Source organism: Pan troglodytes, chromosome 10, assembly GCF_028858775.2.
Source record: "Pan troglodytes isolate AG18354 chromosome 10, NHGRI_mPanTro3-v2.0_pri, whole genome shotgun sequence".
NCBI classification, from domain to species: domain Eukaryota; kingdom Metazoa; phylum Chordata; class Mammalia; order Primates; family Hominidae; genus Pan; species Pan troglodytes.
Window position 1 is genome coordinate 12,052,980 of NC_072408.2, and position 72,089 is coordinate 12,125,068.

General features: G+C 42.3%; 1 protein-coding gene across 1 annotated transcript; it reads left to right on the forward strand.

Annotated features, from left to right (window-relative positions):
• Positions 1–32,021: 32,021 nt before the first annotated feature.
• On the forward strand, positions 32,022–39,901 carry KCNA1 (potassium voltage-gated channel subfamily A member 1). The gene is made up of 2 exons (XM_003313436.6): positions 32,022–32,110; positions 32,478–39,901. Exon 2 carries the CDS (start codon positions 33,019–33,021, stop codon positions 34,504–34,506), a length of 1,488 nt encoding a protein of 495 aa, XP_003313484.1. The 5' UTR covers positions 32,022–32,110; positions 32,478–33,018; the 3' UTR covers positions 34,507–39,901.
• Positions 39,902–72,089: the final 32,188 nt, after the last annotated feature.

Consider the following 72,089-nt stretch of genomic DNA (forward strand, 5'->3'; position numbering starts at 1 on the left):
ACAATATTTGATACACAAAAGGGGCTCAATAAATGATAGCTGTTACTTTTATTTTATAATCACTCCCATATCTTTGTGCACTTCACTAGTTAGTCTCTCCAGTTCATGGTTTTCTGTACTCCTCACCCTCCCCTTTCAGTAAAAAGTTTGATCAAGGAGTGAGGAAACCCGTAATGTTGAGATGCACTGGATATACTTGGGATCCTCACAATGAGTCGTAACACAAGGGCTGAAAAAAAGTCTATAGTTTGCTGGGTCCAGCATGTAAAGTGGATGGTTATTTTATGTAACTAGTCATTGATTCGCGGTCCTCTAATGTTTATAGGTACCATTTCCTTTCCCCAGTATAACAAACAAGCAAACAATAAACTTGTTGATCTGTGAATGCTCCTATTCTCTGAGGTCTCCCATTGAGAAAGATTTGTAGCTAAGCCTCCATGCTATTCATTCCTTGCCGGTGGAATGCTGTAACACAACCTTATATGGTCTTATATGTAAATAGGGCAGTTTTTATTATGTCCAATTTTCAATAAGCCCAGCAGGTCTTGTTATAAAAGAACAGGAGGGAAGGCTCAGCATTGAAGCTCAGATGCCGGTCAGCATCTTGGGCTTTGCACCCCAGTGGTTAGAACACGTGCTCAGGGCCCTGCCAGATGTGCTCTCTGGCAGCTGTTTCTGCCATCTCTATTTGTGAGTGAAGCTGCAAGCCTCTGAGAGTCAAACCTGAGCAGAAAAGGTGGAGGGAGGAGAAAAGCACCTTTAGCTTAAATGTGGTTGTCCTCTCCTTTCAATCCTTAGCTGACACCTTAGACAGCTGCTGCACTGGGCTTCTGTGCATACACACAGAACTGGAACTCAGCCACCAACCAGTTAGGACCAGCAGATCCTCACCATGTGCCAAGGCAAGCCCCGAGACTTGTGAAATGGTGCAGAGAAAGGAGACCTATCACAAGAAGTTACAGATATTGATACAGCTTATTTGGAGCAAATGACTGTCACAGCACTTTGTAACTTGCACCTGTGTAAGGTCATCTCTAGTCCATTCTTATTTTGCTGCTTAAGGAACCTTCCAAAAGTGCATCCTTGTATTTGAACACTCCATATTCAAATAGCTTCCATGAATCTAGATGGCTTCTCAAATAAAGTCTAAATTCTGAAGCCCAACATTTGACAATCCATTGCAAATCCACATGTCTAGGTTTATCTTGGATTACTCTCCATGAGGAACCCTTACACTTCAGCCAAACTAAACTGCATGGCACTCAGGGGCTTGCACGACACCTCCTTCCCTAAACCCAGACATTTGTTCACAGTGTTCCTTCTGCACACATTGTCTTTTCGTCTCCTCCCTCCCAACTGCGTGTCTCAGACGCATTTGCCTCTCATTGTCCAGCTCACAGGCCACCCCCTTCATGACACCATCTCTGAGCTCCCCAGTTGGAATTTATCTCTTCCTTCCCTAAACTTCCCTAGCACCTTTCAGGGCCTTGTACTGGTGTGATTGGTGAAATCTTTCTTCCCAAACTATATTTTAAATCTTTGAGAGCATAGTTCTATATCCTATCTTGTGCCTAGATAGTGAATTACATTTAATAAAACACCATAAATATTAAACCAGTGATTACATACTCTACTCTGTACTTTTCAATTGGCTTTAACATCAATGGTTATTTACATATAAATTGGGCAGTTTTTATCGTCTCCATTTTACAATGGGTGAAACTGAGATTCAGAGAGTTTAAGGAACCCACCTAAGGCTACACAGATCAATGATCCTAGAGTTAGGAAAACAACATGAAAGGACTCCTTGTCTTAGTCCTTTTACTCAATCCCAAGGTGAAAATAGTTTCACCTGTCATCCTCAGTGCAGGGCTCTGCTGGGGAATGGAGTGGTCTGAATTGCTCGGTGAAGCAAGGAGTGGATTCACAGGGAACAGAGAAGTGGATGTTCCAGGAAGGAGATAGTGACAAAGGCGGACATGAATATATTGTGGTTCACAGGTGAAAAATATTTTCAGTATGCCCATGGCCCAGCCTACGGCCTGGCAGAAAGCAGGTACTGAATATGTGTTAACTAAAGACATAAAGGAAGGGAGAAGAAAGGGAAGTGGGGAGGACAGTTTGGAGGAGGAACATTGCATCTAGATTAATGAAGGAGCACAGAAATTACCAGCCCAGTGCTGGAAAACATGCTTGGTCGTCAGTGAAGCTTTATTGCACAGGAGGACAAGTGCTCTCTGGCTGAGAGGAAGGTGTGTGCTCCGTTCAGCACTGCAGAGGGACAGAGTTCCCTAGGCCATCGCCATTATTGTTGGCATCTGTGTCCCATGTGAGTATCAGTGGTGAATGTCTGATTTTGATAGGTGAGAGATCCCAGTGGTGGGGCCCACTAGAACCTACTCTGCCCGTTACTAAGCCACTCTCCCCAACCCATTTCCTTGAAGATCCTGATGGCTCTTGAACATAGTAACGCATGTTAACGTGGGGAAGAAAAACATAGACTAGAAAGCAACAGACTTGTGTGGCTTTAGGCAAGTCAGTTCTCGTCATGTCTCTTGGCCTTAGTTGTTTCCCAAATGTCAGATAGGGATAATAAGATCTGCCTTAACCTCACGGATCACGAGGCTGCAACGAGACAGACCGGAAGTACGTTGAAAGTACGAAGCGACGCATAGCATTGGAAACAAGAGTGGATTTCTGCCTTAGAAAAAATAATTGGAATGCTCATTCTCCAAGTCTGACATTTTCATTTTACCTTGCAACCTGACCTGAGAAGTAAACCACAGCCCAGTGGGAGGGGCTTTGCGCATAACCCACCCTCTAGATTTAGGACAGCACAGAAGACTCCCACAGCCTCAAAGGTCTTTCCTGGAGCACTAACTGGGAACCACCCGTTGAGGTCTCAGGTCCAGCCCTCCATGCAGACATGGCCTGACCTACCTTGCTGACCATTTTTCGTTCGTTCCTTATGAAATAACCAAGACGGCAATAACTCAGCTCTTTATCTTTTTATTTCAATGAAACTGGAGTTGCTATACGCACTTAACCTAAAGAGTCCATATGGTGTGACAAACGGCAGAGCAAAGAAACCCCATGTGTTCTTCCTCTTTGCTTTCTTTCCCTTGCTCATGCCAGCTTCCCAGTAAAACGCAATCCCTAAAATTGTTGATTTGCATCAGCATTGCAATTCATAATCACTAATATTAGTATATCTTCTACCCCAGTGGCTCTTCATCCCTCAGGAACACCCTGGCCACAAGTCTAAAAGCACGCACTGCAGTCTGTGAAATTCTTACCCGGCTGTTATTTCGGAGCTCTTGGAAGCAGCATGCTCAGATGGCTGACGGCATCGGAATGGGAAATACCTGCTCCAGAGGGGGCCAGTCAAACAATCTCGGTTGGTTTTATTGCTGCCACATCCAGGAATCAGGTGCCTGGAAAAAATATGCTGACAGGATCAGACTGAGGAAGCTGCAATGCCATCTGGGGTCAGGAAAAGATTTTTGTCCAAGTGCCAACTGCGGGGGCTGAGGCAGTGTGGTGCTCCGCTGGCACAGAGTCTGAAATAGCCCAGGAGGTGCTGGGGAAGCAGGCAGGAAAGCTGCCCAGAATGTTACCAGGGGAGGACGGGGGACTTCGGTGAGGGTGGGGGAAGATACCGAAGGCTTGAGCCTTCTACGCTGGACATTTTAGAAAATGTTCCGTTTGGGAAAATTTGAAACATACGCAGAAGTAGAGATGTAGCATAAGAAGTCCTCAGGCACTCACTGCTGAACTTCAACACCTACCAACCCAAAGCCAATCTCATTTCGTTCTCATCCATATTGTCTTTTGTTTCCCAACCCCCAACCTCACTGGGTTTTTATGGAGGCCAATCTTAGATATCATATTATTGCGTCCATGAATGTTTCTTTCTTATTATTTTTTTTCTTTTTTTGAGACAGAGTCTCGCTCTGTCGCCCAGGCTAGAGCGCAGTGGCGCGATCTCGGCTCACTACAAACTCCGCCTCCCGGGTTCACGCCATTCTCCTGCCTCCGCCTCCCGAGTAGCTGGGACTACAGGCGCCCACCACCATGCCCGGCTATTTTTTTTTTTTTTTTGTATTTTTAGTAGAGACGGGGTTTCACCGGGTTAGCCAGGATGGTCTAGATCTCGTGACCTCGTGATCCACCCGCCTTGGCCTCCCAAAGTGCTGGGATTACATGTGTGAGCCACCGCGCCTAGCTGCATCCATGAATATTTCTGCAAGCATCTCTAAAAATAAAAACCTTAGCTATCATACCATTATCATATGTAAAAATTTACAATCATTCTACTCTATTAAAAAATTCAGTATTCAAATTTCCCAAATTGTTCCCTAATAGCACTTGAAATTTTGATCAACCTGAGCTAGAATTAAAGCTAATAATTAAAAAGAGAAAATGAGAGACAGAAGGCAAAAATAATAAGGGAAAGAAAGAGGGAGAAATTAATGAACATGTATTTGTTGGATGTCTATAATATACCAGGCCTTGTACTGGGTTCTAGGGCACTGTGACCTCATTTTAGGAGATAAGAAAACCAAAAGGCAGACAGGTTAAGTCATTTCTCCAAAGTCAGTTCACTTGTAAGTCTTGAAGATGTAATTCCAGTTCAGGTCTATACAGTTCCAAAGCCTGCCTTTTTCTTCTATACCACGTTTCATCTGCAATAACTAAATCATCTATGAGGAGTTCTTGGAAAGAAGGAGAAGAGAAAGGATAGGGGGAGTAAAATCCTGTTATCATCAAAAAGTAGTAAAGTAGAATTGTTTTGGAGCCAGATATTCCTGGATTTGAATCTCAGCTCTGCAACTGAATGGAGAAGTTCTTTACTTTCCTGAATCTTACTTTCTTCATAAGTAAAATGGGATGTAGCAAGGATTAAAATAAAGAATTCAAACATTTAATAGTGGTTGTTGGATGCGAGTGGGGATGGGAAAAGAGAAGACAAGAAGTGGTCAGTATTTACCTCATTCTTCTGCAGACTAGTGCTTCCCAGGCACTGATAAGAATAATAACTAAGAACTAGACAAGGCAATCCAACAGCTGTAATGAGAACAACAGGGGTCTGTGTAGGAGGTGGAGACGTGCAGAGGAAGGATGGATCAAGGAAGTCCTCGGCCAGTGCCTGTCCCTTTCTGAGCACAGGGGCAAAGGAGGGGAGTGAAGGTGAAGACGGTGTGAGAGTGGGAGAGTCAGGGGACCCACGTGAATGATGGAGTGCTTGGAGGCGGCTCAGCAGAAGGGGGAATAAGACTGGATAGATGGAACCTCAAAAAATGGGAGATGACAGAAATACTCCTTCAATTACTGTTATCGTGTATATTTAAGGTGTACAGCATGACGTTATGAGTTACATATAGATAGTAAAATGGTTACTATAGTGAAGCAAATTAGCATATCTGTCATCGCACTGAGTTACTCCAACCCGTTTTTTGTGTCAAGAGCAGCTAAAATCTACTCATGTAGCAGAAATCCCTCACACAGCACAATTTTATTACCTACGGTCCTTGTGTAATTAGACCTCTATACTTGTCCATCCTACATGCTGCTACTTTGTGTTCTCAGACACACATCTCTTTATTTTTCTCCTTCCCACTCCCACGGCTGGTAACCACTGTTTTATTCTCTACCCAGAGATATTCTTAAGCAAAAGGTTTGCTCAGAACTTCAGGAACATGAATCCAACTCTGATATGCCAGCCAGATTGGGTAAGAGAGAGGGGGGGCAGGGACACTAATATAGTAGACGTTGTAAATTCTAAAGTGGATCTCTATGTGTTGGGATGAATGCTGATTTTATAGGTCTGTGCAAAGTTTCCTATGCCCAAAGATTTTTGAAGCCTATTCACAGAATTTTTTTTTTTAAGACAAGGTATTGCTCTGCTGCCCAGAGTGGAGTGCAGTGGTACCAACATGGCTCACTGCAGCCTTGAATTCTTGGGCTCAAGTGATCCTCCCGCTTCAGCCTCCAAAGTAGCTAGCACCAGAGGCCTGCATCACTATGCCCAGCTACTTAATTTTTTTTTTGTGTGTGTGTAGAGATGGGGTCCTGCTATTTGCCCAGGCAGGTCTTCAACTCCTGGCCTCAAGCGCTCCTCCCACCGTGGCCTCCCAAAGTGCAGGGATTACAGGTGTGAGCCACTGCTTCCACCTGATGATATTATTCTAATATTCTGATAGTAAAGTCTTCTGATCCCAAGAAAAAAGAAGATGTGTTCCAGATGTCCAAAGACACCTTGACCAACCATGCCCCCTTTGCAGAAAGAACCCATTGATCAAAGCCAAAACCCTATCCACCAGCAACTGCAGACACAAGTCATGATGAATGAAGAAGATGTTGCCAAAGATTACGCCAGCAAAAAATATGCAATGGAGACACTATGTTATTATCATAAAATAAACACAGAGACCCAACGAGCCCTGAGAATCTTGCTGATTTTGGATACTTGTTCAAATGGACACTTATTTTAAGACTCTTAAAATGCCATTTTGGAGCAGCAGCCTTAGTGACAGGAAAATTTGAGTTGATGACAATGTCAAGGGTTTCCTTCACTACCTATAGCTATTGAAAACAATCTCATAGTCTCTTAGGAAGATTTCCTTTTGACCCAAATTGAGGTTCAGCTATTGATTTCCAAAGAGTTAGATCACTGGAATCATTAGGTTGGAATGAAATACCAGGGACGTCTTGCCCATTCTCATTTTCCTGCAGAAGGACCCGTGCGTGCGTGCGTGTGTGTGTGTGATTTTGTAGTGTGTGTGTATATATATATATATATATATATAGAGAGAGAGAGAGAGAGAGAGAGAGAATCATAAAATCATGGTAAAGCTTAAGTGCTGTATGTGAAGGATATTCCACCAAATATTTTTATTTGCTGGTTTAACAATACTCACTTTCAGGAAATTCTTCCATCTATCTTGCTTGCATTCCATTGTTGTAATTCAGGTCAACATTCTAGATTTGCAAGCACATTTAATAAGCTTTACATAAGCACTTTAAAAACATTTAGTCAGAGGTACCAGGAGAGAATTGTGATATGATAAGGCCCATTTATTGAGACATGAGGATTCACTTTCAGCACTAAATGATGGCTTAAGGTCACTGATAGCTTTTGGTTCAAGCCTACAATCTTGATTAGACTTTAAAGTGGTAGAGAAATATATCTAGTTATACCTCGTTTCTTCATTTATTTCTTTGTTCATTCCTTCATTCCTTCTTTCCTCTCCTCCCTTCTATTGATATCTATCAACCACAGAGATATTATAAGGCAATTTTCAAAACAGCGACTTTCTAATCTATCTCTTGTTCCCTTGTCTTCATTCCTCTTTTGAGAAATGTCGTCTTTAAAGAATCAATTTTTGGAGCAATAATTTTCCTGAAGGGACAGATAAGAATTCATTTATTCTGTTCTTTGAGCAGTAGTGAGAAAAGAAATAGTGATTAACTTCAGTTTCTGTGTCGTGCTAGGTACGTGAACCAATCCTTCTCTTAAATACAATTAAAAATTTGGCTGAAATTTTTTAGAAAAGTGTCTTCAAAGCCAGAATTGCTGATGAGAGAGTAAGAAAGATCGGTAAAAATATCAGAGAGATAATCAGAGCTCCTAAGTCGCCTCAAATATTCTTGATTCTAAAAAACCTGAGCTTCAGTTTTGGGAAACATGAGGGGTAAAAGGGAATTATTTCAAGGATTTAGTCTTACTCAAGGTGGGAAGTCTGATAGAAAATATTCCCTCCATTAAGTGAGGACCCAAAGTGATTCACCATCAGAATAAGAGGAATAAGAACTAGCCCCAAGTCCAAAGCTTGGGGAAAGTTGCCCTGATGCTGAAGGGGGCAGAGGAACAAAGGCAAGAGAAACATCCTCAGGAGGTTGTGGAAATAAGATGGGCCTATAGAGATTTGCAAGTGTGACTGGTGTTGTCTAGGGGTCCAGGGAAGCTGAAGCAATGAACTCGGTTAACATTACCTAGAATACTAGTACTTCCAGGAGCCTAGAATAAACAAACAAAAATCCTTACTGGATGAAGATACTTTTTATCCTAGACCTCAAAAAAATCTCCCATAAATGCCTTTTGCAAGGATAGCAAACAATACACAGTAAAACACAATTAAGAATAAAAAGGGAAACAAGGCAATATGAGTGAGAAGCAGCAGAAATGGCAAACAGCAGGAACCAATTCATAAAGATTTTAGATATGAAACTTATCAGACACAGGCTATAAAAGAACTATGCTTTATTTCTGGATTAAAAATACGAAAGCATGAAATTGTAAGATGTGAAATATTTTTTTAAAAGGCACATTGGAAAGAATTTCTAGAATTGAAAAACGTAATAACTAGAAATAAACCTAAATGGATTGAATTAGCCAATTAGATGAAGGGAGAATTTGTGAACCAAAAGATAGATTAAAAATTAACATAGTGAAACAAAAAGATGAAAATGATGGAAGAGAGGTAAAGAAGTCTAGAGGATATAGGCCGGGCGCGGTGGCTCACGCCTGTAAACCCAGCACTTTGGGAGGCTGAGGCGGGTGGATCACGAGGTCAGGAGATCGAGACTATCCTGGCTAACACGGTGAAACCCCGTCTCTACCAAAAATACAAAAAATTAGCCAGGCGTGGTGGCGGGCGCCTGTAGTCCCAGCTACTCGGGAGGCTGAGGCAGGAGAATGGCGTGAACCCCGGGGGGCGGAACCTGCAGTGAGCCGAGGTCGCGCCACTGCACTCCAGCCTGGGCGACAGAGCAAGACTCCATCTCATAAAAAAAAAAAAAAAAAAAAAAGAAATCTAGAGGATATAGTTCCAGAAGGAGCAGGGAGAGAATGAGGACAATATTTGATGAGAAAACAGCTCATGAAGGACGTAAGTCCACATATTCGAAATACCAAATAAGTTACACAAGATGAATAAATGAAAGTAAACCACACCTGGATTTATTAGAGGAAAACTTCAGAGACCTAAAGACAAACATAGCACATCAAAAGGAAAAAAGACAAATTACCTTCAAAGAAGCAACAATAAGACTAAAATTAGACTTCCCAGCAGACACAGTGGAAGCCAAAGAAAATAACTGTTAACCTAGAGTTCTATATATAGCAAGAATACATTCAAGAATAAGGAGTGAAGATATTTTCAAACAAAACAGTAAGTTCAATGCCAGAAGACCTGCACTAAAGAATGTACTTTGGGAAGAAAAATTACCTCTAATGGGAAGTATAAGATGCAAGAAGGATTGGAGAGCAGAAATTAATTAAATAGAAAAGATACATATAGTAGAGTAGATGGACAAATGTAAAATTGATCCTTTGAAAAGTCTAATGAAATTGACAAATCTGATGGACAATTGATCATAAAAGGAAAGGGAAGGTGCAAATAAACAATGTTTGGAATAATAAGGGGAAGTAACTATAAGTGTGCATAATTAAATACATAGTAAGAAGATACCAATAGCAACTTCAGTGCAGCAAACCGAAAATCTGATTTCTTTGAAAATATATAGTAGCAGTCTAAAACAAATCCAAAAATAGCCACCTTATTAATCTTATTACCTTAAGTTGTTAAACAAATTCATAGGTAAAAATCTTCTCATAAAGTAATAATCAGGCTTAGTTGACTTTGCTAATGAATTCTACCAAAATTTAATAAAAAACTTCCAATGTTACAAAACTATTTATAGTATACCTTATGGAAGACTAACAATTTCCTAACTCTTATTATGAAACTAGCATAACCTTGATACCTCTCTTAAGGAAGGAAAATCACAAGCCAATTTCACTCATGTATCTCCTGTAGATACAAAAATTCTAAACCAAATAATAGTACAACAAAACCAGCAAAGTTGGGTTTTACTGAAGAATGCATGGGTTGCTTAAGAATAGAGAAAAATAAATTCACCACATTAACAGATTCAAAGAGAGATGCTATGGACTGAATGTTTGTGTCTCCCCTTCTCAATTCATCTGTTGAAATCCTAGTCTCCGATGTGAGGGTATTTGGAGATGGAGCCTTTAGGAGATAATTAGGTCACGCGGGTTGTATCTTCCTGATAAGATTAGTGCCCCTATAAGAAGAGACACAAGAGAGCTTGCCTCCTCTGTCTCTGTCCCTCCTCTATGTGAGGATACAGCAAGAAGGGGGCCATTCAGAAAAAGGGCCCTCACCAGACACCAGTTCTACCAGTGCCTTGAATTTGGACTTCCAGTCTCCATAACTGTGAGAAATAAATGTTTGTTGTTTAAACCACCTATTCTATGTCATTCTGTCACAGCAGCCCAAACTGACTAAGATGAGGGAAATACTATAATTATTTTAAAAGATGCAAAAAGTGATAAAATTTAACATCTATTAATGCTAGTAGCTATTAGGAAAATAATGTTAGAAGGGAGCTTCCTTTATCTAATAAGGAATATCGAAATAAATACAAAAATAATAAAGATTTCCTAAGGCAAAAATTGTACTTTATAGAGGAATGTCAATCCTGCTCACTACTTCTAGTTATTCTACTAGATAGCACAGTAAGTCAAGAGAAAGAAATACGACGTGTAAAGATTTCAAAGGAAGGAATAAATCTATTATCAGTTGCAGATGCCATATTTCTGACCTAGAAAACTCAAATGAGACTACAAACAAATTATTAGAATTAATTAGATAATGTAATGAGTTTGCTGAGTGCAAATCAACATAAAAAATTAATTGCATTTCTGTATCCTAGCAATAGTTAGAAGTTGTATATTTAAAATTCATGTCATTTGCAATAGCATAAAAATAAGGTAGCTACAAATAAATCTAATAAAATTATAGAAGACTTTTATGTTAATATTATAAAACTTGTATTGAAAGACATTAATGAAGACCTTTTCTCAAAATTGATCTTTACCTTCAATGCAAACAATAGCCTCAGTTTTGTTTTTATTTTGATGGAATTTGGCACAATGTATATGAACCAGCAAAAGGCCAAATAAAGCCAGAATATTCCTGAAGAAGAAAAGATTCAGAATGACTATGAAGCTATGGTAATTAAGAAATTATAGTATAGGATTGGAGAAGATATACAAAAATATAAATCTCTAATACAGAAAAAAGAACACATAAACAAACCCACATATGTATTTATACTGCAGCACAACAGTGTAGATCAATAAGGAAAATAAGATCTTTCAATGAAATAATCATTTGGATAATATGAATTATTTTCCCTATTTGCATTAAAAATGAAACTGGGTCCCTGTGTCATGTCAAAAACAAAATTCATTGCAGATGAATTTTCACATTTCAAATGTTCAGGTGAAAACTATAAAAGAGTTAGAAGACCATTTAAGATACCTATTTTTGCCTTGGGCAGGGAAGGATTCTTAAATAATTCAGAAGAAATGCAAATTGTAAAGAAAAATATTCATTAAATTGTTTATTTTAAGATTGAGAATTTCTCTTCATAAAAAACTATATAAAGAAAGTGAAATTAAGCCACAAGCTGGAAGAAAAAAATCATAGGAATAGAACAGATAGAGAATTAATATCCAGCATATGTTAGGTTGGTGCAAAAGTAACTGCGGTTTTTGCCATTACTTTTGCCATTAAAAGTAATGGCAAAAACCACAATTGATTTTGCACCAAGCTAATATAAAGGACTGTTACAAATTAATGCATAAGAGACAACTCAAGATAAAAATAGGAAAAGACTTTCAGGTATTCAATAAAAAATGGTCATTATGAAAAGATTTTCAATTTCAGAAAGTCAGGGAAATAAAAATTAAAATATAATGAGATATTTCACTTAATTCCCGTTAGGATGGCTAGTATCAAGAAACAAACAAAACTAGATAATAACAAATGTTGACAAGGATGTGGATAAACTGGAATCCTTGTGCACTGATTGTGAGAATGTAAAATGATATGGGCACTGTGCAAAACAATATGGCATTTCCTCAAAAAAATTTAAACAGAATTACCTTATGATCCAACAATTCCACTTCTGGGTATGTACCCAAAAGAACTGAAAGTAGGATCTCAAACAGATATTTGTACACGCATGTTATAGCAGCATTATTCACAGTAGCCTTAGGATGGAAGCAACACCAGTGTCCCTCAATGGATGAATGGATTAGCAAAATATGGTATATTTATACGATGGAATTTTATTTACTCTTAAAGAAGAAGGAAATTCTGACACATGTTGCAACAAGGATGAACCTTGAGGACAGTATGTTAAGGGAAACAAGCCTATCACAAAATGAAACATACTGTGAGTCCAGTTCTGTGAGGTACTTAGAGCAGTCAAATTCATTGAGACAGAAAGTAGAATGAATGAATGGTGGTTGCCAGGGGCTGGAGGGAAGAGAGGAAGGGGAGGTATAATGGGTACAGAGTTTCAGTCTGGCAAGTTGAAAAGCGTTCTAGAGATGCGTGGTTGTGATGGTTGCACATCAGTGTGAATGTGCTCGATGTCCTTGAAGTGTACACCTAAAATGGTTATGATAGCAAATTGTATGAGATGTATATTTTGCCACAATTCCTAAAAAAAAAGAGATATTTCATATTGATCAGAATGGCAAATTTTTAAAAGTTTGGACAATAGCTAGTGATAGTGAATATGTGGAGCAACCCTAAGTCTTATATACTGCTGTGGGAGCATAAGGTTCAATAACTTTGGGAAAACCATTTGCCATCACCTTATAAACTAAATGTCTCTATACCTGATGGCTCAGATCTTCCATTCTAGGTATTGATCTTAAAGCAACTCTTGCACATATACACAAGGAGATGCTAGCCCTGTTGATAATGGAAACACAAACACACTGAAAATAACCCATATATGCCTCAACAGTGGAATGGATAAATACATTGTATATATTCATAAGCTGAATTATTACATAACAATAATACATGACTGAATTCCAGGAACACAAAATTGACTAGACAAAACACATGACAAAACAAAACATATTCTGTTTGGGATATTCTGTTATAGGTTGAGTATCCCTTATCTAAAATGTTTGGGACCAGCTCTGTTTCAGATTTTGGATGTTTTTGAATTTTGGAATATTTGCATATACATAATGAGATATCTTGCGGTTGAGACCCGAGCCTAAAACAAAATTTATTTATGTTTCATATATACTGTATACACATAGTCTGAAAGTATCTTTATACAATATTTTAAATAATTTTGTGCATAAAACAAAGTTTGCGTTACTTACGTGGGGAATTTTCCGTTTATGATATCATGTTGGTGTTCAAAAAGTGTTGGATTTTGGAGCATTTTGGATTTGGGATTTCAGATTTTTGGATTAGGGATGTTTAATCTGTGTATTCAAAAGTCCACAAAATATGCTCTGTGAGACTATAAAACAAATGTTGTAAAACTATACTGATAAGGAAGGGAATGAGATGAGAAGCTCTGGGCAGGGAGCAGGGAGGGAGTCGAGACACAGAGAGACCCCTGGGGGTTTAAAAGGTAGTGGCAATGTTTTATTTATTAAACCTGAAGGTTAGTACATTGTTGTTTACTGGATTTTCTATACCTCAAACCTGTTTTATAAATATTAATTTATATATTTTCAATATTTAACAAAGTTTCTTCAACACTGGCCCACAGGTGTGTTGGAAGATACATCAGGAAGTAACCAACTATAGGCACGAGTATGCGTTTACATTACCCACAGCTATGTGTACATACGTGTAATGTAGATACATGTTCTTTCCTTTTCAAGACAGGTATTTTTACAAAACGGTAGGGAAAAAACCTTCCAGAAGGGTCCACTTAAGAGGGAATTTGAAAGTACAAGGGAGAGAATTTGGTGGTAATCCATGGTGAAGCTTCATGAGAAGGTGGGTGGGCAGAGGATCCAAGCTCAGGTGGAGGCACAGGCCTTAGAGAAGGGAAGAACAGGCCCAGGTATAGCTGGGGAGCAGGTGTTTGCTGGATAGAAATGAAGTGTGGGAGTTGCCTTCCAGTGGATTCTGGTTTTCTCTGTAAAGCAGAAGGCAAGGGTGTTTTCCGAGAATGAGGGATTGGATACAAAATCTTTTCAGAAATGATTAAAACTTTGGAAATGAGAACAGGGTCATTGAACCTTGTTTTTGGGAAGGAGACACTGGGAAGGCTATATAGAGCATGAGGATTCCAAGTCAAGGTGGTCTGTCTTAACTTCCTGGTAGTTCCTGGTCTGAGACTCTTCTGACATCAGAGATCTGAGAGCACAGTGGGTCAGAGTCTACAGGGAGGGTAGGAAAATGAACCCTGGGATAAGTGTTGGCATTGATCACAGGGAGAGACCTTTGGGAACTGGGGTATAGTCAAGTGGGTCATGGCTCTGAGTTGAATAAGTAGCTGGACACTGCTGAGAGAGTCAAGGCAGGGTGGAGGCTTAACAGCTCAGAAGAAACAAACGCATATGGCTGAATCAATTAATTGCTGAAATAGATGAGTTGTATGTTCTATCAGGCTGCCAAGAAAGGAGATTTCTTCCTAATGACAATAGGTAAAGCTGTTTCCAACAGTGCTGAGAAGGTGCTAAGATTTTAGAGAAATGCAGAGTTTTGGAGGAAGTACAAAGTGTTCTGCTATTTGCAAAATTATTGTGTCTGATACATAAGCTTCTTTGCAGTGGCTTTGAAGATCGAATTCATTTGTCCAAGCAAAAGTATTTAATTCTGTTGTGCTGCAGTTTATAAAATATTTACTTTGTTATTCTACATATACACATCGCTTACAATCCAGTTGCATTTCTCTCTGATGCACTTTCAATAAGATTTGGACTCCTGACAATGTCATCCAAGCCAATTGTTAGGGGAAAGAATCACAGAATCACCGCAGCTCACAAAGCCCCCGGGATGTCAAACCATCCATCCTGTTGTCTTCAGGCAGAATAGAACCCAAACTAGCCCAAATAAAGAGACTTGTCTCCTAAGCATGAAAAATCAAGAAAGACAAGCTGACCAATCTTTCTTAATTTTCAGCTATCCTCCTCGAAATCAGAATGTTCTGAATAACCCACTTTCCTCCTACTGTAATTACTGTGTTTCTTAGAATGTGGTATTTAAACAGAAAATCCCAAAGTCGCTGACAAAGGACTCTGAGTTCCAAATGTGTGAAAGTGAATTAGAAGCAAGTTAAGGCAGTGGGGTATAAAGGAAAAATAATGAACTAGGAGTCAGGGGCAGTGTCTGCTGTTTCTGTCCACATGTCCACATTGCCTATAAAAACTTGGAGGGGTCAAGGGCTTATCATCCTTTCCTACTCAGTGTCCTTACCACGTTAGGATAGTAAATGCTTTCTTCCCCTACCTCCAAGGGTTTATCTGAGGATTAAGCAATAATGCCTAAGAGTTTTTGAAAAGTAGAAAGCATGGTATGTAGATAAAGATTTAAAACAATCCATCACCATGGGCTGGGTGATGACTGCCATCAGAAACCCACCTTCTTTTACTATAGCCCTGAAAACTGTCTGCAAATTGGCTTTTATTTTTCCTTCTGAGACTAAAAGCAATTGGTATCCTGTTGATAACGCTTGGTTGTTCAAGGGCGGATTGCTGAGTGTGCAGGGTTTTCACAGTTCCTTGCTTGCTCTTCCATCTCCCTCCCGCCTGGTTTTGTCATTTCACTGCTCATTTACATGTCCACTTGAGTGCGCTTCCACGACTGACCTACTCTGTCCCCGGAAAGGACTTGTGCTTCCCACGTCTGCATCTTTGCTCTTGCCTTCCCTCCCTCGTAAATTGCACCCTTCTCTTCCCCTCTGCCGGCCTTCAGGAGACACTGCTCCTGCACAGCAGCACCAGCTGGCCATGCTATGAGACACCACCTGTCTCCCGTCCCAAAAGCCTTCTTGAACACATTCTATAGTACTAATCACTTGCCTTGTTTTGGAAGCTGTCATTTTCCATTCATACGTCCTGTCTCCTCAACAAAGATAATAAATTTATTGAGGGTATGGACAATGCATTTTTTTTTCGCCTTTTCCTCAGCAAAAGACATGTGACTTGTAAATATTCAGTACTGTAAAGAGTTAATTGGCGGGGTGCGGTGGCTCACACCTGTAATCCCAGCACTTTGGGAGGCCGAGGCAGGTGGATCATGAGGTTAAGAGATCAAGATCATCCTGGCCAACATGGTGGAACTCCACCTCTACTAAAAATACAAAAATTAGGTGGGCGTGCTGGCACGCGCCTGTAGTCCCTGCTACTTGGGAGGCTGAGGCAGGAGAATTGCTTGAACCCGGGAGGCGGAGGTTGCAGTGAGCCAAGATTGTGCCACTGCACTCCAGCCTGGTGACAGAGCGAGATTCCATCTCAAAAAAAAAAAAAAAAGAGTTAATTGATATGAATAAAAAGAAAAGTGCAAGACATTCAGAGTGGGGTATTTTTTTTGGGTGAGATGTGAAAACAAAGAAGGAACAAATCGGTTTGGAAATTCTGAATTCAATTTTTCCATGGCATCCCTATCTTTAATTATGTTGGATAATTCATCATAGTATTTATTTGTGGCTTAATTTATTGTGTGAATAAAGTGTGTGCTGCATAATCAGTGAGAGAGGCGAGGGGGACATGTTAGGTTTCAGTAGTCTGAAATCAGAGCAATAGCGTTTTGCTTCTAAATGACTAGGATTTAAAAAAATATATGGTACTCATAAAACCACACTGCAACCACTCTGGGAACCATTAAAATAGCCACAATGCAGGACAGACATTGCTCTGCCTGTTACCTGCCAGCAGCAATTACATGTTGGATTCGTCAAGCCTCTAGAAGCCTAGCGCTTTAATATGGGGTTGCATATTTGTCAAATGACACCGACACCTCGGTTATGGTGAATCTGTTAGGCAGCAAAGCAATGGTTTAGGGTACTGTCCTAGGTGGCTGAGAAGGATACTGGAAGTGACGAATTAGAGCATTTAAGTGCTGTGTTTTAAGGATATGGGTTTTTACTAATGATCTCATCCTAGGAACACATATCTGGGTTTGAATGAAACATAACTGTATGCATACAAGTATGTATGTATGCATGTAACAGTTTGATCTGTTTACTAATATTTTGCCTCTATGTCAGGAAGGACTTAGGAAGTTAAAAAATAAATGCAGCCTAAAAACATAAAATAAAATTTGGAGGGCAAGGAACACACACACACATACACACACACACACACACACACACACACACACACTCACACACCCTACACACAGAAATGCATACTGTGGTGCCCTATTTGGTTGCGAGAGGAAGGCTGAAAATGGGGCTTTAAGAGTTTACCTGAAGATAAAAAGGCAAATGCAGTCAGCTTCAAGAATCACAGTAAGCACAAGACACAATCGATGTTTAAGAGAACCACAGCTGACTCGGACATTGAGACGAAGATTTCTTCCAGGGATCCTCAGAGCGGAAGACACTGTGTAACATGGTGGATGACGTCCTCCACAGAGTCCAGATGATACTTACCATCACGCATTTATAGGGCTTTTCCTTATGTTCCTCTTTGCAAGCGAAATCCATAAAAACAATTCTATGAGGGACCCAAACAGTGCTGCCCTTGTGTAGAGCTCACTGTGAGCCTGGATTGACCCAAGGGTAGAATCTCTAAGCAGCAATGTCTAATAAAAATTCCTGTGGGCCAGGCACGGTGGCTCACGCCTGTAATCCCAGCACTTTGGGAGGCCAAGGCGGGCGGATCACAAGGTCAGGAGACCAAGACCATCCTGACTAACATGGTGAAACCCCGTTCTCTACTAAAAATACAAGAAATTAGCCAGGCGAGGTGGCGGGCGCCTGTAGTCCCGGCTACTCTGGAGGCTGAGGCAGGAGAATAGCGTGAACCCGGGAGGCGGAGCTTGCAGTGAGCCGAGATGGCCCCACTGCACTCCAGTCTGGGCCACAGAGCGAGACTCCATCTCAAAAAAAAAAAAAAAATTCTGTGATGGTGAAAGTATTCCCTATCTGCACCATCCAATATGGTAATCACAAGCTACACATGGTTGTTCAGCCCTTGACATGTGGTCAGGGGATGGAGGAACAGAAGTTCAATTCTTATTTGAATTCGTTTAAATGTAAATAGCCACATGTTGCTAGGGGCTATGGTGCTGGACAGAGCAGCTCCAGGAAATGTCTGTATCGTATGCCTTTCAACAATCATGGGTGTTATTTCTTGCAACTGAGATTTGACAAGTTATAGGGCTAAGGGAATGCTTATGGCAAGGGCAAAGTTTACCTCTGAAAACATTTCTAGGTCTGCTGCAGCACAGAGATTAGGCAATAGAGGTCTCAAAGCTCCATGCCATCAGGTAGATGTAGTTATTATAGAACATTTTGAGATGTAAGCACTCCCAGCATATGTATTGTTAGTTAGAAATTATAATCTATGTTCTGGTGTTCTAATCTGTTTTGTACCTTATAGACATACGCATCATTTTAGCAACTGTTTTTAAACCAATACTGTCAACCTCCTTTTCTGTTCGACATCAGAGATGCTGAATTTTTTTGGAGAAAGATCACACACAAATAGGCATTTCTCCAAATTCCTGGTTCTGATCTCAACTGGGCCTTTGATGCTTTCTTGTGAGCCTTTTATGTGTGTCCTTCTTAAGCCTTCATTCCTCCCACTCTCACCTCTGGTGGAGAGGGGATCTTTTCCAAAATAACACATTTTGGGTGCATGAGTGTTTCTGTGGTAGAATTCTCGCTGCCAAAATAGCACAGTTTGATTATCACTGTGAGAGGTGATCAACATTAGCAAGAAGGAAAGTAGCTTTTCTTTCTGTGATCCTTTCTGAGGCACCACTGCCCTGCTAGGATAAGCATAAGCAGAGGTCTCTCCAGCTCAGATATGAGGGACAAAAAGGTTTCTCCAATCTGCCGTAGAAGAAGGGCATGATGGAGTGGGGACCCTGAGAGCAAGGCAGAGGAGTGAACACAGAATAAAAGGGATGACAAGGGGAGGAAAGACTTCTCGGCTTCCATCTTACATGGAGTTTGAGTGGATTGGAAGGTGATCCACTTAGAAGAATCACCTTAGAAAGAAGGTAACAGTTAAATATATTCATGGGATGGAAATATGTTCTGAGAAATGCATCATTGGGTAATTTCATCATTGTACAAACATCATAGAGTGTAGTTACATAAACCTAGCTTCTACAGCCTACTGCACACCTAGGCTGTATAGTACAGCCCATTGCTCCTAGGCTACAGACCTGCACAGCATGCGACTATACTGAATACTGTAGGCAATTGTAACACAATGGTAAGTACCTGTGTATCTAAGCATATCTACGCATAGAGAAGGTACAGTAGCACTGACGTGGTGGCTCATGCCTTTAATCCCAGCACTTTGGGAGCCCGAGGCAGGAGGATCACTTGAGCCCTGGGGTTCAAGACCAGCCTGGGAAACATGGCAAAACCTCATCTCTACACAATTACAAAAAATTAGCCGAGTGTGGTGGTGTGTACCTGTAGTCCCAGCTACTTGGGAGGTTGAGGTGGGAGGATGGCTTGAGCCCAGGAGGTCAAGGCTGCAGTGAGCTGTGAACACACCACTGCACTCCAGCCTGGGCAACACAGTGAGACCCTGTCTTAATTTAAGAAAAAAAGAAAGGAAAAAGATACAGTAAAAATATGGTATAAAACCTGTATAGGGCACTTACCATGAATGGAGCTTGCAGGATTGGAAGTTACTCTGGGTGAGTCAGCGAGTGAGTGGTGAGTGAATGTGAAGGCCTAGGACACTACTGTACACTACTGTAGACTTTATAAACACTGCACCCTTAGGCCACACTAAATTTATTAAAATACATTTCTTTCTTCAATAATAAATTAACCTTAGCTTACTGTCACATTTTTACTTAATAAACTTTATTTTTTTAACTTTTTGACTCTTTCATAACACAATTTAAAACATAAACACATTGTACAGCTGTGCAAAAGTATTTTTTCTTTGTACCCCTATTTCATAAGCTTTTATCTATTTTTAATTTTTAAAAAATCTTTTAAACTTTGTTATTCCAAACTAAGACACAGACAAACATATTAACCCAGGCCTTCATGGCATCAGCATCATTAATATCACTGTCTTCCACCTGCACATCTTGTCTCACTGGAAGCCTTTCAAGGGCAGTACCACTCACGGAGCTGTCATTTCCTATTATAACAATGCCTTCTTCTAGAATGCCTCCTAAAGGACCTGCCTGAGGCTATTTTACAGTTAACTTTTTTTAATAAGTAAAAGGAGTACATGATAAAATAATAATAAAAATTATAGTATAGTAAATACATAAACCAGTAACAGTTATTTTATTATTACCAGGTATTATGTACTGTACATAATTGTATGTTCTATAGTTTTATATGACCAACAGCAAAGTAGGTTTGTTTACACCTGCATCATCACGGGCAAGGGAGTAATATGTTACATCACTATGTCACTAGGCGATTGGAAGCTTTCAGCTCCATTACAACCTTATCGGACTACCATCTTATACATAGTCTGTTGTTGACCAAAAGGTTGTTATCTGATGCATGACCGTACATTATCCCAGACATTGAACTGTGATTGATTTGTGATTTACTGTGAGTAAGACTGGGTCTTTATGGTAATGGACTACACACCTTCCAGATGATGTGGGGCAAAACGGCAAGGTTCCACGTGTTTTCCTAATCCACTCTCTCTTTTATTCTTCTTTGGGACTCTCTTCAACATTTCATGGTCTCCTTTTCTATACCCATCGGTAGATAACATCTATTTCACTCAGAAACTAGAAACCTTCAGATGAAATCTCCCTCTAGTTTCTGAATTCACTCTCGGCTCACAGGTGCAGAAATACGTTCCATCCCTTGCCTCTTTCCAGTTGATTACAGTGAATAGGTCTCTTACTCTACAAAACGAATGATTCTAGCTGTACTCTTGATCCCTCTTCTCATTATTCCTAGGGATCTCAATTAATTTTTCCCATTTCTCTGCTATAGCTTCAACCTTGTTCTCATATTTTCTTCAGTTATCATTCTTAGCATTTAAGCATGCTCAAATCTTGAAAAAAAATCCCTTGACCTCAGGGACCCCTTTAACTATTACTTCTATCTCTCTCCTGTCCTCTAGTGTTAAATCTCTTCGAAGAATGCGGAGTTTCCCTAACATTACCTGCTCCCTTCATTGATTCCTTTCCTACTGCAACCTGGTATCTGTTCCCACTACTTCACTGAAACTGCTGCTTCAATGCAAGACAATCAATGGCCAGTTTGTGGCTACGTCTCACTATATTTCTTATTCTAACTGATCTCCCTGAAGTGCTCCCTTCTCTTTGTACGTTTCTGTCTAAGATGTTCAGGCCAAAGACCTGGGAGCCACTCCTAACTCTGTCTGTCCCCTGCTTCTCTGGACACTTGTTAATCAACTCCCTACTGTGCAGTCCTCCCTTGTCCTTTTTAACACTGCTCTGAAATCTCCAACCTCACGGTTTGGATGAGATTGACCACATTCCATCTCTAGGAAAGGGTCCTGATTTCTTTAATCCAATCAGCACATCCCATCTTCCCGGCTGCAGTGATTGGCTCAAGGATGAGTAAATAATGCAAGGCAGGGCAATCAGAGTCACTGAGACTCAATTCTGAAACTCTTTTTTGAACCATCAGAGAAGTGGACTTATTTCCTGCTAGACATGAGGGATATAGCCTCAGGAGTGCTGCAGCCATCTTGGGAACTCACACAAGAGGTCTGCTGGAGAGTAGAGTCAGTCTGGAGGCCTGGATGGATGGAGAAATGCAGAAGGAAAAAAAATAGGTCATGGTCATAGACTTAAGTGCTGGCGAAAGCCTTTCCTGAAGCTCCAAACCTATTTTAAAAATGCTCAGTTTTCTTATCCAGTAAGTCCTTTTTTCTTGTGTAAGCCATTTTGGGTCACATTTTTCATGTCTATAATCAGAAAAAAGTTCTGACATAAGGCCCTACATCTGAATCGTTTATCCATAATGTGTTGGAAGTCTGTTTAAAATTTTTAATGAGAAGTTCTTTAATGAAATTTAATGAGCAAACTCAACTCTAACTTGAGAATGAGGAAAGTTATTGAATTTTGTAACAGGAAGTTCCATGAGAAGAAGGCTTCATGACTGGTTGATTCAGAAGCCTAACGCTGTTGCCAGATTCCAGGGTTTTTGTCTCCCTCTCCTATGACATCTTCACTGTTGGCTTAATCATTTGGCCTGGTAACAGCATGGATATAGCAATGACTCATCCAGACATGGCATTTAGATGACGAAAGGAAAGCAGTCTTTCTATAGTGTTTTCCTATCACTGAGGAAGCCTCTCCCTGAAGACATCCAGAAGAAATCCTCTCATATCTCCTAAGCTAGAACTGCGTCTCAGGCCAGTTCCTGAGTGAGATACCCTGGAGCAGTGGGCTTCTCTTCTGGCACATGGCTAGGTAGAAGGCAGTTCTCAGGGAGATAACAGGGAAGATTGGAAGGTCAGGAGGAACCCAACAGGATCCACTATAGCAACAAACAAGAGGCTTCATGACCTGGCTCCTGCCACTTCTCTGACCTTATCTTTTGCCACTCACCTCTTTGTACTTGACCTTGCAGCTCTACTGACCTAAGTTCTGTTTTTCTGAGCATTTTATTCACTCACTTGTGTATCTAAGACCTTAAAGTGTGCTGCTGCCTTTGTTCTAGAAGACACTCCCACGTCCATACCTCATTGTCTACTCATCTTTTGGGATTCATCTTATATGTTACCTTGTTGCTTACCCTGAGAATTGCTCCCTCACTCCTAAGGCTTGGTTAGGGGCCACTCTTCTATAGTCCCAACACACCTCTGCCTGTCCCATTAAAGTGTTTGTCATGTTGCCTTGTAATTACCTGTTTATTTCCTTGTCTTCACAACTAGAATATGACCTTGAGGATATGATTTCTATCTTGGCCTCTGATGTATTACACAATAATTGAGGCATAGCAGGTGTTCCATACTTTTTTTTTTTAGTGAATTTCTAAGTGCCTACTCCTCCAAGATCTGAGCCTACTACGGCAAAATATTCTGCCAGTCCTTTCTACTACATATACTCCTCTTTTGAAGGGCAACCCAGAGCAGTTTCTTTAAGAAATCACAGGTTAAGCTCTTGAAAAATTCTTATTTCTAAACTTCTGTCAGCTATACACACTTCAATATTATTTATTTGACAAGGCATAATTAAAATAAATGTTACTTAGGTATAATTTACACACAACAAAATGTAACCACCTTAAGTGTACAATTATATGAGTTTTGGCTAAATTAGATGTCCATGTAACTGCTACCGCAATCAAGATATGAAACCCCTACAATTCTCTCATGCCCTTTTCCAGTCAATCCCCTCATCCCTGATACCCAGGAACCACTGATCTGTGTTTGCTTCGTCTAGAATCTCATATAAATAGAATCATACAGTATGTGTTCTTTTGTATCAATTCAAATCTTTAGCTCATTTTTTATTGTGTCGTCTGTCTTCTGCTTGTTTAGTTGTAAGAGCTACTTATTTGTCTCAATATGAGTTCTTTGTCCAACATATGTATTATGAATATTTTCTCCCAGTCTATGGGAGGCTTGTCTTTTCATCTTCTTAACCCCGTCTTTTGAAGTACATAAGTTTTAAGTTTTTATAAAGTTCATTGTCTTAACTTTTTATTTTATGGTACATTTGTGTTCTAAATTATAAAAATTTTCTCTTGTGTTTTCTTCTAAAAGTCACATAGCTTTAGCTTTTATATTTAGGTGGCGATCCATTTTGAGTAATCTTTGTATAGCATGTGAGATGGCTGTGAAGGTTTATGAATGTCCAGTTGTTCTAGGTCCATTTGTTGAGAAGACTGTCTTTTCTCCATTACCTTGACATCTTTTTTGAAAATCAATTGACCATATATTAATGGGTCTATTTCTAGAGTATTCTCTTCTATGGATCTATGTGTCTCTCCTTATACCAATACTACACTGTCTGGATTATTGTAGCTTTAAAGTAAGACTTAAAATGAGGTAGAGTAAGTCGTATAACCTAGTTCCTTTTAAAACTTCTTTTAGCTATTGTAGGTTCCTTGTAGTTTTTGAAATACGTTTTAGAATCAGTTTGATTTTAGAATCAATTTCTGTGAATAAGTCTGATGGTATTTTGATTATCTTGAATCTTTAGATATTTGGGGACAATTGATATCATCTTAGTATTGAGCCTTCCAATCCATGATCATGGTATATCTTTCCATTTATTCATGTCTTCTCTAATTTATCTCAACAGTATTTTGTAGTTTCCCATGCATAGGTCTCACATATAACATATTTTATTATATTAATCTAAGTATTTTATGTTTTTTATTATTTTAAATGCTAGATACGTGACTGATTTTTAAATACTCAACTGGTATCCTTCATAAATTCACTTGTATTCTAGTGGCTTTTTGTAGATTCCCTAGGATTTTCCATATACACAATCATCATGCTGTCTATAAATAACGACAGCTTTCCTTCTTTACTTCCAATATATATTTTTTATTTCTTGGTATTGCTTTATTGCATTGGCTAGGTCTCTAATATGATGTTGAGTAGAAATGATAAGAGTGCATATCCTTGCCTTGTTCTCAGTCCTAGGAGGAAAGTATTCAGCTTTTTTACAATTAAATATGATGTTTGCTGTAGGTTTTTTTTGTGTGTGTGTGTGTGTACGTCATTTATCAGATTAAAGAAATTCCCTCTACTCTGTGTACCAAAAGGCTTGTTTTGTTTTAATTATAAATGGGTGTTGAATTTTGTCAAATAGCTCTTCTGAATCAATTTTGAATCTCCTATGATTCTCTGAATTGAGTGAATTGCATTGACTAATTTTTTAATATTAAACAAACTCAGCTTCATAGAGTTGTGTAGAGTTTACCTTACCCATGCACAGTTTAGTGTTCAGCAATAGACTCAAGGGGGACTCCATGCAGATTTCTGGTGCTTTTTCTCTATGTATCTCCTTCTTCTCCAGTGCTTTGTCTCATGACTTTCAGTCATCTCACCCTTCTCAATTTAAAATTCTGTCTGCGTGAGAACATCAGACTCTGCTTGGGTCTCATCCTTCTGCATAGCTTCTGAAAAGTACCTCCAGGCAAAGAGCCAAGGTGATCACAGGGATCACCTCATTTGTTTCCCTTTTCTAAAAGGTCGCCATCCTGTCCTGCCTATTGCTCAGTGCTGCCCCACATATGTATTTTAGTTTATGATGGAAAAGTCCTGTACTCATTATACTGATATGACTGAATGTTGAAGTTAGCTGTAAGGATTCTTGATGGTAGAGGTAGCATTTGTTCTTTTCTCTGATTCTTTAGTATTTATTGACTGTTTTCTCTCAGTAAATATTTATTAAAGACCTGTCTAATGTAATGTTTCCTGACCTTTTTGGTGCCTTTTTCTTTTGAAGCTGATACTTTGCTGACCATCAACTCTATGTTGGGCACTGATCAGTATTTGATTGTGTTATACCCTCCCAGGAGCCTATGATATAGGGATTATATTTTACAAATAAAGAGATGAACATGTAAAGTGATAGAGTGACTTATCCAAGATCAAAGTGATTGAATTAGAATTCATCTCTGATTTAAGAACTTAGGCTTTTGGCTGGGCGGGGTGACTCACGCTTGTAATCCCAGCACTCTGGGAGGCCGAGGTGGGTGGATCACGAGGTTAGGAGATGGAGACCATCCTGGCTAACACGGTGAAACCCCATCTCTACTATAAAATACAAAAAATTAGCCAGGCATGGTGGTGGGCGCCTGTAGTCCCAGCTACTCAGGAGGCTGAGGCAGGAGAATGGCGTGAACCCGGAAGGTGGAGTTTGCAGTGAGCCGAGATCGCGCCACTGCACACCAGCCTGGGTGACAGAGAGAGACTCCAACTCAAACAAAACAAAACAAAACAAAACAAAACAAAACAAAACAAAACAACAACAACAACAAAAAACAACAAAAACAACTTAGGCTTTTAACTATAACAGTGTAATCTCCTGTTGAGATTTTGATAAAATTATGTTTGGATCTTGTCCTTCCAAAGATGAGCCTAATCATAATGCCACCAAGAGGACTCCATATTACTCATTGTCATCTTAAATCCTTGGTGACTTCTGAGTTTTCCCTTTCAAGTCCTACTTGTTCTATATTACTTTTTACAATTATACTTCAAATCTTGTAAGACCCCCATTCCTCTGCTTGTGACACTGCCCTCAACAGGGTCTATAGTGAGTCCGTGGGCATATTCCTGCCTAGTATGACCACCTCCCTTCATGCCATCTCTTGCCTTACCACTGCATAACACTTAAGAAACTGATCTTAAGAAGGACACTACATGTAGAACGAGTGCACATTTTTTCATAAATGATCATCAGGACGAATTCTATCCTGACTCACTTCCAAGTTAATCTCAGACACCCAGTGCCCAATTACTTAATTGCATGGTTCCTCACCACAAGTGAGCCCTCGGTGCTGCCAGGCAACCCTGCTACATTCCCCAACCCTTTCAATTTCCAATTCTCCTAAGTGGTTATTTTGCAGGTTTCCCCTCCCATTTCTTTTCTTTTATTTGCTTTTTTCTTTTTTCGGAGATGGGGTCTTGCTCTGTTGCCCAGGCTGGAGTGCAGTGGCTCAATCTTGGCTCACTGCAACCTCCGCCTCCTGGGCTAAAGTAATTCTCTTGCCTCAGACTCCCAAGTAGCTGGGACTACAGGTGCACGCTACCATACCCAGCTAATTTTTGTATTTTTAGTTGAGACAGATTTCACCATGTTGGCCAGGCTGGTCTTGAACTCCTGACCTCGAATGATCCACCCACTTTGGCCTTCCAAAGTGCTGGGATTGCAGGCGTGAGCCACCACGTCTGGCCACCCCTCCTATTTCTAAGGCCTCCTTCCCCATCCTCGCTTTCAGCTGATGACCTTGCTTTCCTTTTTATGGAGAAAATTTCTTCTGATTGCATAGGTGAATATCCACTAACTCCCACAACTTCTACTCAACTACTTGCAGCTGACTTCTGCTCTCTGTCTCTCTCCCATTTCTATAGAGAAATTGCCCTTTTCCAAGGCCAATCCCTTATTTTGGGTCTTAGATTCCATTCTCCTTTTGCTTTCTCAAGAACATTGCTCTGATTTTTCTCTTTCTACCACATCACTATTTCTTTTCTTTCTACTGAGTCATTGCCCTTAGCATACAAACATATTGTAATAGATTTCATCATGTTTTTAAAAAAAGTCTCATCACTCATCATCTTCCTTCAGTCTACTACCCCATTCTTCTGTTCCCCTGGGCACCAAAACTCCAAGAGCTGTTTTTACCTACTGTCCTCAGTTCTCTCTCAATCTCTTTTCAACTCAATTTTTCTAAATCTGATAGTCATTTCTATGTTCCTCATTCTACTCATCCTACTGGCAGTAAGCAACAATGTTGATGTCTCCCTTCCTCTTAACATACTGTTCTCATTTGCTTTTGCAGGCCCCACATTCTCCTGTTTTGTTCACCTCATCATCACTCCTTCTCAGTTTCCTTTGGTGGCTCTTCCTTCTTTTATCGACCTCTCAGCATTAGAGCGTCCCAAGGCACGATCTCTGCACATTTCCTCTTCCTTTTCTACCCTCAGGTTTAAGTGCTGTAATCTGCTACTCTGGCTTTAATTACCCAAGTGGTTCTCAGCTGAGGGTGATTTTTGCATTGTCTGGAAACACTTTTGGTTGTCACAACTAGGGGAAGGTGCTACTGGCATCTAATGGCTGGAAGCAAGGGAAGCTGCTGAATATACTAAAATCCACAGATCACACCCCACAACAATAAAAAGTATTCAGCCCAAATGTGCTAAAGTTGAGAAACCTTGATCTACCCAGACCTCTTCTCTGAACTCTAACCTTGTATGTTTAACTTTCTACTCAACATCCTCATTTGCATATTTCTAGGTATCTCAAAGGTAACATGTCCCAAACCAAAGTTGTGATTCCCCATGCCTCAGCTCAGCTTCCCTAGAAAGCATAACCCAAGACAGGATTATGTGCGAATGCTTTAATGGGAGGTGTGAAGCCAGAACCATGAGAGGAAGAGAAAAGGAGAGTGAGACAGGGAAGGACAGGGTGCAGATCCAAGGAGAAGAGTTACCAAACTAGTTACTGCTTCATGAGTCACAAAGAGACACAGCCTTTTCATTAGACCATGTGGTTGCTTGGCCGTGAAAATAATAAAGGTAGAGGGGATTTACCGACGAGCTCCATCCTAGCTTGCATCTCCCACTGGGCAAGCTCCTCTTGGTCCATTGAGCTAATGCACCCCTAGGTTTGTGTTACTCACCTAGGCCTTTTTGCAGTCTTGAGGAATCCAGATTCCACTCCTTGCAGTGCTGTCAACTTCAAGAGGCAGAACTCTGCCACCCATCGAGTTGACTTTTCCAGCAGCACCTGCAGTGGGGCAAGTGGCCATCGGACAAGACAATGGTGAGCTGGAGAGAATCTGAGGAGATGGCCTACGCTGCCCAATACAGTGACAACTAAGACACACGAGGTCTCAGACTTCAAGGAGCTCCTAAGCTGCCCAACACAGAAGATCTCAGAAGACACAGAAGATCTCAGACTTCAAGGAACTCACATCTAGGTAGGAGCGAAACTGTTTGGGACACTCCTGCAGTAAATGATATTACCATTTATCTGGTTATTAAGGCCACAAGCCTAGGAGACAGTCCTAAAACTTTTCTTTCCTCACATCCCAAATTCTGCCATCTCTATTTCAAAATGTAATTCTCTTCCAAAAACTCCTTACAAGCTCACCACAGTCTCCCTCATCTAAGCCAACATTGCTTATGCTACTTAGTAACCTCCAACCTTGTGTCTTGTTTCTAGTAGCCAGAATAATCTTCAAGAAATGCAAATCATATTGCTATATTGATGCATATCCTCCAGTAGATTCCCATTGTACTCAGAATGAAATGAACTATTCTTACCATAGCCTTAGAGGCCCTGCATGATCTGGGCTCTGCCTGCCTTTCTGACCTACCTTTGATGACATTCTTTCTCAGTCACTTCTTTCTGGCCATACTGGCTCTCTTGTTTCCTGAATATGCTGAGTCTGTCCTTGCCTTGGGACCTTTGCTCTTACACCCATCCTTCTCATCTTCCTGTTCCTTGCTCTCTCTTCTTGATGTTTTTTGTTCAAATGTTACTTCTGCAGAGAGGCCCTTCTTATCTGCAAACCTATATTTGTCACTTGCTGTGCCTGATTCTTAATTTTCTTTATCTAACACTATAATGTATGACGTATATGTTTATTGTCTGTATCTCCCACCAGAATATGAGCTCCATGAGACCTGGGACCTTATATGTCTCCATTCCAGTGCAAGGGCACCATCTGGCCCATAGCTGGGGCTGGGCAAATATTTGTTGAATTAATAAATATCTTCAGACCCTTACCAAGGGAGGACTTCCATCAAGAATGCTGAGTTCCAGTTAGCCAGGAGTGATGGCTTGTGCCTGTTGTCCTCCCAGTTACTCCAGAGGCTAAGGTGGGAGGATTGTTTGAGCCCAATACTTCAAGGTTGCGGTGAGCTATGATTACACTACTACACTCTGTCTCGAAGAAGAAGAGGAAGAAGGAGGAGGAGGAGGAGGAGAATGCTGAGTTCCCAGCTCACAATTTTCTTCCAGTCCCTTGGAGGTCCAGTCCTGCTGTAAACACATCTATCAGAGATGTGGAAGATTTCCTAATATGCCCCCCAATAAAACCCGGAATTTAGGAACCTGGGATCTCATCCAATCTGTGAATCCCTTGTAGTAAGGCAATCTCCTAATGCTGAGTCAGGGCACATGCATTCACAAGAAGCTAGGAAGATGACAGTCTTAGGGACATTTAAAGGAAGGCAATGGGTTATAGGAAGAGGGAGGTACAAGATAAGGACAGATAAAGTGGAGAATAGGGAAGCTCAGTAGTGCTAGGATATGGTCGGAAAACCCTTGTCTCGTAGGGTTATCCCCAGTAGGGTTCTAGCAGTGGCAGCAGCAACAAAACCAAAAGACTTGACAGTACTCCAGCTGGGAGCTTCATATTTATATCTTTGTTTTTATTTTTAAATTTTTTTAAAAAATATATTTATTTGCATTAGAACAGCAGTGCAGAAAGGTAGGGATCCCTGGAGCTATTGAGATTGAGGGATATGCGTGTGGAAGGTGGGAAGGGGAAGAGTTTAATATGGGAGGAGGAGTATAAGAGAACTCATTGTTCATGAAAGAAAAGCTGGGGTATGGATCTGAAGGAGGGGAGGGAACATACACTTTTGTTTTTCGGAAAGGAATGCTGGCGTCTGAATCTGGAGGAAGGATTTAACTAGTTCCAGACAGGGACTGTTGCACTGCCTGGGCAATCCCGCAGGGGCCCCTGCTTTCCACTAGCCACAATAGAGCGGGAAGGATGCAATCATTGGCTTTGATTAAGGAGGTGGGTGGTGTAGGCGGGAGGCAACGGTGGTGAGAAGGGTGGTCCCAAGGCCGCGGGAGGAGCCAATCAGCGGCGACTCTGGGCTCTTGCAGCCTCCTTAGAGACTCCGCAGCCCTGGAGGTACCAAGCTGCCTGCTGCCTTTTCTCGCGCTGCAGGCGCGGAGATGCAGCGCCTCTGGGGGCGCAGCTCCAGCCGCACTCGCAGGGCAAGGCACACGCCCCCGGCTCCTGCTGCCATGCGCCGCTGCGGGGGACCCTTTCCAAATAAATTGCAAGCTTTGAAAGTGGCCCTGTGGAGGCACTAGGCTGGGGAAAAAGGCTGCGGGAGGAGGGACATAGGGTGGGAGGTGAGTAGGCGACTTGCTTCTCAGATTATTCCCAATTAGCACCAAGTTGGCAGACAACCCCACAAACCCACGAAGCCTTCGGTCCCCCACAAGTCACATTCCCTGTATTTCAGAATAATCGGATCGTAAGAAAACTTCAAGTCCCATCGTAGGTTAAAGAGGGACAGGCTCTTAGCACCGCCGCCGCCCAGTAAAACTACATGGAACAAACCCAGGGATCCTCAACTGCACAGCTCTGCCTAAAGTCTGCAGCTCTGCGAGTCCAGCCGGCGGGGGAAGCTGGGTGGGCCCCGCAGAGAGCAAGGGCCTTCTTGGGGGAGGAGCGGGATGGGGCGCAGAGCAGTGCGATCGAAGAGGGTTACTGTGGGACGGCACAAAAGCAAACCCATCGGAGGAGTTTTGCCAGAAACACCACCGCCTGCATTGCGTCGGACCTGACCATTTCCAATGTGAAATTCCCGGGGAAGGTCGCGAGCCGCTAGGGGCCGTGCGTGGGCGGGGCGGTGGGCCACAAGGGAAGTAGAGTTAGTGGTCGGCTTGTCTGGTAGGAGAGGAAAAAGCTGTGCTGGCAAGGGTGGGAACTGAATGACAACCCCGCTCTCTTCCAAACCACCCCCTCATATTTTCCATCCACCTCCTCGCTCCTGCCCTCCCCCGCCCTCCCCAACCCACGCCCGGGTGGGCCAATCGCTGCTCGGTATTCCAGGCGCTTTCTCAGGTTTCTGCTGATCTTGCAGCGCCCAGAAATGGACCGAGCGGACCCGCCGCCGCACGCACCCTGCTCCACTCCAAGCTCCTAAGGGCTCCTGGCGCGCCGCGTAGCCTTGGCGAGGTCCGCGCTGGGGTGCGGAGAGCGAAGGGAACTGGAGAGCCATGTAGATCCAGGCTCTTGCCCGCCCGCCTCCTTCGGGATCGAATCAAGGGCTCCCATAGTGTTAGGAGGGGGCGAGAGTGCTGTTTATCGTCATTTGCCTCGGAGCTTCGAGAAAGGGTGGTATTTTGCTTTTCCGCCCCGCATCCTCCGGAACTCCCTGCACCGGAGAGAGGACGGCGTCTCCAGGTTGCTGGCAACCGGTGAGAATGGGGGTAGGGAATGAACATTTTCGCCGTAGCTGCTCGGTAAAGCGATTGTCCAACTGAGAGGGGCGTCGGACGAGTGGACCAGGGCGGCGAGTTTGCCCGGCGCGTCTCGGATGCTGCTGCGGCGGCCGCCGCGGCTCCCGCCAGGGCACTGCAAAGGCGACCTGCCGCATTCCCACTCGGGCTCTCCGCCGACTCAGCACCGCCCCTGCGCCAAGCCAGCCGGCCAGGTAGGGGGTTCCCCAGCTCGGGGATGCAGAAGCGGGGGTTGGGGGGACCGGGTGGGGGAGGCCAGGGGTGCGGGGATGCTGTCCGGGACCCTGAGCTTCCCCCGGCGTCTCTCGGCGCTTTCCCGATCTCTAGTTTAACGAAGTTGTAAACAGATCGGCTGTTGGGCATTGGGGAAAGTGGGATGGAAGAGCCCCAAACTTGGATTTCCGGGTGTCTGCGTGTCGTCTGTCCGTGTGTGTGTGATAGCCCTAGCAAACGTCCAGTGCTTTCTCAAGCTAGAGGTCTGTGTTCTTCGGTGTCTGTAGGTCCGTCCCATCTGAATGCTTCTGATTTTCTACCCCCGTATCACTTTCTATTTCTCTGCAGCGTGCATCGATCGCCCTGGTGGGAGCTTAGAAGGCGGCAGGCGAAGAGGGGTAGGAGGGGGGAGAGCCGAGGAGAAGCAGAGAGGGTGGCAGGCGTGGGGATCTGCTGAGCCGGCACTGCACCGGGTCCTAGGAAGGCTCTCGGAGGGGAGGGGAGGCCAGGGCGACCCCCGAAGCAATGGCCCAGTCCGCTAGAACGGCACTGCGTTAAGGCACCTGGGATCAGGAAGAAATTTATAAACAACAACAACAACAAAATCCAACAAACCCCCAAACCCAAACGCAACCCTCTGCAAAAAGCTGCACCCGGCCCGCAGGCAAGGGGGATTCCAAATTGAGTAAAAGGCAGGGTGGAGGGGAAGGCCGCGAGAGGCAAAGTCGCAGATCTCCCGACCTGCTCGTTTTGAAGCACCTCCCCCTGGGCGTGAGGGAGACGCGCGCTCCGGTGGGGGGGCCGCTTGGGTCCCCCCCACCCCTGGTCCCTGGCTGTTTCCCACCCCGGGCTCTCTCCTGGCCTCCCACCCCCGCGCCCGGCTTCCACCATGACGGTGATGTCTGGGGAGAACGTGGACGAGGCTTCGGCCGCCCCGGGCCACCCCCAGGATGGCAGCTACCCCCGGCAGGCCGACCACGACGACCACGAGTGCTGCGAGCGCGTGGTGATCAACATCTCCGGGCTGCGCTTCGAGACGCAGCTCAAGACGCTGGCGCAGTTCCCCAACACGCTGCTGGGCAACCCTAAGAAACGCATGCGCTACTTCGACCCCCTGAGGAACGAGTACTTCTTTGACCGCAACCGGCCCAGCTTCGACGCCATCCTCTACTACTACCAGTCCGGCGGCCGCCTGCGGAGGCCGGTCAACGTGCCCCTGGACATGTTCTCCGAGGAGATCAAGTTTTACGAGTTGGGCGAGGAGGCCATGGAGAAGTTCCGGGAGGACGAGGGCTTCATCAAGGAGGAGGAGCGCCCCCTACCGGAGAAGGAGTACCAGCGCCAGGTGTGGCTGCTCTTCGAGTACCCCGAGAGCTCGGGGCCCGCCAGGGTCATCGCCATCGTCTCCGTCATGGTCATCCTCATCTCCATCGTCATCTTTTGCCTGGAGACGCTCCCCGAACTGAAGGATGACAAGGACTTCACGGGCACCGTCCACCGCATCGACAACACCACGGTCATCTACAATTCCAACATCTTCACAGACCCCTTCTTCATCGTGGAAACGCTGTGTATCATCTGGTTCTCCTTCGAGCTGGTGGTGCGCTTCTTCGCCTGCCCCAGCAAGACGGACTTCTTCAAAAACATCATGAACTTCATAGACATTGTGGCCATCATTCCTTATTTCATCACCCTGGGCACCGAGATAGCTGAGCAGGAAGGAAACCAGAAGGGCGAGCAGGCCACCTCCCTGGCCATCCTCAGGGTCATCCGCTTGGTAAGGGTTTTTAGAATCTTCAAGCTCTCCCGCCACTCTAAGGGCCTCCAGATCCTGGGCCAGACCCTCAAAGCTAGTATGAGAGAGCTAGGGCTGCTCATCTTTTTCCTCTTCATCGGGGTCATCCTGTTTTCTAGTGCAGTGTACTTTGCCGAGGCGGAAGAAGCTGAGTCGCACTTCTCCAGTATCCCCGATGCTTTCTGGTGGGCGGTGGTGTCCATGACCACTGTAGGATACGGTGACATGTACCCTGTGACAATTGGAGGCAAGATCGTGGGCTCCTTGTGTGCCATCGCTGGTGTGCTAACAATTGCCCTGCCCGTACCTGTCATTGTGTCCAATTTCAACTATTTCTACCACCGAGAAACTGAGGGGGAAGAGCAGGCTCAGTTGCTCCACGTCAGTTCCCCTAACTTAGCCTCTGACAGTGACCTCAGTCGCCGCAGTTCCTCTACTATGAGCAAGTCTGAGTACATGGAGATCGAAGAGGATATGAATAATAGCATAGCCCATTATAGACAGGTCAATATCAGAACTGGCAATTGCACCACAGCTAACCAAAACTGCGTTAATAAGAGCAAGCTACTGACCGATGTTTAAAAAACAAAAGCAAGCAAACAAAAAAGCCCCACTTAGCAGCTCAAAAGACTTAAAAAACAAAACAGAAAACCTAGTGACTCATGTCACGCTTTGTAGATACTTTACTAAGTAGACTTGGAATGCTCTATTTAACTGTCAATGCGTTGTTGCATTGAGGATTTTGGGGGTGGTGAACCAGAAGCTTTCAAGATCCATGACAAAATAAACTATTTTCCTTTTATTAAAAAATGGGAAAAGAGAGAGTATTTTCTAAAACTGGCTTAAAAAGATTCAGTCCACGAACTAGTCTAGGTAAAATAATAATCATATGCTTCCCCAAACTGAAACATTTTTAATGCTTTGGTTTCTTTAACTTTTTTAAAAACTCAGAACAAGATGATCACTTAGAAATATAAAATTGAAATTTGCATGGGACTCCAGTAAAACATCTTTGCAAACTGCGTAGCACATTGAAGACAGTGCATCAGATGTATTATATGTAACATGATAGACCAGCCAAAATGGACAATGAATAGATATTTTTATTTCGATCAACTGAACTGCATATTACAAGGTGAAAAAAGAAAACTCCGATTACTTAAGACTGGTTCACAAAGCACCTTATAAATTGGATACTGGTCCTGATCTGTAGGGATTTCCCCCTGGGCCCATTCTCTTTCTAATCCAGATTATTCTCTAAGAAAAAGTTAACTGAATTAAATTAATTGATTCTTCTGCAGTGCTGCTAAATTGTCTCAACTGCAGATGAGCCAAATACAGGTCTTTTCTCACCAGGCCTGCACTCCGACCCCTGGCTTTCAGAACTGGATGTAAAACCTTAGCCTCCTTATTGCAAGAGAGCACAAATGAAGTTAAATGTAAGCATGTTTGAATCTGATACAATTTATTTTATAATCGCATGCTGAGAAGTTAACCCAGACAATAGGGGATAAGCTTAAGTTGAAATCGATTCTTCTAAAAATAGATCCTTTTTCATTTGCATTCACCAAAAGTGCACTCCTCCATTTATTAACTATTTTATTAGTAAATAAAGTACTGTATTTAAGTGCATATGTTAGTCAGATGGGAACAATAACTTTTTGGAGCTCAAAGCATGTTCTCTTATTCAGCATTATGGCCTATTTGACTAAGATGTACCTTGAATTAATTAATGCATGATTTCAGTAATAAAAATTTTAAAAGTAATAAAAATTACAAGTCTGTGGGGTGAAAGGCCCAATAGAAATTATGGGGGGTGGGGGTGGGGGCACTCAGTCAATTTTCCTGCCTTTGCTCAGGGAAATACCAGGTTTTTGTGCAGGTATAGGCGGAGAGAGGACCAATATGCCCATCCCTTAAAGGGAAGCCATGTGAAAAACTCAATAAGTCATCAAAGTATATATAGCAACACCTAAGAACAAGTATTCTTTCTAGCTGAAGACAAACACAAGCAACACAAACAAGCAAACAAACAAACAAACAAAAAGGTGCAATACTGCATGTTTTTTGGTGCATTCTTAGGATGTAAATGAAAATGTTTCTCTATTATATGCATCCGAAGCAGAGCTGATTTTTTTTTTCTTTGCAGTCATTCTTTGAAGTCTGTAGAGACTTCAGCCCTCCCCTTGAGGCTCCCTGAAGAAACTAAACCAATTGATTTAATAGTTGCTTAGTGCCTTTATCCTGTACCCACAGTGAACTGCAGAAAGTGCCTCCTTAACACAGCTGAGAAGTTAGGTAGCAAAAGTGGGGAAGGGTTGGGGCACAGACCTTTTGCTTTTTCTTTTTCCATTCTCGCTCTCTCATTTCACCACTGTGAGAAGACCACACCACCCTAAACCCTGGAGAGGAGAGACCCAGGAGGGTGCTGTCTCTCTGGCCATCTACTAGCATTGTCCCTTTGACAGCCTGACGCTGGATGTGAACTGAGACCCATCTTTGAACTGGACATGAACTGTGAACTTGTTTTTTCCTCTCTCCACCAGAAGCCAAGATAAACTTTTTGGGAATTTGTTCCCTATCGAGGGCCACTTTGGACTCACAAGGCTTCCTCAGGTCCAGTGTAGTGCTCCTGGCACCTTTCCTTATTTTTTTCTCTGTCGGTAACAGCACTTTGCAAATCTCTCTGACGGTCCAGTCTTTTCAGGCATTGTTGCGGATGTGGGAACACTCAGTTCATAATAACCTTTCCTAGGCCTTCCCTCCTGGTCTACCCCTTTCAGATATTTCCTGATGCCCCTATGATCTTCCCACCTGGCAGTCACTTCACAGGTTGAACATCTAACTTCTGCTGCCCCCGTTACCCAGCCCAGAGAATGGTGGGGACCCTGTTCCTGGCTGAAAGAGAGCCACGGAACACAGGCCTCTGGAGCTCGGCAGCTGCCCACCGGTGGAGAGGTACTCACAGCCTTTTAAAGGACCCTGAGGTGGGGAATCTTCATTCTGCACTTAGCATGTGGCTGCCTGTTACCTGACATTCTGGCCCAGCTTCTTCTGAAAATCTGTTCTGTTTCTCCCACCCCTTTCCCCCATCCTGTCCTAGAACTAGCAGTGAGGCAATCACCCTAGAAACTCGAGTTACACCCATTCTGGCTAACTCGATTAAAAGAAAGAACATGGATATCTTATTTTCCTATGTGACTTTTGTGAATCTGTGAGATGAACACAACACACATCGTGGAAGATGAGGGGCCGAGAACTGCACAGCATCCGACTACAGGGCATTAAACCCTCCCATGTGATGTCTCCTTCTCGTCTGAACCTTAACTCATTCTGGCGATTCCTTTCCTACTTGCTTAAAAATCCCCAATTAGGAAAAAAATGCCAACCTCCTCCCAGGCTTGGGGTTATCTTGATCTTTCATTTCAACGTTGAGGTCTAGGGCACACAGAACTTGAAACACCGCACTCTGTCAACAGCAATAATCCACTCAGTACTGTGGGATGGATGGGTTAATGGATGAGAAAACGGCACCAAGACTGACTTTGGGTACTTGGTATATTTACCGTGGTTACACCCTGGACTGGTTGATTCTTCTGCATGTGATATAGAAAAAAGTGCTGCATGCGGTGAACCTGTCAGCCTGGGACTGGGGATGAGTTGTTGTTATGAGTTTGGAGTGGTGTGAGGAAAATGAATGCTGCTTAGCTCATCTGTAGCTCATTGCAATGAATTCAGTAAGAATGGAGTACAGGGATTATCTGTGTAGCATAGGCATGCAATGTTTGACCAAGCTCTTACCCTCGCACTGTAATGTGTTGAAATGTCTTTGTAGACCTGAAGGTGCACTTAACAAAACTGCCTATTAAGGGATGACTATTTTTTGGTTTACTTATTCATATTTATTTTAGCAGCCTTTTTACCTTTTCTTCCCCTTCCTAGGCATGGAGCTGTAACAGCTCATGTCCTGACTATGTGTTTTCTCCAGAAGGAGAAGACTTCTGATGTGCTGATAGCCATAATTCCTCTCTTCCAGTCTATTGGGGCCCTAGTTCAATAGGGTGGCAATAGAAGGGTTGGTCACACCAGGACTGTTAGCCATCCCAGAATCTCTGAAGTGGTTAACTCACCTGAAGTGATCTGAATCAGAGAGACCAAAGACATTCATTTCCTCTGTCCTCAGATTTCTAGAAGACAAATTCTAGCCAGGAAAACTTTCTGTTTTTGCATCTCCCTTTTCCCATTTGTGCCCAACTCCCCTTGCACTCCCTGGAGACTTGAGTTCTGATTTTCAGTTATATCAGTTCATTGGGAGTGTGTTCGTGGGTGAGCCTTGCAGAATCAGATAAACCAACAGCAAGTCCTTCTCCAGGATTCTGGCCAGTGGGCAGTCATTTCCCTGAAATGAATTGGAGGGCAGGTTTAGATTCCACTATGGTGGACCTGAAGCACAGGTGGTGTCACAATCTTGATTTGCTTGAGAATTAAAAAAAATACATGTAAATGGTAAATGAGGAATACATTTTTTAAAGTAGAAATTTGATTTAGCCTATAAAAGGCCTTCTTCACATTGTGTATAGTTACACATTTTTCAAATTAGTTACCATCTAAAAGTCAATAAAAATAGTTTCCTAGCCCTCTCATTTAATATAGGAGACCTCAAAACACATGCTTTTTAACAATTTTACATTTTAATTCTTAGTTTGGTAGACTGGATTGAAAGAAAGGAGAAAGAACATTAGCAGAAGGCACTTTCCCATTTTCTTCCAGGAATGACTTATTCCTGGGGTGGTGAGAATTGGTGGGTGGTAACCATCCATAGTATAAAATTGTTAGAAAGAATACAAACTGCCAAACAAGCATGTTATCTTCAGGCTTTTCCAAGCAAGAATGAAGTCTTTTGATGTTTATGTTCATTTTAAGAAGACAAACAAACTAAAATTTTAAGACCAGACACAACCCAAGTTGAATTGTGATCTCAGGAGGTGACCTCTCATTCACCATGTGGCATATTACTACTTGTATTTATATCATGGAATTTCAGGGTATATGTGAACATGTCTAGTATGACTCAGGTAAACCTTTAAAGAATGTATGTTACTTACCATTTTTGTAAAGAAGCAAACAGGAGCTGAATTGTTAACCAAAACTGTTCCATTACCTTGGGTCACTGTGCAAACTAATTCAGGGTATAGATATAAAGTTTAGAAGCCTTGGGATTAAATGCCAGCCTCTTTGCTCAGGCCAAATGACCCTGGGCTTTCTTGGGAAGTCCAGCATGTGTGTAAGGGGTGAGGCCCTGCTGACCTCAGGGTTATTCGCTTTAAGGAGATTAACCCTAGTCACAGTGATTTTTCATTTAGGAGCTAACTAGGAGTTTACTCTTTATGACGTGAAACTTCAAAGAGTATAGAAAACTTTTGTACCACAATCAAAGAAGAAGAAATGGTGTATGGAAAGAAAACAAAACAAAACAAGAAATCTCTTGTAAAATATTCCAGGTCAAAGTTGTCTCCTCTCCAAACCTTGCAGAAGCACCTTTCTTCTCTTCAGCGCACTGTTTTGGGACTGTGTATGCAGCAGATGTAAGTAGACAAGACAACATGGACTCCATGTGACATGCCTCTAATAGTAAAGATAAAGTATTACTGAGGTTAAAAATAAAAATCGAGTAGTATTAATTTAAAGTGCACCATCAGGACAACAAACCATTTAAGCTGAAAAAACGCTATTTTATTTCTTGAGTTTGCCAGTTGCTTCCACCTTGAGTTAAGGACGTGTCTCATCTTCACCTACTGTGCATTCTCCCTTCTCTAACTGTGTGATATGTCAGGTCAAGGACATTGAATGTTATGAATTGAGAACCTAATTGATGCGCATAGTTTTCATCTATGCAATTTTACTTGCTTCTGTCACTTTACGATCTGTTCATATTTGGCATCAATTAAAGATAATTTTTAAGGATCTTATCAAGGAATATCTTGACTGGTTATTTGTCTCTTGTTTAACTGGTCTTTTGGGGGCCCTTTTCTTCCCTTCTTCTGTGGGGTCTCTTTAAATAGTGGGGTGAATCCAAGATCAGATCATGAAACAGACTTGTTTCCTTTGGCCCACGTGGTCTGTTTCTACTGTCCAAGGACATATCCGGGGGTTACCTTTTGAGGATAAATTCAGTTTGGTCTCAGGTAAGATCCCAAGTGAAGGCCATTGGAATTTGGCCTGTGGAAGTTAGAGTGGAAGGAGGATCAAGCTTTCAAAATAAAACAAGAAATGAGGCTCAGGGGAACAAAGTAATTGGTTATATACACTTAAGTTGTTTTGATTTGAAACTAGTTTTTATGCACAGTCTGAGAAGCTTTGCAGGAAGAATAATTGTGGGTGTGTGTGTGACAGAGAGAGAGGGAGAGAGACAGAGACAGAGACACGACTGTGTGTGTGAGTGTAACAGAGTTGTGGTCTGGAATCAACTGACTTGATAGTTGCAGTGTGGTGTTAGGAGTGATTTTGATGTGGAAAAACAACGTGGCTCCTATCCATTCTTTACACAGGCTTTTTCCATGTAGTTCGACATGTTCACATTTCTTTCTTCCTGGTTTTTTTTTTTATGACTCCTTGTTGCATTTCCTTTTGATTCTTCCTGAGATTTAGATCTTCTATTTTCCTCCTTGTGAATATCACATTTTCTACACATTCTTTTATGTCAGAGCAAACAGGGGGAGGTGCTCTTGACAGGGGTCTGTTACATGCTAAATGCACTGGGTGGCTGGTGCATTATCGTAGAAGAGTATTGCGCTGTGATAGGTTCATGTTACAAGATTTGCAGATGAATCTTGCTTTTGCTGTATAAGTTGCCACTGAAAGTAGACTACAAAGCTGGGCAGGCTGCCCATGATTTTTCGCTTGTGGTCAGGAAACAGGCCAGGCTAAGCTCTGACAGAGAAGGTAAGAGACAGCCCAAGACACCCCAACAGCAGTGGATGTTTCTCAAAGCTCAGCCTTAGAATGGTTTTCTTAAAGCAGAAACAGATAGAACCAGGTAGCTGCTAGGAATGGGGCTATAACTGGAAGCTTTGTTGTTTACAAAGCTTTAAAAAGAAGTCAAGTCAGTTTAAAGGGGGAGAACAGAGAGCAGATATGATCTGAAGTCAGCTACTCTGCCACTGGGTGGGAAGCTGCCTGCCGCAGTCAGTCCTGATTTCTGGATTCTGACCAGGCTTGAGTGTGGAGGGAGGGCCAGCCCTAAGGCTGAGCAGAGGTGCCTGGTGGCAAAATACTGAGTGGATAAGACACAGCATGGTAGGCAGTATACCTGGAAAGCAGCCCTTTGAACCAGCTCGAAAACAGACAATTTAAGACATCTTATTTCATTAATTAAATCTAAGATACCATTAATTGTAAGATGCAGTGTTATCTGACATATTTGTAAGAAAGAGAGAACACTGACAATTATGACCTGGCTTTGCATTGATTCATCCCAATTTTACAGGTGTAAAAAGGTAAAAAGAGGAATCTTAGAATTGATACACTATAGTGATTCTAATATTTCCCTCCCCCGCTTTTGTTTCCTGGCGTGGTTAAATGTTTGAATTCTGATCCCTTAAATTTGGCAGTTTTGTGCAGATGTGAACCCTGGCTAGAACCTTTAGATCTTCTTTTAACTATATTTTTATCCCTCAGTATTTTTCTTGGGCCTGCCGCTGACTTAGTCTTCGTGCTAGGCTTTGGAGGTGTGTTAGTTGACAAAGCAATGTGCTCTACAGATCCTTTGCCCAGCGAAGGACTGAAGACTTAATTGTGATATATGGAAGGAGGCTGGTCTTGTGTTACTCCCTCTCTCACCCTATAAAAGCACTCCCTCTATCATCAGATGTTCAGAATCATCAGCAGCCCTTTGCTTTTAAAGTTCAAAGCAACCCGGCACGTTCATTCCCAGTAAGGTGCTAACAGCAATGCTTCCAGTTTGGATAGTTCTCTTTCCAGTTTTCGAACCCTTTCCACGTTAGTTATATTGCTTTATTCTACTCGGTGAATTAGGTTGGGCTGATATTGCTGTCTTTATTTTATAGGCACAGGGATCTACCCCCAAGATTGCTGGGCAGATGAAGCCAGCCTGGGTTTATTGAAGATTCTATGGGCCAGTGTCTGGCACACAGTAGGGACTCTGAATGTTTATTGAGCTGATCAAATGTTGGAAAGTGTAATGTTACATGGTAAAAAGAAACCAGTGGATTTTGTGTAGGCATTTAGCCTTTTTGAGCCTTTAAATTGCTTTTTTTTTTTTTTTTTTTTGAGATGGAATCTCACTCTGTTGCCCAGGCTGGAGTGCAGTGGCGTGATCTTGGCTCATTGCATCCTCTGCCTCCCAGGTTCAAGTGATTCTCCTGCCTCAGCCTCCTGAGCAACTGGGGTTACAGGTGGTGCCACCACACCCCGCTAATTTTTGTATTTTTGTAGAGGCAAGGTTTCACCATGTTTACCAGTCTGGTCTCGAACTCCTGGCCTCAAGCGATCTGCCCGCCTCGGCCTCCCGGAGTGCTAGGATTACAGGTGTGAGCCACTGTGCCTGGCCTAAATTGCTCATTTCTAAAATACAAATATAATAGCTTATAAGTTTGTGTGGATTAAATGAGATAATATAGGTCCACATGTTTGGCAAATTCTAATGAGTTTCATCACTGTGAGATATTAATAGATATGTTATTAATTACAAGGACAAAAGAAAGAGCAGGAGGAGGCCACTGCATCATTCCTCCCCAGAGGGGAAGCCACATTTTAAAGGAAGACTCCAGAGAGATCAGGTGCCTAATTCAAATGACGTCTTGTATGATGGCGGATCTGAAGACTTGGGGCTGAGTTTTTTTCAGTAGGGACTTCAGTTCATCCTGCACATAGTACCAGGCATACAGCAGCCTCCCAGGACCCTCAGCCATTATGTCTAGCCCTTGTTCCTCCCTTGCCCTGTGGCATTAATACTATTTCATATCTTCAGACCCCCAACGTGAAGGTTAAGCTGTGCCATGCAGTAAGCTGAGGAACAAGAAGGGATCTTCAATAATTATATCACTTCTGATCACCTCATTTCTCCTATGTGCAAAATATTGTCTGATTTGATATGTTTTCTTCCGCTTGTGAATATTGAAAAATCAAGCAAGATGCTTGGGAAGGGTTCTCATATGCTTGTCTGAGAGTCATTTTATAAATATAAAAATTTATTATAAACTGTCCTTGCTAAAAATAAAACAATGCTCACAAGCATACATGAATCAATATAGTCTTTTCTTGAATAGCACATACTACACAGATGCTTATAAAAATTTATAATTATAATATCTCCACAGCGGTCAAGCTCTTCCTTCTTAAAACCGATTGAATTTAAACAGCAGTAAACTTTTGCCTGCATTTCTTTAGGAACTTCATTGGAATTAAAGTAAGGAGTTAGAATCAATCTGTTAGAATCTTGGGTTCGCAAAACATTTTTCTAGAGGATAATATTCAGGGGCTAGATTGAATTCTTTAAATCTTAATCATTTTTTAAAATAGATGTTATGCAGTTTGTCCATGTGCGCTAACATATTCTCAATATTTCAAGTGTTGAGCATTAAATGCACTGTAGGAATGTTTCCAGATAAACTAATTCCAGTTGAAATTTATTTGTTTCAGAATTGAAATCAGAGGATGATCAATGAGTAGGGACTAAGTTTAGAATAATTACGTTTTTGGGCCCAAGGCCAAATTCAACTTTTGTTAAAAATGTTTATTCGTCAGTATAATGAATTAGGAGTGTTTGGAAACCCCAAATGCTTTAATTATCTCTATAGTGATGACCCTTTTTTTTTTGCATTCCACTCAGCATCATTATTTCACTGCCTCAGAAAGGAACCAATTTTGTTTTATGTGAGTTTCAAAGGGAATCTTTCTGAGATGAAGATTCACTGTACATTGCATTCCTCTTTCATGAACAGGTAAAACATTTTTTAGTATGAAGGAGAAAGCGGTGCATGTGTCAGCCTTAAAAGGTGGAAAGCCCACCTCAGTTTTTGAAAGATCAAAGGATATTAGCTTATTGTTAAAGGAAGTTTCTAGTGAAGATGGAATAGCTGTCCTAAGTTTACACAGGGTGAAGATCACTTTTTTGGCATTTACAAAATAATGCTCACCCCGATGGATAAAAACGAGTACTCAAAACATAATTTAACCATGGTGTTGGTGATACAAAAAAGAAAATTGTTTAACTTTATCCCATACAAAGCAATTAGTGTGCTGGAAGAAGACTGTTTGCCCACTGCAAGAATTTCCAAGTAGTGCATTAGAACCGAATGTTTTAAGCCAAAGACACCCACCAGGTATAAAACAAGGGCAAAAGAAGGTTGCTTAGCATGTGAAAGCCAAATACTTTATTTTAGTTATAATGCCCAAGAATTTGCAGCAAGAGTATGAAGCGTAAAATGAGGAAGATGATGTTTACCTGACCAAAGCTGGTAAGTTTGGCCAGGGCAACTTTCCAGTCTCTGGTTTTCAGATAGATGATTAGGAAGCAGAATGATACTGGGAAGATTTGACATCCTTCTTACCTGTTGAGCAATATGCAGTATATCTAGTCACTCAATAAGTACCCGAGGCTAAAATGGTGACTAAAACAATGACTCGTCAGTTAATGCTATTTAATGTTAAGTGATGGACTCTGATGCTGTTTTTAAAAAGCCATGTAAATCATCCAACATGTCAATTTTGTGTGCTCAGTGGTCAGCCAAATATGACAGAAATGGTTATTGGACTCTGGACTAAATTATCCAGGAATTTTGCTGGTGTTCAGTAGCGTAGACTCTTAGTTATCACAGATTTTGTAGACATAGTCTTGCAGAGAGGAAGAGGAATACATTAGATGACTTTAAGATGTGATCTTGGGAAGCCTTAAAATTCTAGTGTTTGATACTAAAGGGCAACATGTCATGAGTCCCAAAGCTACGTACTGACCTAAGTGGCAAATGATTAAAGATGATTGTTAAAAAGCAGAGTCTTATAATGGCTATAGAGTAGGGATGGTTGTTTTTCATTTAAGTGCATTTTCTTTATACCTGATGAATATATTAGGCAAAATCTTTACCATTCACATAAATTATACAATTACTCTGTGAATGAAAATTCTGAACTTCTCGGCCTGTTACAGCAATTCCCAACTTCTCTGGCTGGGCTGACATTGAACTTTTATTATATTGAGTTCAGTTCCCCAATTCAGAAAACATAGTAATTGGGATTCTCAACAAAAACCGTTGTTCTTGGTGTCCTTTCCTTTGGGGAGGAATCTTTATTTTGGGTCACTTTGACAGAGGTTGTTGTTTTAATCAAAATAGTTCATTATTAATTGAATTCCCTCTCAAAACCTGTAGCCTGAACGTTTCCAGAGAATATATTTCTTCTTCATTCTGCTTAAGACTGGATTGGTGCATTCTCCACATATATCCCTGCTTTCTTCAGAGGTCAGAGGTTGGCAGTTAATTTTGCTAAAAAATGAGTTATGTTCGTAGACCATCTGGGATTTGATTTGTTAGAGCATCATCTTTTGGGCTGATGAGTGTAGACATTCTAAGATTTCTTGAGAGTCTTAAAAGTTGTTTTATTGTCACTTTAGTGAAAGTGGGAAAGGAGAACTCGGCACTTAACTTGAAGATAGAGAAATGGGACTCTAAAAATAAGTGTTGGTAGAGAAGTCTCTGGAATTTGAATTATAGTCCAGATATATTTCATCTCTTGCATAGGCTTTAAACACCCATTCATCACTTATTCGGGGCCCCTGATACTTGTGTCTCCAGGAAAATACCTATTCCCATCCCTGGTTCATGCATACATGGGTGAACATTGTCATACACACACAACCACATGCATGCACACACACCCATACACCTGTCCATGAACCTGTTGGTATCACCCGTGCTATAGGGCAGGTATGTGTTAGCCCCAATGAGATAGCACTTTCAACTGATACTAAAGATTTGTCTGCTGGACACAGTGGCTCATGCCTGAAATCCCAGCCCTTTGGGAGGCCAAGACAGGTGAATCTCCTGAGCCCAGGTGTTTGAGACCAGCTTGGGCAACATGGCAAAACCCCATCTCTACAAAAAAATACTAAAATTACGTGGGTGTAGTGGTGCATGCATGTTGTCTTGGCTGCTTGGGAGGCTGAGGTGGGAGGATCAACTGAACCTGGAAGATGGAGGCTGCAGTGAGCTGTGATAGCACCACTGTACTCCAGCCTAGGCAACAGAGTGAGACCCCATCTCAAGAAGAAGAAGAAAAGACTTGTCACCACCCCTTCATAATTAAGCAGAACACATTTTCATAAAGAGATCATAATAAAATTTTCCATTTTGTAATTAGAGAAATTGCCACTCAAATGAAGGAAAAAGCAAAACCAAAGAGCAGAAGTTGAAGATCCCAGGATATTTTCCCTTGGGCCCAGGGTGCACATCACAGCGAATGTGGTGAGGAGCACTCTGATTCTTTCCTGCCTGGTCTATGCTCCATCTGCTCCCCAGACAGCTCAAGTGCACAAGGACAAACAGTGGGCCTGGGGCAACAAGATGTACGTGGAGCTCTGACATGGCTGGAGATGTGGCCATCTCTGAATGCGGGTCTATTCCTGCCTGGGCCATTGCCTTCTACTTCGTTAAATTCAAAAAATGTGTATTTTCTGTCTTATGATCTGCTGAGAAAGTGACATTTCTAAGTGGAACACTAGGCTTTAAATTTTTAAGCTTTAATTTATCACCTTAAATTTGTAGAATTTGGGTTTGTGGACCAATTCCATGTCTCTTTGCTACCCCAAAACTTTGTTTGCTGGTTTAGAAATATATGTGATAACAAGAATATCTGTCTCAGCAATGCTATCTGGCTGAATTACTAATGCTACACTATTTTGATTCTTTTTGAAGAAAAGTGCTTTTCCTCTACAAATCCCAGTGACACTCTTCAAATTTGGATTCATGTAAGACTTGTCATGAATGAATAAAAATGTAAGTGATATAATATGCTAAAGGCATGCAGTTTTAGTATTATTTAAATTCATGCCTCGGTAAGCTTGGGCCTTCTGGCTTTATTTAAATTCTAACACTGCAGAACATAGAAAAGGTGTACATTTGTCTACCCCATATACAAATATCCCATAATTTAATGGCATCTTAGTTAAAGAGGAAATAAGTGTTTCTTTTATATTTTTTACAATTCATGAAGAACTTTCTCATACATCATCCTATTTGACCATCACACTAGACTCTTGAGGTGGTGGGTAAGCTATATGTATTTCTTTGTGCATGAAAATTGTAGGGACATGGATGAAGCTGGAAACTCAATTTTCATGCAGAAAGAAATACATATGCTTACCCACCACCTCAAGAGTCTAGTGTGATGGTCAAATAGTATGATGTATGAGAAAGTTCTTCATGAATTTCACTCATAGGTGGGAATTGAACAATGAGAACACATGGACACAGGAAGGGGAACATCACACACCGGGGCCTGTTGTGGGGTGGGGGGAGAGGGGAGGGATAGCATTAGTAGATATACCTAATGTTAAATGACGAGTTAATGGGTGCAACACACCAACATGGCACATGTATACATATGTAACTAACCTGCACGTTGTGCACATGTACCCTAAAACTTAAAGTATAATTAAAAAAAAAAAGAAAAAAGAAAATTGAGTTCCCTGGGAAACAGACTAGGAGATGAAGATTATGTGCGGGAAGATTATTAGGGAGTGCTCTTGGTATGATGCTTGAGGGGAGAAAGGAAATGCTGAACAGAAGGAGAAGCAGAGCTGCAATGCAGTCAACACAGAGGCCAAGTCCTCTGGGAGGGAGCTCCGCAGAAGCTAAGATGGCCCTTCAGAGTTGTCTTTAGTTGGCACAGGGAGGTGAGGACTTCACACTTCTCTCATTGACCTGTCCATGGGTGCAGCTGCCCTGTGCAGAAGCCAAGATGGCCCTTCAGGGTTGTCCTTAGTTGGCACAGGGAGGTGAGGACTTCACACTTCTCTCATTGACCTGTCCATGGGTGCAGCTGCCCTGTGCAGAAGCCAAGATGGCCCTTCAGGGTTGTCCTTAGTTGGCACAGGGAGGTGACGACTTCACACTTCTCTCATTGACCTGTCCATGGGTGCAGCTGCCCTGGGAAGGAACATGACCTTGGGCAAGGCAACTCTGTTGTCAGAGGCAATTCCCCAACAGAGCTGATGGCTGAAGGTACTTCTAGAAGCTGGGGTATAAGTTCTCCAGTAGTGAAGGGGATCAGGGTATGACATCAGAGCACTGACTATGGCAGTATAATACATTTGTTTGTGGCCAGAGGGAAGGCACCAAGAAAGAAAAAGATGAACAGTAAAGCACAAGGAACACTCATGCAACGGATCATCAGTTTCTAATAATCAAGAGTGGACTGTAGTTTATAAATTGACTTGTTAAATGTACAAAGTGCTCTGCGGCCCCTGGAGATGACCCTTTCTAATGCACACCAGAAGGCAGCCTCTAGACTAGCCTGAGCTCTCTTGTATGGATCGAGTTCAATTATTAATCAGAAGCGATGGGTGATGCTGGCTAATGCTGCCTAATGGCACAGACTGGGTCATTGTGCTCTTCTGTAATGCGTGTTCAGAACATAGGTTTGAATGGAACTGATACAGCCTGCTCCTCCCTTGTCTGGACCCCTCAGTGGTGTAATGCTTTGAGGCCCCAGTGAAATGCACCAAACCACTTGCGTGACTTAATGCATCTGTATAACATTAGCACTTCCTCTTAATGTGTCATATGGATGATAAAGAAGTGCCTGGAAGGGAGCTGGTGGGAAGGGGGCTTTTAAAAGCAAACCCTCAGCCCATGTGGTACTATCACCATGCCCCTAAGTGTTTTTGTGGCCAGTTTAGAAGTACTCGGCATGGAATTAATACACCTGGATCTTCATTAAGACAGTCAACTTGGCATTTGGTCCAGAAATGACAGAGTTATTTAGATTTTTCATCTGAAAACAGATCTCAGGGGAACTAATTGTTTGGGCAGCTTTGCACTTGGATCTGAAAAAACCTGTAGGCTACGTGATTACTGGTGATTCCTCTATTACTCTGTGCCTTCAAACTGTTAGCAAGAACTTTGTATTTTGCTAAAACATCCAACTTGTTTCACCAGAAACAGAGCAGATTTGAAACTATTCAGAAAACAAATATGATTCCCCAAACTTCTGCCATTGTGTAGTATTAAATCACAGTTGTGTTGGAAATCTAGATTTCATATTTTAATTCCTGAACCTTAGCATTTTAATACTTGAACTTTAGAATAGAATGCCAACTTCTTTTAGCTTAGGTATCAAATCATAGATGCTCATGGATCCCTGCAGTTTACAAATGAACCATTTAAGGAGTAAAACTGGATTAGCCATATTTATGGCAAGCCAGTTTCAGAGGTGTTGAAGACCCTACGATACTTGGATATTGCCAGAATCACTGGGGCCACAAGACTACCAGAACCTGGCAGGTCTCTGAACAAAGGAAGAGAGAAGATGGGGGAGCCTCCACCTCAAAGGTTTGGCTCTCTGACCTCCACACTGGAAATACTGTCTATGTGTGTTGCTTTGCAGAGCCTTTACTGTTTTACTTACCTTTCTTTCTGACTTTTCATTAAATTTTTCCAACCACCAGTAAAAAATAGCTAGTTATGACCTTATTTCCAAATCAGGCTCTTCTAGAAAAGTGACCTGTTGGGAAGAGCTGAGTTGGAACAGAAAAGTCCATTTCTTTCCGGCACCCTAGCAACATCATAGAAGTTCTCTCGTTCTTCCTAGAAAAATGAGCAAGTCTCCCCAAATGGATTCCCTTCTCTCTTCAGAGCTGGACAACAAGACGAGAAAGTCTCTAAACAAATAAGATCATGAACACTGAAGTGCCCTCTGGTGAAGGAAGGCATTATTTCTACGACGTAAACTGAATAGACATACAGAACTGATAGATTCACTTTTGCAAGTAAAAATATTTGGTCCTACCAAAGATTCTACTGATCCACTCTTAGAAATTTACAGGGGACAGGGTACGGTGGTACAAGCCTGTAATCCCAGCACTTTTGGAGGCCAAGACAGGTGGATTGCTTGAGCCCAGGTATTCAAGACCCACCTGGGCAACATAATGAAACCCCATCTCTACTAAAAATACAAAAATTACCTGGCTGTAGTGGTGCACACCTGTAGTCCCAGCTACTTGGGAGGCTGAGGAGGGAGGATTGATTGGGCCTGGGAGGTATAGACTGCAATGAGCCAAGATTGCGCCACTGCACTCCAGCCTGAGTGACAGAATGAGACCCTGACTCAAAAAAAAAAAAAAAAAAAAAAAAAAGGAAAAGAAAAGAAAGAAATTTGCAGGGGTGTGAAGTTCTGAGTTACCTACCCTCTTGCTGAATTTAACTGTGATGAATGCCACGTGTCTACACGTGTGTAAGGAGCCTTTAGAGGTACAGTCCACGTCATTTTCCTTCAAGGAAAGTGTACCAATGGCTGTTGGCAGCACACCTGACCCTGGCCTTTGTCATTACCAAGCCTTCCTCTTCAAATTTGACTATCTCAAACAGCACAGCTTCTATTTAAACAGAATTTTAATTCATCCACATTTAAAGGTGGAACAATAGAAGACTATTATCGTTTTCTGGGTCTCAGGTCACACAAAAACTGGAATCTTGAACACAAGCTGCCAAGTGACATCCTGAATATTACAGAAGATCTAGGAATCAGCTGTAATTTCATTACATTTCGTTGGGAAATAGTGGGTAATGGTATGAGATATGTTAGAGGTTAAGACTAATTCTTAGAACTGTATTGGTCAAGGCAGTCTGGTGAGCACAAATGCCAGTCCAGGGCTGTAATAGACAGAAAAATCTAGACAATATGCAAGACCGGGAATATTTTTAGTTACTATGAAATGAATAATTCTTGGCTGCCAGCTCCTTAAGAGAGAGGATTAAGGAAGTACATCCTTGCCTTAGAAATTTTCTCTCTGGGTCTTTGCAACTGCCATGCAGTGGCAGCCTTGGGGCCTCTAGTAATATCTTGGGCAGTATTTAGGTGAGAGTATTCTTAACTCAGTGGTGGCCTCGCAAAGGCATTCACTGTAACGTAGAAGGGTTTTTGAGGGATTTTTTTTTTTACTCACTGAGAAGCAAAATCTGAACGCAGAACCCCCCCCGCATTTATTAAGTCGCTATGTTCGAATGTCCTGTAGTATTCATAGCTGATCTTTTTTGTGTGTGTGTGAAGTGTTAAGAGACAACTCCTTATTTCCATCGTAGCACTGAGATCTTTACATCGAGAGAAGCTACAATTGTTATTTGGACCTTGCCTGTAAGCCAATGACAACAAGATCTGATACTAACAATGACTTGGATATGTGTCATAGAGTCATAGAATCTCAGAGTTGACCTGAACTTTAAAAGTAATCTCTGTCTTTCACCTGTTTCATATTTGAACCACCTTAATACTATCCTTGCCTGGTTCACATCTTTTCTGGGTGTGTTACTCAAAGAACTTGACAGTTACTTGTTTACAAATCCAGCTTTTTATTATTATATCGATGTATCATAAGCTTGATTTTATAGATGACGAAGGGCAGCACAATAGAAAATGTCTAACTGCCGAAGGTCATAAAGCCAAATGCTAAAAGAGATAAAAGTCAGGAATCCTGATTCTTCAACTGGGATTTAGTTTATGTGGTCTCATACTGATATGAAAATAAGTGATCTGATGCAAGCTTAGAAAGATGAAAATAGCAGTTAATGTATTTTATTCACGTGCCCATGTTAAGTCAGCCTATCTTGACACAATGGTTATTTAGTATGATGTTAGGAACATTCATTTAAGCCAAATCTAAAATGCATTTGTTTTTACAGACAGAAATAAATTTGAAATTTGCAAAAGCCCATTTTAAAAATAAATTTGTTGAGGTCTTCCTACTGCAAGTTTGTACGTGATTGCATATTTTACCAGTGCTGTATATTGTAATATTAAATGTTAGATTTTTTTTTAACATGCCAGACTTCATTTTATCAGCCTAAGCATTTGCACTTAAATAAAATCAGGCTTTGGTTAAATAAAAATTTTAGCAGAAATAGAAGATCGACCCACTTTTTGGGGTGTCATTATTCTCTGCTTTAAAAATATTAATGCTTCCCTATTATACAGAGGATAAAGCTCAATCTCCTTAGCATGGTAAAGAAGGACCCTACAAATCTAACACAGCAAAACTACCTTGTGGCAGCGGTGCACTTCCTTCTCTGCTCTCTGAAGTAGCTAGCACTCAAGTAATTTTCATTTCACAATATCATCTTCTGCAACTTCACTTTGTGCATCTTGTATTTATTTCAAACTCACAGAACCACCCAGCATTTCTAAACATTATAGTAACGTCATATGTATTGTTATTACAGCTTTGCATGCATTGACCTTTGCCGGAACTTGTTTTGCCCTCCCACTTTTATTCTTACTGGATCCTTAAAGACCCAGCTCAGACATCACCACCACTGTATCCCACAAAGATGTGAAAAATATATTTGAATGTGAATTCTTATTTGTCTCTGTCACCCCCACTACCCTGAATTCCACCAGAGTAGGACTTATATTTGTCACACAGTAGGTGTTCAGTGAGTCCTGAATGAAGAAAGAATATTTTGCTATGTTGGATGCTGTGGGGAAGACCCAAGGAAATTTTTGCAAGCAGGTAAGAATTTTAAGTGCTTATAATATATTATTTATACAACAGCTTTCTTTAAGGAGCTTAATGTTCTAAAGTCTTTAGCTTTATTTTATCCTTCCAGATTTACCATTTGACTTTTGCAAATAAGGTAAATAGTTCTCCATCTGTTATTCCTGTGGGCAGGAAACAGATTTCTCTCCTCACACTACTCACAGAGGTCTTCCTAGTAAATTTCATGCCTTTATACATTAAATTAAAAATTACATAATGGGATGAATAACTACACTTCTTTAAGCATTCCAGGGAGAGGGAGACATTTCTGGAAGACCGGAAGACCTTTCTGGAAGAGATGATGAAACAAGCCCAGAAAAGGAAGAGAACCTTCAAAAATGACGTTAAATTCATGGCAGACCTGATACTAGAAACCAGAAGTCCCAGCAGGGTAGAAATATTCTCACTTAGACACCAGACTATGACTGTTCAGAGTGCAGCAGAGACTGCTTTTCGTCCTTCTGTTCTCACTCAGGTCCAGGAATTATGTGGGGTTTTCCATTTAGGCCTTCTGCTTTTCAAGGCTCATAAAAGCAGATTAACTCTTTTAATGTTTCCAGGATTAAACTAGCACAACCCCCCCTCACCCCCACCAAAAAAAAGCATTATATCATCGTATTATAGAAACGTTGGAGTTTTTTGAAAAAAAATTATTTTCTCTACATGAATGACTACTGATGCAAGCTATGTCCTGTGTTGAGGACCCAATGGCTTCTGCGGGTGAATTGGATCCCTTCACCCAGTTGAATCCTCTCCTGCTCTCCTTTGCTGAGATTGTCTCCACCATCCCAATCTTGTGCTTTTTCTTTGTCCTTTGTGTGTTTGCAACACCTCCCAATTTAGCATCCTCCTGCCTTTAATGAATGTGCTGTTAGTGTTTTCCCCTCCTACCTCATCATTAATAAAGATGTTAAGGGAAACTGGGCCCATCACCAATCCATGGAGCACCCCACTAAACACCTCCCACCCACGTGCCACATAACCATTTATCATTACCCTTTGTTTACAATCGTTTCAACGGTTTCTAATCCATGTGGCAGTGCTTACATCCAAGCCAACTTGCAGTTGTTTTACAAGAAAGACAGAGAATCCTGCACTTTTTAGCGATCTTGTAATCCACAGGAGAGCTTTTGTTCAGTGGAAGAGTACTTTCGTGAGATGTAAGGAATTTGGGAAAGAAGGAATACAAATGCTGGAGGACGGAATTTTTTTTTTTTGCAATTATTTCCAGAGAAAAAATAGACGGTACCCTGAGAGTTGATATAGGACCCAGACGCCAAGAAAATGGCAAGTGTAGCCTGTTAATCTGCCAGAGAGATGCCAGCAGCTTTCATCAAGCCCAGAATGGATGTGGAGCCACTTGCAGAAACACACACACTCACTCATTTTCTTGTGGCTTAAAAATAGGCTCACAGTAAGCTGACCCCCAAACGCTGGGTGACGAATACGTTCTCTTGGTCCGTTCTCGGGACGAATTGTATTTGACTGGTATCCTAAACTCTGGCATTCTAAATTCTGGTATTCTAAATTCAAGCTCCACAAGGAGCTTGGTGCAGTGAGACAGACAGACATGACCACAGACATTGGGATAAGCCAAGAACACTAGGAGCAGAGGAAGCCAAGAACAAGCTAGGGGAGCCCAGAAGAGGAAGTCCTGGTTCTGAAAGGAATGTCTAGAGAACTTCTGAGAGGGGGAAATGTTTACATTGGGCCTTAGAGCATTCTTTCTTTCTTCTTCTCCTTCTCCTTCTCCTTCTCCTTCTCCTTCTCCTTCTCCTTCTCCTTCTCCTTCTCCTTCTCCTTCTCCTTCTTCTTCTTCTTCTTCTTCTTCTTCTTCTTCTTCTTCTTCTTCTTCTCCTTCTTCTTCTCTTAAAACAATATAAATTTATTTCCTCACAATTCTGGGGCTTTGAAGTCTGAAATCAAAGAGTCAGCAAAGCCATGCTCTCCCAGCAGATGGAGGAGTCATCCCTGCCTCTTCTAGCTTCTGGCAGCGGCCAGCAATCCTTGGCGCTCAGTGGCTTATGACTGCATAGCTCCAATCTCTTTGTCTTCACATGGCCGTCTTCCCCCTGTGCGTTTGTGTCCAAATTTCCCATGTCCTGAAAGGATATCAGTCACTGGACTGGGACCCACCCTAACCCAGTAAGCATCGAGACATGTTATTGTTACAGGTCACTCTGCTTCCTACCTGTGGGCACTGATCTTTTCAGCATGACCTTCCATTTTCTGCCTCTCTTAAGTTTCAGTTGCCCAAACTGCATATTGCAGTTCAGGCACGGATATCCCATAAAAGGAAAGGAAGCTTTTTCTTTGTTCTTCCTTTATAATGCCTGTTTGGTTGAAACAAATCTTCGAACTAATTTCAGTCAAGTATCTTTATTCTCTGAACTCTCAAACCACTATATTTACCTCTTTTTGTGGTACTCAACACATAATAATTATTTGTGTATATCTTTCTCCCTTACAACATTGTAATGCCCTTCTTGGAAAGAGCCACATTGTATACACATGTGTGACCCCCTGCAAATGGCTTGATACTGCATGAATGAATGAATACATGAACACATGAATGAACGAATGAAAGAATGAGTGGTTATCCTAATATCTTCTGAACTAAATATCAAATGATTTCTCCTTCTGAAATCTTTCTGTCCCACTTTTCTACTTTAAAATTGTAACAGATACATTTAATCAAAGGTAATAGTATTAAAAAGTGTCAATCATTGTCATTGAAAAAATAGAGTGTGTTTTGTCCTTCTCACTTCACATTGACATTGTTTATCTGACCTCTGCACACTTCCTTTCATAACCCTCAGCACTCCTGTGGGCTGGCAGCTCCTGTGCCTCTGATGGGAGGGTTGCCAGAGTTAGAATGAGGCTTTGGTGTAATTTTTCCTCTAGACTTATACAGTGCTAAAACCACTCATCTAAAGCTTGAAAGGAAAGGAAAGTGTAAATGTACGTAAACTTTTTAATCTTTCTTCAGATCACCATGTCCAAGAATTCTCTCCATTCCTTTCAGTCATTCTGACATCTAGGACATTTACATCCCTTATATGTGGTATATACATTGTTTCAATTCCATTTTGGTGTTCTAAACTGAGAGTGATGGTTGACAGAGGTAAATATGATTATCATTCTATCCCTTCTTTTTGCTTGGGAATGAATATAGTAGGGGAAAGGTAGAAAATTAAGTTCGTAAGTATGATATTGGTGGAATGAGTAGGTTCAGTAGAACAAAGTCTGGTGGGACTCTGCATACCTGGGCTCTACTACTGTTTTGTCACTAATAGGCAGTGTGATCCTGGGAAAGTTACTTCCTGTCTCTGGGCCTCAGTTTCCCTTTTATTCCCAGTCCTGATTTCTAGGTATCCCTCCAGCTCTCAAGACAAAGTAGAACAGGAGAATTCTTGTAGCCATTTGCATTTCTCAGCTCAGTCTTACAATTCCAAATCATGGTTGAATTTGTATTACTTATCATGGTCAATCCAATTCTTCACTTTGTGAAGAATTATTCAGACCCCTTGCTTCTCATATTCTGCCATGCTTTTTTATGATTGAGTGAGGGGGAGGAAAGTGGGGAGATTGAATTAAATGTTACTTCTAGGCACTTCTTGCAATGTTTGAGGGAGGAAGACTGAAATTGGTTTCTTAGCCAAACCTTTTCAATTCTTTGTGAATTTAATTTTAAGGTTTTACGCTCATTTTTCCATTTGTCTGAAGAAGTCAAAATAGTTTCTTTTGATGATAAAGATATGGACATTTCATGTGCTAATAGAATGATTTTTGCTGGCACTTACATAGACATAGTGATGATGTAGTGCAAGCTGACTAAGCCAAACCTTCTGAGCCATGTTTATTCATTTATTAATTATTCATTTTTGGACTTCTTCCAAAAATAAAAGGAGGAATATACAATAAAAGCTACTTTTTCAATAGAACTTTAAAACCAAAGATGAAATGACCATGTAATGATGCAGGCAGAGATCATCATACAAGAAAGCCAGAGTTAAAGCTTTTCGTTTCAGTTGAGCACATGCTTTACCTTTGAGATTACTGGCAGCCCAGGAAAGAGAGGAAACATGAGTCACACAGCTCTCATCATCTAGTAAAATAAGCATGCTATGCATTTAGGTGAGACGACATAATATTTTTTCTTATACCAAGCTCTCAGAGCAATTTAATATATGATTTTTATGACAATATAATTTATTTTCATATTTTAATAGTGCTTTTACAACAGATGTAGAATCTTTATCTCACAAAACTATATTTTATATTGATGTTCAAATAAGGCTGATTGCATATTAAATTGTAATTATGAAAGCATTTCTACTTGGGTAAAATAAAGCAGTTCAGGTACATAGGTGTTTGTTTTTGTTTTGTGATTTTGATAATTTAAGTGCATACAGTGATGGAACTTAGAAAATTAGATCAAATTGTTATCACGTTCCCTCTATTGTCTGTCTCAAAGGTTAATGGTCACCTGCAGGTTTCTGACTGCGCTGGGATGGTATACCGAGTGCCAAACATACAGAAGCCCAGCTGTTGATAGAAAAGGTAGCCATATGCTTAAGCTACAGGGCAGGTTGGTGGCAAAGTAAACAGTTTGCTGTACAATTAAAAAGTTTCTCTTAAATTCTCATCTTATGGAAATCCATTCTGTGTGAGAGGGAAGTGGGCTGCTGAATATTTCAGACAAGCTTAGGTTTCAGTATTTACAGTAAGGCCAACAATAAAGGTAGAAAACCCCCCACATGGCATAGCTTTCTCATTTGGGGAGACAGCCCTGAGTAGAAAAGATAATTTTTTTTTTTGACGGAGTCTCGCTCTGTCCCCCAGGCTGGAGTGCAGTGGCACAATCTCGGCTTACTGCAACCTCCACTTCCTGAGTTCAAGCAATTCTCTTCCTCAGCCTTCCGAGTAGCTGGGATTACAGGTGCCCGCCACCACACCTGGCTAATTTTTTTTTTTTTTTTGTATTTTAGTAGAGATGGGGGTTTCACCATCTTGGCCAGGCTGGTCTTGAACTCCTGACCTTGTGATCCACCCGCCTCGGCCTCCCAAAGTGCTGGGATTACAGGCGTGAGTCACCACGCCCAGCCAGAAAAGATAATTCTTAAAGTCCATGGAGATGACTGTGATGAAGCGATGTTGTCATCATAGATAACTATGATGCAGCATTTCCCAAACCCATTGAACTGTGAAACTCTCTTTTACTTACAGTGTATTGATAGACCTTCAATAGAAGCTTCCGAAATATAATTCATGCTGAAAAATGTGATATCACAGATGCATAAATCATTGTAAGAAATGATCAAAACTTGATTCATATGTTTAATATATAATAAACATTGACTAATATCATAAAGATATATTAAAATAAGACATGATACATAACATAGACCAGCAGTCTTCAAAGAGATGATGTACTATTTGATGCTAGTTTGCAATCGGTAGGGACAAGGTTTGTGTTTCGTCACCCCTTTGCTTCTCCAGAGTGCTTGTGGCAGGTAAGGCATAAACAAAGAGCACTGGGCCAAATACGGGTGACAATATCAGCTTATTACCCAAGGCCTTGCCGAATGTTATTATAGAGCATGACTTAGACTCCAAACCCAAGTGGACCATCCTCTTCCTCCTCATCTCTGCGAGAACCTGCCCACTCAGGTATGAGTTGAGGAGCAGAATTTTGAGCAATGTCTCATCTTCACCACACAAACCCCACCCAGTACTGTGCTGGAGCCTAATATTGTCAACTTGAGAGTTTCAATTGTTAAATTTTCAGGAATTTTGCAAGCCTGTTGTAAAACATAGCCATTATAAAAAAAATTTAATAAACTTCAAATAAAAGAAATCATATGAAAAATAAGGCAATATTTATAGCTCCTCAGCTCCCAATTATTTATTCCATTTTATCATTATCTATAGTCTTGAGATTCTTTACATCTATTTTATCCATATGGTAGAAAAACTCCATGATCAGTGATGTCAAGCTGGTAGCTTAAAATTGACTGTGGTGGGAGTGTTTACACCATGGGAAATTGGCTACCACTCCAGACCCTTTTTTATTTCTTCAAGAGTTAGTTGTTAAACACTTAGCAGCACTACTAGCCCATTCCTTAACGGTGACACTATAGTCATCCCCATTTTGTTAAGAGGAAATGCAGACGAACAAAACTTAAATAACACACATAGCAAGTTAGCCAGGTGGACTGGCCTAGATCTTCTACTCAGGTACTTTCCCCTATTATCTTTTTACGTGTTGAGCTCAAGGTTTCTACAGGTGGGACCCCTGCTTCATGTACAAACAGGATATTAGGCAGTGGTAGACTATGGTGATTGGCTAATGGGAGGCATGAAAATAATGAACTAATTTATTCAGAAACACTGAGATCTCTACTGTGCTCGACCTTTACCTTGGAGCTCCTTGCGCCTAAGGAGATCATAGACTATAACAAGACCCAGAGAAGTCATCCTGGATTTCAGTATTGTAGGGTAAATGCCATGGTAGGACAAATACAAGGTCTCCTGACAGTACATAATGGGGGAACCTAGACAGGACTCAAGATCCAGGAAGTCTTCTAAACTGCAAGAAGTGACTTCTAAACTGAGATCTGAAGGATAAATGAGCCTTAGCCAGGCAAAGATCAGGAAGGACATTGCAAGCAGTGGGAACAGCATGTGGTGGGGTCCTGCACAGAGACAGAGTGCTGGGGAGTTCCAGTGCCACAGGAGGCCTGTGAGCATGGAGCACAGAGACCAGCAAAGGGGGCAGGAAGCAGACTGTGGCCAACTGTGTGGAGCTTTGCCAGGCACACTTCAGACGTTAGACTTGACTCCACAGAAATGGGGGAGGGAAGATTTTAAACAGGGGAGTGATAGCTTCAGCTTCACATTTTACAATTCCTCTGATTGCTATTTGGAAAACAGACTGCAGAGGGCCAAGACTAAAGGTAAAAATACTATCCAGGGTACTGAAATATGGAAATACAGCAGGCAAGGGGGCAGCTTGCAAGATTAAGACTCCATTCCTGGCCGGACTGGTGGCTCACACCTGTAATTCCAGCACTTTGGGTGGGATTACAGGTGGGTGGATCATGAGGTCAGGAGTTCAAGACCAGCCTGGCCAACATGGTGAAACCCCGTCTCTACTAAAAAATACAAAAATTAGCCAGGCATGGTGGCATGTGCCTGTAATCCCAGCTACTTGGGAGGCTGAGGCAGGACAATCTCTTGAACCCAGGAGACAGAGGTTGCCATGAGCCAAGATCATGCCACTGCACTCCAGCCTGGGTGACCGAGAAAGACTCTGTCTCAAAAGAAAGAAAAAAAAAAAAAAGAAGAAGAAAGAAAAGACCACATTCCTTCCCACGGATTTTTCACCCGGAAAATGAATAGTGATGTTGTTGGGAGCAGTATTGGAAGAATGGTTGAGAGGACCAATTGCATTGAATTGAGGATTGAATAGGACACGAGGAGGTGTAGACAGTGTTTAGAAGAATCTTGGTAGAGAGGGAGGGATAGAGAGAGAGTGAAGGTCACATGAGGTTGGAGGAAGGCGTCTGCCCTCGCCACCCCCTCGAAAGTGCCTTTGTTCTTTTCCTTCTGGCTTAAGATGTTCTTCCTGTCCTCCTGCGGACTACTTGATGTCCTAGTCCCAGGCTGCGACATTTAAATTACTTGTAGCAGCCACCCATAGTGTTCCCCCCACACACCAGACCTGGGCTTCAGAGCATTCTCTCCTTCCTCAGGCCTGCTTTGACAAAGTGTTAATTTCCTCCACTCTCAATTTTATTCAGAGTAGATATTTACCAGTCTTCGTGGAGTGATTGATCAAGTCACAATTAGATGAGAGTGACTTTTAGTACTTTCACATTAAAGAGGCATTTGTTAACTCAAATGAATCTAATTTGAGAATGTGAGGAGAAAAGCTATTTGGAGAGTGGAAGCATTTATGATTTCTTTTTAGTCACTCTTGCCCACTCAGCCCAGTCTCTTCAGTTTTCCCAGAACTGGATGTGGAGGTGGGAAGGGGACGTTTCTATCCACCCCTCTCCTCAGGCCCCTGTTTCCACGGGGAGGAATGCATAGTGCCACTCACCACATTGCCCTCAAACCGGCTCCTCTTCCATTTCTGAAGTGGCGGACAGTTAATCGAACTCCTCAACTAAAACTTCCTTGTGGTCCTCAGCAGCTCTCAATTGCTGCATCTTTGCAGCTCTGAGCTCTTGCCACACTGAGCTTCTCACACTTGCCGAGACACCGCCTCTGGCATCACGCAGGCCCTCTCATGCCACACGCCTTTGCCTCGACGCCCATCTCTTCCTAGACAATTCTTAGCTCTCCTTCAAGACACTGCTCACATGTCACTTCCTTGATGGAAGCTTTTTGACTCACACAGGCAGACTGAGTTGCTTCACATATTTCTCCAGTAACACTTTCATGCTGTCAGGTAATTTGCCTGTTTACAAGCCTGTGTCTTCTAAATCATGAGCTATTTTTATGTAGATTCACATCTATAGGATGAAGACATGACTACATGACTAAGGAGGGCCGGGTTCCTGGTGGATCCCTGGAAAATGTCTCTGTATTTTAGCAAGACATTCTCCATGCCCTTCTCTAGACTGACGCGGTTTGATTGACTCCTCAGTTCCATTTAGTGATGCTCAGTTGAAACCCAGCTGTCTCGTGCATATCCTGTGACATCCCCAGTCTGCCATATACGTTTGACTGCCTCTCAGGAGGGCGCACGTGAATGCTATTTCAACATGAAGCTGCTTTTGTTACACTCCCCTATAATTAGCCTCTCTATATAATGGCACTTGCTAAATCGGGAGCAGTTAGAGCAGGTGTGGGGGTGGGAAATAAGAATGATAGATTATATTCAGCTCAAACTCTCAATCACTCGCATAATCTGTTGCAGACACGGCAGATGGTGGAATGTTCGAAAGGGACTCCTAGGAAGGATGCACAGGAGGCTGTGGAAGCAAAAGGCAAAACAGTCAAACGTGACGTGCAGTGGTCAGGCATGGACACGAGAGGGCATTCGTTCATTCACTCCCCCAATATTTTCTCACTCTGGCTGTTCTAAATGTCGGGGATACTGCAGCGAATGACACAGGCAAGCAGTCTCTGCTGTTAGGGAGCTTATATTCTTGTGGGAGGAGGCAGACAATGAACAGTAAATAAGTAAAACATCTAGGGTTTTAGTCAGTGCTAAGTGCTGTGAAGCACAATAAGGCAGAGAAGGACAAAAAGGAATATCAGGGGATTCTAATTTTAAATAGAGACTCCAGGAAAAGCAACACTAAGATGGTGATATTTAGATGAAGGCCAACAATAGTAAGGCAGGAGCCCTACAGATATATGGAGGTGCACATTCCAGGCAGAGGGCACAGCAAGTGCAAGGGACCTGAGATGGCCATGGGCCTCGCTTGTTCCAACAACAGTCTAATAGGAGGGGGATACATTATGTTGGATCTGAAGGTCATTTTAAGGACTTTGGCTTTTACTTTAAGACAGGAAACCAATGGAAAACTATGAGTCAAGGAGTAGCATTTGACTTTATTTTGCAAAGTTAGGATGGACCTACTCTATTTGGTAACACCGAAATAACTAGATTTCCTAGATGAGGATAAGACTGAGCAAGACACAGTAGGTAGCTCAGATTCTATGTTACTTCTCCTGCTAGTCTACTGGGGTACTACCTTCCCCTTTTCATTCATTCAGCAAACCTTTATTAAGAGCCTTTTTTTTTGTGCCAGTCACTGAGATACAGGGATGAGCAAGAGGGATGGAGTTCTTGGTTTTTCTGAACTTGCAGTATAATGGGAAAAACTGACATGAAACAAATATAGATAAGGACATCATGTGGTATATAGGAGAATACAGTAGGAGCACACAATAGGTGTACCTAACTTCTTCTAGGAGCACAAAGGCATCTCTCCAGGGGAAAGGGCATCTAAGCTGGAATCTGATGGCCTACTAGAGACAGCCAGGCGAGGCAATGTGGGAGAGCATTTCAGGCTGAAGCAGCTGCAAGTGTGGAGGTTCTGGGGCCAAGGCAAGCACTACACCTTCTCCACCCTAACATATGCTGAGCAGCTGGTATGGCCTGGGTAAAAAGAGCAAGGGGCTTGAGGGGTGGGCGTGTGGCGTGCATGGAAGCTGGAGAGGAAGGTGGGAACCACATCATGAAGAGCTCTAGAGGGGTTTATTCTAAGGGCAACAAGAGGCTACCAGATAATACCATGATAAAGTTTATATTTTGGAAAGATCCTTCGTTCTGCTGCAGTGTGGTGGATGGCTTGTCAGGTGGAGACTGGAAGGACATTGTTGTGTAGTCAGGTAAGAGTGATGGAGGTTTTGGCTAGCCTTGTGGCAGGGGCATGAAGAGAAGTGGATGGATCTGGAGTCTATTAGGAGGTGAAACGAACAGGAGTTGGTGATGGATTGAATAAGGTGGGGGGCAGGGGAGTGGGAAATATCACGGATAGCTCCCAGGCTCCTGGCTTGGGTGGCTTCAAGGAAATAGTGCTGAATTCTGACAGGTAGCACACAGGGGGATGAACACATCTGATGAGAAGTAAGGCTGGCTTTTGGAAGTTGTGGTGTACCCATGAGAGATGGGTGACTAGCAGTTACAAAAGTGGATAGAAAGTGAGAATGGTGCACACTGGACATACAGATTTGGAAATCCTCAGCACGTAGGTGACACGCAAAGCCTTAGGAGTGGATGTGATCACAGAGGAGAGAGGCAAGTGATAAGGGCCCTGGCGGGGATCCAAGGGATGCTGCAGGTAATGGCCAAACTGAGCTGGAGCTCAGAGCTGCCCATCGAAGGCCAGGAGAATGTGGTGTCTTTGGAACCTAGGGTAGAAGGGGCCGGCTCTGATTTGTTGCTGTTGCTCCCGGTTCTGGGTCTTGTCTTTGTGAGGTTGCTGTGGTTGCTGCATCAGCCAGATGTGACCCTGCAGGCCTCCCCTTCAGGTCCAGAAGAGACATATTTGCTGCTTCATTACTGAGGCAGTAAGAAGACAAGCTTCCTTGTGTGCTTCCTCCCCTCTTGACTCACTAAAATCGGGCTGACTTTAGTCCTGTCTTTCCAGATGAATGCAGCCTAGAGAAGGTTTCTGACCCACTTCGGACACTACATACAGTGGATACTTAATACTTTTCCTTGAAAAGGATTAAATAACATGTTCAGATTTGGCAAATTTTTTTTAATCCGATGTTCTTATCTGGCCATCTACATTGGATCATGATTTTGCAGATGTGAAAACTGAAGCTCAGAGATGGCTTTCTCAAGGACACACAGTGAGCAGGTGTCCACCAGGACTAGATCTTGAACTCCTAGTCTAGTGCTTTCCTGGTTCTTCCTTGCCCACACACATGCAAACAAAGCGTCCCCACAGACACACCTACCTGTTCAGTGCAGGCACCTACCTATGGAGCAACCACAGGTGTATTTCCCCCAAATAATATTAACAGATGATATTGGAGGAACTTAAAGCTTTTCTAACAATCAAGGCACTTAAAAACTTTTCTAAAGATAGGTAGTTTTGGGGAGAATGTTAGATGCTGTTTGTCTACACTCGCCTCTCATGTCCTGATTCTCTACTGATAGGCTAAGTAGAAACATAAAGGCAGACAGGATATCAACATGGACTTGGAAAAGTCATCTGAAGGACCTCAGCAGAGCCAGTAAGTCACACTTGGCAAATATTACCTTTATTCTCAAAATCCAAAGGATCAAAACCTATGGCACCTGGCTTCTGAACCTGTATTGCTTTCATTACTGTATAAGTAACAATGGGCAGGCTTGGTTATGGGGAAAGTGTAAGATGAAAATGATCTTATGCTGAGTTAAAAGACTAACAGACCACTGACGAGACATAGGAATGCTATTTTCAGCATCTAAAATCATCAAGGGAATTCTTCCACAGAACATTAAGAAGTCAGTAGAAAGAAGTGGAATGAGGTCAGGCCCGGTGGCTCATGCCTGTAATCACAGCACTTTGGGAGGCCGAGGTGGGTGGATCACCTGAGGTCGGGAGTTCTAGACCAGCCTGACCAACATGGTGAAACCCCTCTCTACTAAAAATACAACAATTAGCTGGGTGTGTTGGTGGGTGCCTGTAATCCCAGCTACTCGGGAGGCTGAGGCAGGAGAATCTCTTGAACCCGGGAGGTGGAGGTTGCAGTGAGCTGAGATTGTGCCATTGCACTCCAGCCTGGGGAATGCTAATTTTTTTTAAATGAGAGGTTGCTTTGGCCTGATCATTATTAGAAAACATTTTAAAATGGGACAATATTTTTTATTTATGAGGATGTAGAAAAACAGAAGCTCACTTGGTGGAACTGAAGATCAGTGTAGGCCATTTGAGCAGTAATTGGCTTAAGCATACACTCATGACCTCACAGCCCCACTCCTATGGGCTGACCTCAGAACAACTCTTGCACAGGTCTGTCTGGAGACAGGATGAGGACGCCCACCACAGCATTGTTTGTGGAAGTTGGCAGCTGGACCCAGCTTAGGTGTCATTACTGTGGGAATGGACAAGCCACCTGTGGTGCATGAGCATTGTAGAATACTGTACATGAAGCCATGGATGGATCTGTAAAGGCACTGGCCTGAGTTAAGCGTGAGTCTATAATACACATTTACTAGTGGAAAGTGAAAATGCACAGACCGCCATTAGAACACTGTCTCTTCTTCGAGAATTCCTATTTATCCAAGAACACATGCCTATCACATTAGAATGGGTTCTATCAGGAGGCTAAGGAGAGGGAAATAGGGGTCAGGATCAGCGATGAAGGGGGGAAAAAAATAACAGCACAAAAGAAGTGCCTTGCAATGCTTCTTAACTGAAGCGTACCGTGAACTGAGGGGTGTGTTGTACTCTACTCTCAGGCCCTGAGATCTGAAAATGAAATGACAAAAAAAGTGAAGGCATGGGAACTGAAGTCAGAGGTTTCCAGTTTCCATGTGAGCCTGGTTCCTCACCCTAGAATTAGCTGTTCGTTCTCAGCTTTCTCATCTGTGAAATGAAAATAATAAATAACTTCCTGGAGAGAATGTGGTTAGTACTGACTGAGAAAAGGGAAGCATCTTGCTTGGCACTTAGTAGTTGAGTAGTAAATGTTAGGTTCCTTTCTCCTGTCCTGGGGTTTTGCCCCCCAGACCTCTCCCCTTGACTGGGCATTAAGACTTTACCAGTTGCTACTCTGTGACCATTCCCCTCAGTGGGCACTGCTGCTCACCACGCAGTATAAGACTGTTGAGAGGACACAGGGTGTCCCAGAAGAGCCACCTTGCAAGGTCAGTCTTCTGCAGCCTGTCAGCTCAGAGTGGGTAAAGCAGTGTGGGTGTTCCCAGGTTCGTGGGAAATGACCTGGCTTTTCTGCAGCCTGATGTTCTGGGCTTCCATGCCCTTCTTCCTGCTCTAGTGAAGGGCTGGCCTGCTCCTCTTGGAGGCCTTAATTTTGTCTGCCTCACTTTATCCAGCCGGTCTGGGATTACTTCCGAGCTCACACAGACTTGCCAAAGGGGTTTTGCTTTCTCTTCTTTGATTACATCTAGTCCTACAGAAAGCCCTTACCAGAGTTAGCAACTGAAACTCTTCCATGGCTGCCCATAGTCCTTGGGATGAAGCCCACACGCCTCCCAACACAGTTACATCCTCATTTCACCTGAATAGTCTCCTCTCTCTCCACTCACCTAAGGCTTTAACATTTTAGGATTCAGCCACTGAGAGTTTATTTTGGCTCCTCTCATGGGTTCTGCTCTTCCTTTAGGGTGTTTGCCCAAGCTGTGCATTCATTCCCTCAATACACAATGTTAAGCACCCACTTGGTGCTAGGCACATGATAGACACTCCTTCTGCAAGGAATGCCCAGCTAGCTCCTATTCACCCTTCAAGACTCAGGTAAAACATCACTTCCTCTTGAGACCTTTCTTGGTCCCCTTCCCTATGGGGATTAGATGCCTGTGTTTGCATGTTTATGGCACCTCATGCATCTCTTATTATTGCATTTTTGTATAGTTTCTTTTGCCTTTATTCCTGGACTACGAGTGCTGAAAGTTTTGGGATCACATCTGCCTTGATTGCTTAGTATTTCCAGCTGTTAGCTGAATACATAGTGGCACTCATTGAAATGAATAAAAGAATGAGCTCATAGCATCTTCTAGTGCTGTGTGACGTTGCTTTTTTAGAGTAGAAGGTACCCTAGAGATAACTCAAGTCTGAGCACTTTTTTCCTCACTCTTCTATTAAAATGTTTATATATATATATATTTCACTACCATAAAATTCACCTTTTAAAGTGTGCAATCTGTGGTTGTTAATATAGTAACAAGGTTGTGCAACCATCACCACTACCTAATTCTGCATTTTCTTCACCTTCTGTGAAAACCCTGTACCCACTACCAGCCACCAGTCTACCCCTGTCCTCAGACCTAAGCAACCACTAATCTACTGTCTGTCTTTGTGGATTTGCCTATTCTGGACATTTCATGTAAATAGAATTGTATCACATGTGGCCCTTTGTCTCAAAGTTCATCCTTGTAGCACGTATCTCAGGATTTCATTCCTTTTTACTTCATTTCGTTTACCCATTCATCAGCTGATGACTGCACATTTGGGTTGTTCCTACTTTTTGGTTACATGAATAATAATGCTGTGAGTGTGTGCATAAATTTCCATGTGACCGTATGTTTCTAGTTGTAATGTTCTTAGGAGTGGAATTGCTGGGTCATATGACAACTCTCTATGCCTAATTTGTTGGAGAACTGCCAAACTGACTCCAAAGTGGCTGCCTCATTGGTGATATACAACAGTTCAAATTTCTGCCCACCTTCACCAATGCTTATTTGCATTTCTTTAATTAAAAAAAAATTAGGCTATCCTAGTGGGTCATGCCTTTACTTCTTATAGTGCTCCTCTATGGAAAAGGAATTTGGTGTTTTTTTGTTCGTTTGTTTTTGCATTTGACCATGAGCACATTACTTAATTTTTGTTACCTTTTTAAAATTTATTTATTTAATTTTTTGAGATGGAGTCTCTCTCTGTCACCCAGGCTGGAGTGCAGTGGTGCAATCTTGGCTCACTGCAACCTCTGCCTCCCAGTTCAAGCAATTATCCTTCCTCAGCCTCCCGAGTAGCTGAGATTACAGGCATGCGCCACGACACCTGGCTAAGTTTTGTATTTTTAGTAGTGAGGGGTTTCACCATGTTGGTCAGGCTGGTCTCAAACTCCTGACCTCGTGATCTGCCCACCTTGGCCTCCCAAAGTGCTGGGATTACAGGCATGAGCCACCACACCCAGCAGTACCTTTTTTTATTCACTAGGGCTATTAACTTCTACCTCACAGGTCACTGTGAGATAGAATGATGTGAAGGATATTGTGTTAGTCCATTTTGTGTGGGTGCAAAGAAATACCTGAGACTGGGTAATTTATAAAGAAAAGAGGTTTATTTGGCTCACAGTTCTGCAGGCTATACAAGCATGGCACTTGGATCTGCTTGGCTTCTGGGGAGACCTCGGGAAGCTTTTAGTCATGGCAGAAGGTGAAGGGGGAGAAGATGTGTCACATGGTGAGAAAGGGAGTGAGAGAGAGGAAGACGTGCTAGGCTCCTTTAAACAACCAACTCTTGCATAAGCTAACAGCGAGAAGTCACTCATGACCATAGGGAGGGCACCAAGCTAATGAGGGATCCACGCCATGACCCAAACACCTCCCACTAGGCCCCATTTTCAACACTGGAGATCACATTTCAACATGAGATTTGGAGGGGACACACCTCCAAGCCGTATCAGATATGAAGCACCTAGCATGTTGCAGGCCCATGGCCAGTATTCAGAGGATGGGAGTCACAATTCCATGGCTTCTGATAAACTTTCCCTATGCATCCTGGGATTCCCACAGAGAGCGAAGATGAGGATTGTTTGGCTCAGGACTTGGTTTGGTGGTGGCTTCTTCAGAGGGAGCAGTTGCCCATGGCAGTGACCTGAGGGGGCTGGGGAACACAGCAGTTGGAAAAGGCCAAGAAGGCCTGGAAATTGAGGTCTCTCCAGCACCCTTCTTCCCATCACTAGTGCAGGGTTAAATGTGCTCTGCCCTTGCCTGGGGAATGCTTCGTGTCATATCACAGACTGGCTGCCACACAGACCTTCCGTGTAGGTGTGAAACCTCAGTAAAAGCAGGCCTGGCCTGAAAGTGGGAATTCCAGCAGAGCTGCAAAACGGAGAGCCAGGGCTTTGGCTGTCCCCGTCTCAGGGGCTTCATTGGTGTGGGAACACTTAGCAAGCTGAGAGTAGGTTTTGTCATCAACTGATTCTTTTCAGTATCTCTCTGCCAGGCCGAGTTACTCCGCTCCTAGTTTTTCCTCCTCACTTTATAATCAGAGCTTCTTCTCCCCTTTATTCCTTCCAATTGGGCCTTTGGGAAAAGCACCTGGCCGTGCTTAACGCAAAGGCAGCGGGAAGGAAGGTGGTGATGCGATCCTCTGCAGCTCCACTGTCATTCCTTTGGACTGCAGAGTCGCCTTTTTTATTAGAGATCAATAACACTGAAGACCGGCCTGAGAAATGATGCTCCCTTCCCACAGGACCCTGGGCTTCCCGGGGCTCTGAGCAGGCAGAGTGATGGGGCACATTACTTCCATTTGACCTACGCTCCCCGGCAGCCTGCTGATTCCGATTGCAGATTAAAAAAACACCAAATGTGCCTGCTACGAGACTTTTAAAGTAGATTAACGCAGGCTTCCTATTTACTGTGAGCCCTGGGCTCAAGTGACAGGCTTTGCGAATCTGCCCCAGTTGTCACCCACTGGACACTTTCCGGCTGGGGCCCTGGGATAAACAGGCTTGTTTGAGTGTGCCAGGCCAGAGAAGCCTCCTTGCTAGTACCTCTGGGGACCTGATACAAGTACAGTCTAGCAATCTCAGCATTCCGTCTTTTGAGTTTGGATTAATTAAACCAAGTGAGTGTACATTAAGACTGTGGGGAGATGCGAGTTACAAGGGTGAAACCGCAAGAATAGCGGAGTCCAGAAATGGGAGGTGTTGACGGAGACCATGGGTGGTTAGGGGGCTGCTCTGAAAAGTGTTTCCTCATCTGAAAATTAGGATATTAGACTAGAACTCCCAGTCCCTAAATCTGTGCCTGCTGCCTTGAGTAGCCACAAGACTAAAAGGATGGATAATAAAAGTTGGTATAGGCCGGCACGGTGGCTCATGCCTGTAATTCCAGCACTTTCAGAGGCCAAGGCGGGTGGATCACCTGAGGTCAGGAGTTCGAGACCAGCCTGGCCAACATACTGAAACCCCATCTCTTTTAAAAATACAAAAATGAGCTGGGTGTGGTGGCGCATGCGTGTAATCCTAGCTACTTGGGGGGCTGAGGCAGGAGAATTGCTTGAACCCAGGAGGCGGAGGTTGCAGTGAGCTTAGATCTTGCCACTACACTCCAGCCTGGGTGACAGAGTGAGACTCCACCTCAAAATAAATAAATTAATTAATTAATTAATTAAGGAAATAAAAATGTAGTATAAAAGTCTAGAAGGTTTATTTCTAGAAATAAAAAGGTAGTATAAAAGTCTAGAAGGGGGAGAGGAGAAGAAGAGGGGGTTCTTATCATTCCCTCTCTCTCTCTCCCTTTTCCCTCCCCTCCCCTCCCCCCTCTTCCCTTCCCTTCCCTTCCCTCCTTCCGTTTTTTCCTGCCTATGTGGAAAATATCGTGATTGAATGATTAGTCAGGAACCAGCAGAGACAACTTACGGAGATCTCCGAGAACATAGGGTCTGTGATATTTTCAGAGAAGGAGCATACAGATAGAAGGGTTTGGAAAATATACTCAGAGATGCCAGTTGGTGACAAGGGGGCTATATCTGAGAACATTTTTTGAAGAAATAAAACCATGGAAACCTCAATCAAACGTGATATCTTTTTTCATCCGCAGATGAAATTAAGACAGCTGAATTATAATATTTCATTTATTAAAATATCAGATTATTTGCTCCTTTAAGTCCAGAAGTACTTTTAGGCATACATTGTATTTGCACATTGAGATTCCCACTGTTTTCAGAGGAAAAAAGTCAGATGGTATTTTGGTTAGAGAGAGAGAGAGAGATTGAGAGAGAAAAATATATTGGCTCTGTGTGGGCAACCAGCCTGAAACAATCATCCCAAACCCATTTTGGGGATACTGACCTTGTTCCATAGCAGTGGTGGGAGCACTGGGTCTCTGCTTGTGTGTGGAATGACACACACCCATGGTTCTAAAATACGTCCTCTGTGGATCTGATTATCAGCCCTCTTCCTGAAATTCTGATTGGATCAGCGTTCCTCAGCTACTGAATATCTCTCATTAAAAAATGCTCATCCATCCAGATATTTTGTTAGGGTGGTGGGACTATGGGTGTTTTTCTCTTTTTTTCTAAACCTTATGTTCTGTTGGTATATTAATTTAAAAAGAATTAACTACATTTTTTAAAACCCCCAAATTTAAGTTCTCCCAAAGCTTATTAAGGCTAAGCCAGCTCGTCATCACCAAATGATAGTTTAAGAAACACTGTTTGGTGATTAAATTGTAAATGAGGCAAAACCATGTGTATTATCCTTTTGAATTTGTGGAATGAAGCACAGTGGACAGAGGACCCTGGAAAGAAAGACACGGGAAGGAGGAACAAAGTTCATACGTTTGAGATGGGACTTTTTGCTACTACTGACAATGGTTGGATGCTGGGGTATTTCTTTGCCTCTATCTAAGTTCAACTCAGCCAGTTCACATATGTGTGCAGGACTGAAAAAAGACTTGGGAAACACCAGTCTTGATATTGTAGGGAAGGATGTTTTTGGATTAAAGCATCGGATCTCGTTATCTTTGTGGATTTAATTAATCGCAGGCCTCTCAACTCTTCCCTGTATCCTGTGCTCTAACTACAGATGATTCCATGATTCCTAATAGTTGTTTTTAATGCACTAGATAGCTAGATGGTGGCCACATCTCCATTCTGTGCTGTATAGAAGAGGCTTTTGCAAGGTACTATTTTGCAAGGTATTATTTTACAAAATAATAATAGAAGGGCTGTCCTGCAAAGAGACCTGGGGACTCCGTGGTCCACCGCTGCGGTTTGTGCTTTCTCAGCCATGATGATGGCAAAAGCAGCAGGCAGAGGTGAAAACTGGCTCCTGGGTGTGCCCCAATACCGATCCTGGGTGCAGTGGCAGGAGACAGCATTAACGGGACCTTGGGGAGAAAATGGAGGAAAAACTGGGTGGAGGAAGAGAGAGGAGGCAGAGGCAGCTAGGGTCTGGAACAGAGGTGGGAGAAACTTCCTTACTGTGCTATATAGGCTAAACAGATGGGACCGCAGTGAATTTTTCCTAA

Coding starts and splice junctions, on each gene's coding strand:
- KCNA1 (XM_003313436.6), top strand. CDS start 33,019: ATGACGGTGATGTCTGGGGAGAACGTGGACGAGGCTTCGGCCGCCCCG.